The sequence below is a fragment of the Rhinoraja longicauda genome, chromosome 20, assembly GCF_053455715.1.
Source record: "Rhinoraja longicauda isolate Sanriku21f chromosome 20, sRhiLon1.1, whole genome shotgun sequence".
Lineage (NCBI taxonomy): Eukaryota > Metazoa > Chordata > Chondrichthyes > Rajiformes > Arhynchobatidae > Rhinoraja > Rhinoraja longicauda.
In genome coordinates, this window is record NC_135972.1 from 22,889,740 (window position 1) to 22,961,828 (window position 72,089).

The 72,089-nt window shown below is 46.8% G+C and overlaps 1 long non-coding RNA gene across 1 annotated transcript; it reads left to right on the plus strand.

The window, feature by feature from the left end:
* The first annotated feature begins 2,715 nt into the window (after positions 1-2,715).
* Positions 2,716-59,475, plus strand: LOC144603415 (uncharacterized). Its single transcript, XR_013548618.1, has 3 exons — positions 2,716-2,836; positions 3,712-3,776; positions 59,137-59,475. It is a non-coding gene; the product is annotated as an uncharacterized LOC144603415 (long non-coding RNA).
* The last annotated feature ends 12,614 nt before the right edge of the window (positions 59,476-72,089 follow it).

Here is a 72,089-nt window from a genome sequence, read left to right on the forward strand (position 1 = left end):
TCCATAAATCCTTGAGCACTGTCATATGGAGATTCTCTGCCGTGCTCAAGACAAAGTCAAAAATGTTAATACAATCAGTACCACAGTCATTCCCCACTTGAGTAGATTAGATTAGTTTATGGATGCAAAACTCAGTGGGTCAGGCAGCATCTCTGGAGAAAATGAATAGGTGACATTTCGGGTCGGAACCCTTCTTTAGTTTATTGTCACGTGTACCGACCGAGGTGCAGTGAAAGGCTGTTTTGTTGCGAGCTAACCAGTCAGCAAAGAATATACATGATTACAATCAAGTCCACGGTTTACAGATGCATGATAAAGGGAATAACGTTTAATGCAAGATAAGATCCAGTAAAGTCTGATTAAAGATTGTCCGAGGATCTTCAATGAGGGGAACAGTAGCTGGGATTCAGTCGGAAGAAGTGTCACCTATCCATTTCTCCGGAGATGCTGACTGACCCGCTGAGTTACTCCAGCACTTTGTGTTTATCCACCTATCACATGCCAGGCGGAGTCCCACTCCAGCTCTCATCTCCAGCTTTCTACAACCCCCCTCCCAATTGCAATCAGTCTAAAGAAGGGACCGGACCCTAAACATTGCCTACCCATCCACTCCATAAATGCTGCACGACCCACTCCGTTGCTCCATCACTTTGTGTTGTGCTCAAGATTCCAGCATTTGCAGTTCCTTGTGTTCCGCACTTTAACTTTCAGGGTACATTGCAGCAACTGTAGGGCGGCACGGTGGTGCAGCTGGTAGAGCCATTGCCTCACAGCGCCCAAGACCTGGGTTCAATCCTGACTACGGCTTCTGTCTGTGTGGAGTTTGCACGTTCTACCCGTGACCATGTGAGTTTCCTCCTGGTGGTCTGATTCCCTGCAACATTCCAAAGGTGTGCAGTATGAAGGTCAATAGGCCTCTGTGAATTACCCCCTGGTGTGTAGGGAATGGATGAGAAAGTGAGATAACACAGAACTGATGAGAGCGGGTCGGCGTGGATTCGGCGGGCCGAAGGGCCTGGTTCCATGTGTCGGAAGGAACTGCAGATGCTGGTTTACACCAAAAGTAGACACAAAATGCTGGACTAACTCAACGGGACAGGCAACATCTCTGGATTGAAGGAATGAGGGCGTGCAGCGTAGGTTTACTAGGTTAATTCCCGGAATGGCGGGACTGTCATATGTTGAAAGACTGGAGCGACTAGGCATGTATACACTGGAATTTAGAAGGATGATCTTATCGAAACATATAAGATTATTAAGGGGTTGGACACGTTAGAGGCAGGAAACATGTTCCCAATGTTGGGGGAGTCCAGAACCAGGGGCCACAGTTTAAGAATAAAGGGTAGGCCATTTAGAACGGAGATGAGGAAAAACTTTTTCAGTCAGAGAGTTGTAAATCTGTGGAATTCTCTGCCTCAGAAGGCAGTGGAGGCCAGTTCTCTGAATGCATTCAAGAGAGAGCTAGATAGAGCTCAAGGATAGCGGAGTCAGGGGGTATGGGGAGAAGGCAGGAATGGGGTACTGATTGAGAACATTGAATGGTGGTGCTGGCTCGAGGAGCCGAATGGCCTACTCCTGCACCTATTGTCTATTGTCTATTGAATGGGTGATGTTTTGGGTCGAGACCCTTCTTCAGGCTCCTGGCCTGTTTCCATGTTGTATCTCTAAAAAAAAGGCCCCTTTCTGAAGGTCATTATTGACTCTGCTACCCCTTACTCCACAGGTAGAATGTTCCATTTATGATTCAGGTGTGATTTAAATGCTTAAAATCTAATCATTAAATAACATCATGAAGATATTTTCACTGACAAGTGATCGCAATGAAAAGATTTGTCATGTAGTTTATTCTCAATACAGACATGGTGTACTTTTCCATGCAGGGTGAATTAAAGAATTTATCATTTTCGCATCAAACTCAAGCAAATCTAGAGATAGTCAGGCACAAGATGCATTTTCACCATGGAGGTGGTGATGGAATGTGGGTTTGGGAACAGTGTGGATAGATTGTTATCTCACCTTTGGTATTTCTGGGGTAATTTTCCATTTTGTTTTGAGACGGGCTCGGTCAGACAAGGTCCTGGCCTTTTCTCGCCCCCAGCTCTTCACCCCCCCTCCCCACCCCCTACTTTCAGTCTGAAGAAGAGTCCCGACCCAAAACGCCAATCATCCTTTTTCTCCAGAGACTCTGCCTGACCCATTGAGTTACTCCAGCGCTTTGCGTCTATCTAGGTCGGACAGAAATTCACTCCTGCATTGACTTTAGACTTTAAAGATATAGCACGGAAACAGTCCCTTTGCGATCACCCCGTACACCAGCACCATCCTGCACACTCGGGCCAATTTACAATTTTATCAAAGCCAATTAACCTACAAACCTGTACGTCGTTGGAACGTGGGAGGAAACCCACGTGGTCACAGAGAGGATGTACAAACTCCGTACAGACAGCACCCGCAGTCATGATCGAACCTGGGTCTCTGGCGCTGTAAGGCAGTAACTCTACCTCTATGCCACACTTGCATCTACAGTTGCTAGGATCTACACTTAAAAATTATCTTGCAAGCTCTTAATCACAAAGGCATAGAATGCTACGTAGAAAGTGAAAGTAAATGGGATTAGTATTTATGGATACATAACTCAAACAGGTTCCATTTTTACAGATGCTGATTAGTCAATTTCGTCCATAGGTCAGAAAATATACAAAATGACTGGCCATGTTAAGCATACCTCCACAGCAATGTAATGAATGGAATCTAAAGCACGTAAGACTGATAAGAAAATAACAACTTTAAGTGAAGGGAGACAAAGGAAACTAGTTCTGCTCTTCATCGGACAAAGGTATGTATGTATGTTGGTCAGACTTTTTAATGCAATCATTTTATAGGAGCTTGTTCATATGTGTGAGTGTCCATAACGTGGGCGTTCGTAGCCCAGAGGCAGCCTGTACTTGATGGTCAGCATAGATGGGCCAAAGGGCCTGTTGCTGAGCTTTTTGATTCTCTATCACAGATTTTACTGCCTTATCAAGTTGGTCACTAGGTGAAAAGCAAAATATAACGTGACATTGAATATCATCTTGAAATTTTGTCAGAGCTACTGTCAACAGCACAGTGGCGCACCAGTCGAGTCACTGCCTCACAGCGTCAGAGGCCCGTGTTCGATCCTGACTATGGGTGATGTCTGTACGGAGTTCGTACGTTCTCCCTGTGACCGCGTGGGTTTTCTTTAGGTGCTCCCACACTCCAAAGACATACAGGTTTATATGCTAATTGGCATCGGTAAGCTGTAAAATTGTCCCCAGTGTGTGTAGGTTAGTGTTAGTGTACAGGGTGATCGCTGATTGGTGTGCATCCAGTGGGCTGAAGGGCCTGTTTACATGCCATATCTCTAAAGTCTGAAGTCTGAAGTCGAAAGTCTATTCATTATTTAGAATCGGTACTGAGATCCTCTTTATAGAAAATCCACCTCTTTTTTCCCCACAGTGGTCATGTGTGAAGATAATTAAGTTTCAGAATTAACAGTGGGTGTTTCTGATATACTTTCTGAACAAAAGCTGTGGGAAGAAGCTTTCAATTTGCCTCCATTTCCCAATAGCACGCGAGGCTGCTGGCTGGTTTCCACATAGTGGAAGATAATATCTGATCAGTGAACAAAATATTTATACCTGATGTGCCAACAGGTTAAACAATAGTATTTTCCATTTTACCTCACAGTGCCTGAGATACAATGGCCAGGAGATAATGAAGGTAGACAGCTTCACAATGGGGGCAGATGACAGGTATGTCCTTCATGACCTCACATGTTTAAAATATTACAGATTGCACCATTAAGTTTAGTTTTTTATTATTGTCACCTGTACCGAGGTGGGGCGAATATCTTTTTGTTGCGTGCTATCCAGTTAAAAAAAAAGACCAAACATGATAACAATTAGTTTGTGTAGGAAGGAACTGCAGATGCTGGTTTACACCAAAGATAGACACAAAATGCTGGAATAATTCAGCGGGTCAGGCAGCATCTCTGGAGAGGAGGAATAGGTGACGTTTTCGGGTCGAGATCTTTCTTCAGACAGCGTCAGGGAAACGAGAGGTACGGAAAGGTACAGAACAAATCAGAGCCATCACCGATGACCCAGGAAGGGTGGAGCCCACAATGGTCCATTGTGGGCTGTGGAAGAGGTGATAATGAAGGTAAACATTTGAAGACATTTGGACAGGTAGTTGAGGCAGGTACTATAACAACATTTGGACAAGTGCATGGATAGGAAATCCATGAGAGGGATATGGGCCAAACATGGGCAGGTGGGATTAGCGTACATGGGACATCTTGGTCGGCATAGGATTGTTGGGCCGAAGGGCCTGTTTCCGTGCTGTGTGACTTTCTGACTCTCTGACTCTATATCTTTGCTTCCACAAATGCTGCCTGATCCACTGCATTCCTCCAGTCTGTTTCCTGTCAGAAGATTATAATGAGTTGGCCGATTCAATCTGAGTCATTTTACACCCTTGTGTTTAAAAAAAATGAGGTGAGAATTTATTTTATAGTTCAAGCAGGAATACATTCTGACTGCATTGCTTTCCTGTCTGAACATGTACCATGCAAGGACACTGTCCTTCCGTTCCATTCACATGCCTGCCTTGATATTTACAAAACACATGTAGGGATTTAGCATCAGCTTATTTTCTACTTCAGTTTGGCTCAGAGTAGAGAGGCAGTGCGGAAACAGGCCCTTTGGCACACTGAGTCTGTGCTGACCAATGATCATCCCGTACACAGCCCACATGCGAGGAGGGCAATTTACAGAAGCCAATTAACCTACAAATCTGCAGGTCTCTGGGATGCGGGCGGAAGCCAGAGCACACGGTGGAAACGCGATGGGCCGAATGGCCTACTTCTGCTCCTATGACTTATGGATTTATGAAACCCACGCGGCCACAGGGAGAATGTACAAATTCCATACAGACAGCACCCGTAGTCAGGATCGAATCCTGGCCTCTCAGTCATGTGAGGCAGCAACTCTACCGCTGCGCCACCGTGCCGGCCCCACCCATTGTTCCGTTGCCAGTACATATGACCCTTCTTCAGACTAAGAGACAGAAGAGAGGGAAATAGAGGTATGAAAATGGTACAGAACAAATTAGAGCCGTCACTGATCTTAGAGATGCCGCCTGACCCGCTGAGTTACTCCAACACTTTGCGTCCTTTAGAGTAGACCAGCGTCTGGGGCTCCTTGTTTCTACTCTTGACTCAATTGTATCTGAAGTTGGGACAAAGCTTTTTCCATTGCTAAATTTGTAACTGCACCTGTCTGAAAAGATGTGAAATGAACTCCAAATTTTAACACCTCATTCTTTTCCCTTTCCTTTAAGGGAAACACTGCATAATTCCCTCCTGAACCGAAAGCTGCTTCCTAATTAGGTGTGGGTCTAAGGTAGGGGAATCGAAAGCCGGAGGTTTATGGTGAGGGTGGAAGGGTGGGGGGGGGGGGGGGGGGGGGTGGGGTAGATTTAATAGGAACCGGAGTGGTAACTTTTTCACACAAAGGGTGATGGGTGTATGGAATGAGCTGCCGGAGGAGGTAGTTGAGGCAGGTACTATCGCAATGTTTAAGAAATATTTAGACAGGTACATGGATAGGACAGGTTTAGTGGGATATGGGCCAAATGCAGACAGGTGGGACTAGTGCAGATGGGACATGTTGGCCGGAGTGGGCAAGGTGGGCCAAAGGGCCTGTTTCCACGCCGTAGGACTCTTTACTTACAAAGGCCAGCAACTCGGCTAGTGTTAATCACACATCGTAATGTTCATGCAGTCTTAACCTTTTGATAAAGGTTCTCTGTACATAACAAAAGAAATGTTAACTTGCTTATTAATTATAACTTTGCAACTGAAATACTCAAATAGGCCATAAGACGTAGGGACAGAATTGGGCCATTCGGCCCATCAAGTCTATTCCGCCATCCGATCATGGCTGATCTATTTTTCCGTCTCCACCCCATTCTCCTGCCTTCTCCCCGTAACCTTTGACATCTTTCCTAATCAAGAACCTATCAATCTCCACTTTAAATAACCAATATCTTGGCCTCCACTGCTGTCTGTAGCAATGAATTCCACAGTTTCACCACCCTCTGACTAAAGAAATCCTTCCTCACACGTTGCAGTCATTTCCAGGAAGCCATTTGGCACTAGCAATTGGAAATATTAACCTAAAACAATAGACTGGACTTACTCTCCTTAATGTGTAAAGACTTTAGATGTGAATATAATGTTCATGCCATTGTTGCTTTGGTCATGCATTTAATTCAAGGAAGCAGCTGAAATAATATTTTGCAGCACCAAGTTAGACGGGCAACTGTTTAACTTGAATAAATTATACACAGTGAACTGGAGTGAACTCAGGGCACAGAAAATGTCTCGGATAAAGTATTAAACCTCAGCCCACCTGCTGGCTCAGGTGGATTTACAACTCCCTCGGCAAGATTTCAACAGTGGACCGAGGGATTCCCTGTATCCAACCTCTGGGCAGATTTGCCCAGAAACTGGATTTCACCCTTCTGTGTCTAGTTTACCTCTAAATATAGCATGAGTGCTGGCAGCCAATTGGATTCACTGCAAAAATTCTTTAAACTGGGCAAATCTCCATTAAAAGTGGAATCCAGCGTTGAAATAAGCCAGGGTGGTTCTGTCAGGAGTAGCAGGAAGACCTCACGGTTGCTGTGACCGGGTGCTCGATCCAACAAGGCCTGCTGGACCTCCCCGCCCGGCTCTCCATTTGAGCTCCTCTATCCATTCCAGTTCAGCTTGGTTTATTGTCACGATACGATACGATACGATACGATATGATACGATACGATACGATACGATACGATACGGTACGGTACGGTACGGTACGGTACGGTACGGTACGGTACGGTACGGTACGATACGATACGATACGATACGATACGATACGATAGAACAGAACTTTATTCATCCCAGGAGGGAAATTGATCTCCCAACAGTCATAAAAACACAAAATGCATGAAATGTGAAATTAAAGTGATGAGTGGAAAGGATTGGGGATGTGCAAATATTGGGGTGCGTGAGGGGGAGGGGGGGGGGAGGGGTCAGTCTACCCCATGACAGAAGGGGGAGGAGTTGTACAGTTTGATAGCCACATGGAAGAAGGATCTCCTGTGGCGTTGCGTCCTGCGTTTTGGTGGAACCAGTCTGTTGCTGAAGGTGCTCCTCAGGTTGATCAGTGTGTCACGGAGGGGCTGAGCTGTATCGTTCAGGATGCTCCGCAGTTTGAGGAGCATCCTCAGCCGGTCACATGTACAGTGAAAAGCTTTTTGTTGCGTGCTAAACAGCCAGCGGGAAGACAATACATGATTACCCGAGCCTTCCACAGTGTACAGATACATGATAAGGGAATAACGTTTAGTGTGCTGTTGGAGTAGAGATTTAAAAGTGTGGGGCATTTGTAATATGTGATTGTAGACCTGCTTCTATGGCGAGCCTGCAAATAGTCGCCTGGCTTGGGCGCCATCTTGGAAGCCATCCCCCTGCTGCCATTGATGTCCTGGGCTTCCTCCCCTGCCAGAGCGAGGCCTCGCACAAACTGGGAGATGTCACCGAGCCAGCCCTTGGTTGTCCTCCGCGGCCGGACGCACTAAATCCCGGTGAGAGTCATCCTCAACTGGGCTCCATCCTATTAGCGACCCCACACCATAGCAGAGTGAAGGAAGCTTCACATTACTGGCCTCCCAGCCTCAGGAAGGATGTTATTAAGTTGGACAAGGGGCAGAAGAGATTTACCAGGACGTTATCTGGATTTACGGGCTTGAGTTTAGTTTAGTTTAGTTTAGTTTAGTTTAGTTTGGTTTGGTTTGGTTTGGTTTGGTTTGGTTTGGTTTGGTTTGGTTTGGATTGGTTTGGTTTGGTTTGGTTTGGTTTGGTTTGGTTTAGTTTGGTTTGGCTTGGTTCAGTTTAGTTTAGTTTAGTTTCGTTTGGTTTGGTTTGGTTTGGTTTGGCTTGGCTTGGTTTGGTTTAGTTTAGTTTGGTTTGGTTTGGTTTGGTTTAGTTTAGTTTAGTTTAGTTTAGTTTAGTTTAGTTTAGTTTAGTTTAGTTTAGTTTAGTTTAGTTTAGTTTAGTTTAGTTTAGTTTAGTTTAGTTTAGTTTAGTTTAGTTTAGTGAAGAAGTGCAGAAACAGCCTTTTGGCCCACTGAGTCTGTTGCAACCAGTGATTCCTGTACACTAACACTATTCAACACACTAGGGACCATTGACAGTCTTTACCGAAGCCAATTAACCCACCAAACCTGCACGTCTTTGTAGTGTGGGTGAAAACCAGAGCACCCGGAGAAAACCCACTCGGTCACGGGGAGAATGGACAGGCTCCATGCAGACAGCACCCAGAGTCAGGATTGAACTGCTGTAATTCTGTTGCGTGCTATCCAAACAGCGGAAAGACTATATATAATTACAATCAAGCCGTCCACGGTGTAAAGATACAGGATAAAGGGAATACGTTTAGTGCAAGATAAAGTCCAGTAAAGTCCAATTAAAAAGAGTCCGAGGGTCTCCAATGAGGTAGATTGTAGGTCAGGACCGCCCTCTAGTTGGTGATAGAATGGTTCACTTCCCTGATAACAGCTGGGAAGAAACTCTCCTTAAAGGGAATGGTAAAAGGAGTAAAAAAAAAGGGAAAGAATAACCCAAAGTTGCAAACATATAGGAAAACTGTTGTTAAGCTGGAAAGGGTGCAGAGAAGATTTATGAGGATGTTGCCAGGACTCTAAGGCTTGAGCTACATGGAAAGATTGAGCAGGCTATGACTTTATGCCTCTTGAGCAGGACGAGCTAGGGAGCATTTCAAAGCTAAAAGAACTGCAGATGTTGGAAAACTGAGATGCAAGAGTATATTCTCTTAAAATGTAGATACAAGGAACTGCAGATGCTGGTTTACACAAAAAAAAGCGGTGTAATTCGGTGAGTCAAGCGACATCTCGGAAAAACATGAATGGGTGACATTCTGGGTCGGGACCCTTCTTCAGACTGATTTATCTCACAGTTCCAGACCATCTGAGACCTCGAGGGACCTCCCTGTGATTGCGTGCGTTCCCCCCAGCAGCTCCAGCTCCCTTCTACACGACAAAAGTAGTGCAGGTTGATAGATTCATTGGCTTCTGTAAATTGCCCCTAGTGTACCTGCACATCAGAAGAACTTTGGGGAGGAAAGTTGATGGGGACGCGAGAGAATAAAGAGATTTGTACAGACGGGTGCGTGATGGCTAGCACGAACGGGAAGCGCTGAAGGGCCACTTTCTGTGTTCTATGGGATTTTTGCTACAAAGTTCTCCTCCTGATTCCACGCTCTAGTTTCGGGTCATTCAAAACCTAGTTTAGTTTAGTTTAGTTTAGTTTAGTTTAGTTTAGTTTAGTTTAGTTTAGTTTAGTTTAGTTTAGTTTAGTTTAGTTTAGTTTAGTTTAGTTTAGTTTAGTTTAGAAATAAACTCCCACTCACCAAGCCCGCTCCAACTAACCCCGTACACTAGATTTAGACTTACTTAGATTTAGACATAGCGCATATATAGGCCCTTCGGCCCACCGAGACCACACCGACCAATAATCACCCGTACAATAGTTCTATCCTGTACTCTAGGGATAATTTACAGAAGCCAATCAACCAACAAACCTGTACGTCTTTGGAGTGTGGGAGGAAATCAGAGCACCCTGAGAAAACCCACGTGGTCAAAGGGGGAACGTGCAAACTCCATACAGGTGGCACCTGTAGCCAGGATCGAACCCGGGTCTCTGGCGCTGTAAGGCAGTAACTGTGCCAGCTCGTTCTCTCGGTCACCAGTTTTTGCAGCCGAATTCTTAGCGAGTTCTTCGTGTTTGTAGAGCAAACCTGCCCTTTCAAAGAATTTGGATTTGCAGTGTGAAGGTGTTCTCCAGATCTCCTGCTGTCGTTCAGTAGGTGTTAAGCCGGCTGCCGAGAGAAATGGCTGCTTATTCCTTTTTCCTCTGGATTCATGCCAAAGTTACGCTGGAAAAGTGATGAATACCCCGTGGAGATTTCAGCTTGTGATTTTAACGCATCCTCTCTCCCAGGGCATTTAACCCTTTCTGCTTTCATCCAATGAGTGTATGCCACAGGAGCAGAAGTAGACCATTCAGCCCATCATCATCATTGGTCCAAAAACGTAGACCATTCAGCCCATCATCATCATCATCATCATCATCATCATCATCAAAGAAGTAGACCATTCAGCCCATCATCATCATTGGTCCAAAAACGCTCACCAAATCCACCCAAAACTTCATCCTCAACATTGATGGTCTCCCAGTATCCACCTCACCTCACATCCGGAATCTTGGAATCATCCTTGATCAAACCCTCTCCTTCGACAAACACATCAAACACATCACAAAGACAGCCTTCTTCCACCTCAAAAACATTGCCCGTCTCCGTCCATCCCTCTCCTCCACAGCTGCAGAAACCCTCATCCACGCCTTCATCACCTCCCGTCTGGACTACTGCAACAGCCTCCTCTATGGCGCACCCTCAAAAATCATCAATAAACTTCAATACATTCAAAACTCCGCTGCCCGTCTACTCACACACACCTCGATCCGTGACCATATCACCCCCGTACTTTATAAACTCCACTGGCTCCCCATCCCCCAGAGAATCCAGTACAAAATCCTCCTCATAACCTACAAAGCCCTCCATAACCTGGCCCCATCCTACCTGACCGACCTCCTCCACAGGCACACTCCCACCTGCACCCTCCGCTCTGCCGCTGCCAATCTCCTATCCCCCCACATCCGGACCAAACTCAGATCCTGGGGGGACAGGGCTTTCTCCATCGCTGCTCCCACCCTATGGAACTCACTACCCCAAACCGTTAGAGACTCCTCCACACTCACCACATTCAAAACATCGCTGAAGTCTCACCTGTTCAGTACTGCCTTCAACCACTGAAGGTCACCTCACCTTCTGTCTCCTTTCTCTGTTCATTTATTTATTTACTTATTTATCTATTTATTCATTTCCCTATGTTCTCAAAATCTCTGTAAAGCGTCTTTGAGTATATGAAAAGCGCTATATAAATAAAATGCATTATTATTATTATTATCGCGTCTGTGCCATTCGATCATGCATTATGAGAGCTCCAAGTCCTTCCTGATAGGCAATGGAATGTAAAGGGACTATTCATAAGTCATAGGAACAGAATTAGGCCATTTGGCCCATTGAGTCTACTCTGCCATTAAATCATGGCTGATCTATCTTTCCCTCTCAACCCCATTCTCCTGCCTCCTCCCCATAACCCTTGACACCCGTACTAATCAAGTACCTGTCAGTCTTTAAAAATACCCAAGGACTTGGCCTCCACATCCGTCTGTGGCAATGAATTCCACAGATTCACCAACCTTTGGTTAAAGAAATTGCTCCTCATCTCCATGCTAGGTCAGACCTGGAGGAAATGTAGAGGAGGCGGCACAGTGGAGCAGCGGTAGAGCTGCTGCCTCAGATCGCCAGAGACCTAGGTTCGATGCTGACTACGGGTGCTGCCTGTACAGAGTTTATACACTCTCCCTGTGACCATGTGGGTTTTCTCCGAATGCTTTGGTTTCCTCCCACACTCTAAAGACGTAGAGGTTTGAAGGTTAATTGGCATTGGAGAGATTGTAAACTGTCCAGCACTTTGTGTCTTTTTATTTATATTTCAACTCTGCTGTCCATAACCAAACTTGCGTCAACTCTGTAGTTATTGAGCCCATGTTGGCCCTTGCCCCAACCCTACAATTACACAGTTTGCTCCAACTTTCCCCATAGTGTTTAGGGAGATTGACAGTGGGGCCTTGAATATATCTCCATACTGTAATTTCTTCATTGAACACTGAAAATACTTTTTGCCACCGTGTTTGTTGAATGGAAATGCAAAAACCATAAAGGGATGCTTTGTACCAAGCCCAGTGGACAGTTCAACGTATCAAACCACTCAAATCCATATTCACTTCATATTAAACTTGCTTTTCATCATTCTAATATAGAAGCTGACACACGTCAGAGGTTATTAATTAAAAACGGACAGGATTTATAATTGTTTATCTTCAAGTCATCTGAGGAAACATCAAAGTCAAGTAGATTTTTCAAAGCAGAGGCCTTGTTCACACTGTTCATTTCACATGCACAAATCTGTTTGCTGGTCTCAGATCAGTGACAAATGTTTTCATTCACAGAGCCAATTGATTTTTTGAGTCACTGGGTTACAAAGATGTGTGATCATGTTGTCAGAGGTCGTATTAGGGCAGCACGGTGGCGCAGCGGTAGAGCTGCTGCCTTACAGCGCTTGCAGCTCCAAGGACCCGGGTTCGATCCCGACTGTCGGTACGGAGTTTGTACGTTCTCCCCATGACCTGTGTGGGTTTTCTCCGAGATCTTTGGTTTCCTCCCACACTCCAAAGACTTACAGGTATGTAGGTTAATTGGCTTGGTCGAAGTGTAAATTATCCCTAGCATGTGTAGGATAGTGCTAATATGCGGGAATCGCTGGTCGGCGTGGACCCGGTGGGCCAAACGGCCTGTTTCCGTGCTGTATCTCTAAACTAAACTAAACTAAACTAAATAACTTTTTCTGTGCCACATGCATGGAATGGCTCACGTGGTAATGAAAAGCGAACATTGCCAGATTCCACAGCCAGTTCAGAGACAGAAGAAGGGTCTCGACCCAAAACGTCATCCATTCCTTCTCTCTCTCTCGAGATGCAGCCTGACCTGCTGAGTTACTCCAGCATTTTGTGAACACGCTGGATGACAACTGCACTGCCAGACAATTAGACCAAATTCAGTTCCAGTTCATCTTCTTGCAGCACATCAATTGGGCGGGGAATTGATAGTGTAATAATCTTAATTATAATGTACAGTTAGAGATAGATTCAAGCTGTAAAAACAATGGACTGCGGATGCTGGTTTACAGAAAAGGACACAGCGGGTCAGGCAGCATCTCCGGAGAACATGGATAGGCAACGTTTCGGGTCGGGAGTCTTCTTTAGTTTAGTTTCGTTCAGTTTACTTCAGTTCAGTTCAGTTTAGTTTAGTTTAATTTAGTTTAGTTTAGTTTAGCTTATTGCCACGTGTGCAGGGAAAATCTTTTTATCAGATTCATGTTGTTCATCTGGATACAGCATAGAGCCACACGATGGATACAGAGAGGAATGGCTTGACCTCCAACAGCCTGCTATTGGAATTGATATTGGTTTATTATTGTCACGTGTACCGAGGCAGATCCTACCTACTATCTACCTCATTGGAGACCTCTGGACTACCTTTTATTGGACTTTACTGGACTTTAGCTTGCACTAAACATTGTATCCTTTATCCTGTAACTGTACTCTGTGGATGGCTTGATTGTAATCATGCACAGGAACTTTACTGACTGGATAGCTTTTCACTGTACCTCGCAACATGTGACAATAAACGAGCTAATATGAACTAATACCAGAGTGCAGAAGATTGTGTAACAGCACTGTAGCGCTGCAGGTCCAGGGAAAGTGTTCAATATCATCTTTGCAGTAGGCCGTAAGATTGGAATCACACCCCATCAAGTTCTGCCCGCCTTGGTCACTGGAGGAATCCCCAGGCCTCCATGCAAGAAGTGCCAAGGGGAATTCCTACAGGTTGGCTAGTAACAGCTTCCTGACCTTGGAAGGTATTATGACTCACATCACACAACCTAAATCTGCATTAGTCAATCGCCGTTAACAAAGCAGGGATGTAAGGGCCCATCTTTCAGGATGATGGGACAACCCATCAGGGTTAAATCTAAGACTTTTGAAGGCATGCACGGTGGCGCAGCGGTAGAGTTGCTGCCTTATAGCGTCAGAGACCCGGGTTCGATTCTGACTATGGGCGCTGTCTGTACGGAGTTTGTCGGTTCTCACTGTGACCGCATGTGCTTCCTCTGGGTGCTCCGGTTTCCTCCCACATTCCAAAGATGCACAGTTTTGTTGGTTAACTGGCTTCCATGTATTTACCCTGGTGTGTAAGGGGAGAACTAGTGTGTGGGCGGTCGTTGGTCGACGCAGACTCGGTGGGCCCATGGGCCTATTTCCGCACAATATCTCAAAACTAATCTAAACTAAACTGAGCCAGGCAGGATCCCATTGTGTTCAATTGTTTCAAACATCATTTGATGATGTGGGTAGATGCATAACATACGGCACTTGAAACACTGCCCTTTGGAAGACAGTCAAGAAGGTATGGTGGCATTTTTGTGGTTCTGGGACCAATTATATTTAATTTGGTGGCTCTTAACTCAGAAAGTGCCATATTTTGCATCCCATACTTTGAGTGCCATATTCTCAAAGAGGCAGCGATTGATTTTGCTGGTTTTGGGCCAAAGTATGTTCAAGAGAGTTTTTAAGTTCATAACGTTTAGGAGCCATTCGTCCTGCCCTAAGTATACTCCGCCATTCAATCATGGCTGATCTATCTTCCCCTCTCAACCCCGTTCTCCTGCCTCCTCCCAGTAACCCTGACACCCGTACTAATCAAGATTTATGCAGAATCTGAATGTTCAACTCAGCAAAAGGTTTATGACATTTCTTGACCCTGAAGAGCATGGTTGGTGTTTCAATGTTTCTTTCCTATAAGCGTGATTTGGTTCACCATCTTGGTGTCGGGATTTTAGAAGTGAAAGTCAATTCGTGTTCAGTCATTGAAGTTAACATATTGAAGATGACTGCACCGACTCCATATGGGGCTGCATCACAAGTACGTCTCTGAATCATGTTGCGCTAGCCACCGTTATTCAGACGATGCTGCCTGAATTGCTAAAATGCCTCTTCACACTCATGGAGACCAATTCCATCTGGTCTCAGCTTGCAGCTACTCAGTTAAAGGCTGTACCAAGGCTGACAGGTTGGCAAGGGAACATCCATAATAATTCAAACAACACAAGACTGACTCGAGCCGTGCGATGCCGGTTGCTGCTGTGGCTGCGTTAGACTCGCATCTACACTTCACGCTGCCTCGGCAAGGCCACCAGCATAATCAAGGACCCGGTTTACTCCCTCATATCCCATCAGGCAAGAGGTACAGACTAAAAGAGGTACAGAAGTGTGAAAATGCATACCTCCAGGTTCAGGGACAGTTTCTTCCTAGGAATTGCAGATGTTGGTTTATACCAACGGGTCAGGCAGTATCTTCGGAGGAAAAGAAATAGGTGACGTTTCGGGTTAGAGCGTCACCTATTTCTTCATGAGTCTAAAGTAGGATTCCGACCCAAAACGTCACCTATTCCTTTTCTCCAGAGATGTTGCCAGACCCGTTGAATTACTCATGCATTTTATGTCTAGCCTCTGCAGTTCCTTGTTTCTACATCACTTGCTGAGTTACCCCAGCACGTCCTGGGTTTTTTTTATCTTCGTGTGACTTAGTGTCAAATTTTATTTCGGAGCATTTACACAAACCACCTTGGGACATTTCTCACTTTAAAGGCATTATATAAATTGTTATGTTTTCTCAATATGCTCTTCCTTGTCCCATCATTTCCTGTTTATTGCTAGTCCCATCTAAACCCAAACTGTGAGGCACCTCAAGCCATACGATTGTAGAATCAACATGAACTTTACTTGCTCACTGATTGAAAATGAATAAAAGATTCTAACCCACCAGTGCGATTAATATTCTCCCTACAAGCAAACAAATTCACGGAGATGCAAGAAACTGTAGGTGCAAAAAAACAAAGTGTTGGAGAAACTCAGCGGGTCAAGAGGGGACCGCAACTTTGAGTTTGCTTTTGTATTTGCAAAGAGCATAAACTCTAAAATAATTAGCATTTACAAAGCCGAGGGAGATCATGCCCCTGTCATCTTTTCATTGAAAGGAAATTTATATGCAATATTATTTTTAGCACGACATTTAGATCATTGTATGCACCTAGATATTAGATTTTCACATAAGAGGCCAGATAATATCTGCGTAAACTCTACTGGAAAATTGTACAAATGTCAAATCCTTACAGTCACATCTGAGTGACGAACATGGAACCTAGAACAGTACAGCACAGGATCCGGCCCTTTGGCCCACAATGTCTGTGCCGAATATAATGCCAGGTTAAACTAATCCTTTCTCCCTATTCATGATCCATATCCCTCCATTCCCTGCATATCCATGTGCCTGTCTAAAAGCCTCTGAATGTATCGACTTTGTGTCTAGCCTCTATCAACCCTGACCACAGGTGCTGTCTGTACGGAGTTTGTACGTTCTCTCTGGGACCGCATGGGTTTTCTCAGGGTGCTCCAGTTTCCTCCCACACTCCAAAGATATGCACGTTTGTAGGTTAAATGGCTTTTGTAAAATTGTAAATCGTCCCTAGTGTGCAGGATAGTGCGAGTCTACGGGTTGATCGCTGGTCAGCATGGTCTTGGTGGGCCGAAGGGCCTGTTTCCCTGCTGGATCTCTAAAGGTCTTCCCTCAACCTCCGTGTTCCAGAGAAAGCATAGAAACATAGAAACATAGAAAATAGGTGCAGGAGTAGGCCATTCGGCCCTTCGAGCCTGCACCGCCATTCAATATGATCATGGCTGATCATCCAGCTCAGTAACCTGTACACCTGCCTTCTCTCCTGAAAACAATCCAAGTTTGTCCAATCTCTCCTTGTAGCTAATACCCCCTAATCGAGGCAGCTTTCTGACAAGCCTTTTCTATCCTTCTGCTATCGAAACCCCTCACAATTTGAAAAAACTGTGTGAGGGTCTGCCCGATGGCTAAATTTAAGATGGGCACCATCAGCGGCACGGGACAATTCCTTGGAACTTTTCTTAAGACTTTAGAGATATTGTGTGGAAACAGGCCCTTTGGCCCATCGAGTCCGCGCCAACCAGTGATCATCCCGTACACCAGCACTATCCTACACACGAGGGACAATTTACAATTTTACCAAAACCATTTAACCTACAGACCTACAGCAGAACTCCTTCCCTGCCCTGCGTTGCACACTGGCTGCGATGTGCCGGCACCAGTGGGCCCTCACTCTGAATCTCCTGCAGCCCCGGGCCTCACTCACCCACACCTGCAACGGACCCCAACTGCACTTCATTCTACACCAGATCCATGCCCTGGACAAAAGCTTCCTCACCTACCTAGACTCCGAGTCTGAAGAAGGGTCTCGACCCAAAACATCGCTGTTCCTTTTCTGCAGAGATGCTGTCTGACCCGCTGAGTTACCCCAGCTTTTTGTGCCAATCTTCAGTGTAAACCAACATCCATAGTTCCTTCCTACACGTTTAAATTACAAAACCTGCACGTCTTTGGAGTGTGGAAGGAAAGCAGAGCACCTGGAGAAAACCCACGTGGTCACAGGGAGAACGTACAAACTCTGTACAGACCCGTAGTCAGGATCGAACCAGGACACAATAAGGCAGCAACTCTATTGCTGCGCCACTCTGTCGCTCCCTAACAGAATTATGCTTTCTAATTGTGCACACTGATATTCAACAGCAAGCACTGGCGAATGATCAATCATTATTAAAGTTGCATCTGAACACATTATGTAAAACAGTCCGAGCTGCAGTGACGTGTCATTCATTGGAGTGTAAGGACATGGAGACAGGGGAAGGTCAGTCAGTCAGTCCTGGAGACCTGTCAATGGCCTCAGATGAAATGCATGCTTCTCCACTATCTCATTCAGTATTCTTGGTTCAAAAGAAATGACACAGTGGTACAACGGTGTGATTGTTGCCTTACAGTGCCAGGGACCTGGGTTCCATCCAGACTACAGGTGCTTTAGTTTAGTTTAGTTTAGTTTAGTTTAATTTAGTTTAGAGATACAACGTGGAAACAGGCCCTTCGGACCAACGGGGACGCACCGCCCATTGATCCCCGCACATTCACACTGCCCTACACACACTAGGATCTTTTTTTTTTTCATTTATACCCAGCCAATTAACCTACAAACCGGTACGTCTTTGGAAAGTGGGAGGAAACCGAAGATCTCGGAGAAGACCCACGCTGTCACGGGGAGAACATACAAACTCCGTACAGAAAAGCACCCATAGTCAGGATCGAACCCGGGTCCAAGGCAGTAGCTTTATCGCTATGCACACGTACCGTACAGGTGCTGCCTGTAGAAAGTTTGTCCTTTCTCACTGTGACCGTGTGGCTTTTCTCCGGGTGCTCCGGTTTCGTCCCACATCCCAAAGACGTGCAGGTTTGTAGGTTAATTGGCTTCAGTAAGTTGTAAAATTGTCCCTAGTGTGCGTGGGTTAGCGTATAAGGTTGATCACTGGTCAGCGCACGCTCGGTGGGCCGAAGGGCCTGTTTCCGCGTTGTGGGGAGAGGATAGGTTCGACAGCAGAGGATCAATCAGCTGAGGCTTTTTGTACACAGGGGAAGCAGTTGGCTGTGATAAAGCAACAGGCCTATTATTAGTGATCTTCCTGTCATATTGCATTACACTTTGCTCACTGTGAATGTATGTGACGCAGTAACGCTTCGGAAAAGCATCCCCATCTGGTTCAACCTCTAAACGTCCCCCCAGGGAACAGCGAACACGTCGCCCCTCGGACAAAATGGACATCTTGATTGCTCCTGTTGGAAGCCTGAAGCTTGTTAGGATGAGATCCAACAAGTCGCTTGTCTAGTGAGACAAAACATGTTCTTGTCTTAATGCGTGTTTAAGTAGCGCCGATGGAAATGAAAAGATGTGCCAAAGAAATCACAACCCTGCCCTTCTTATATCAAGCATTTTATTTTAGAACTCGATAGCTCTACCAAGTGAATCATTAAAATGAATTTTCCACAACACATGACATTAGAGATTTGGCCCATCTAAAACAAGATGTCTTCTGGGCGCTTTGACAGGGGAAAATTGACAGGGGAGAGTCAGTGGATGTGGTGTACCTCGACTTTCAGAAAGCCTTCGACAAGGTCCCACATAGGAGATTAGTGGGCAAAATTAGGGCACATGGTATTGGGGGTAGGGTACTGACATGGATAGAAAATTGGTTGACAGACAGAAAGCAAAGAGTGGGGATAAATGGGTCCCTTTCGGAATGGCAGGCAGTGACCAGTGGGGTACCGCAAGGTTCGGTGCTGGGACCCCAGCTATTTACGATATACATTAATGACTTAGACGAAGGGATTAAAAGTACCATTAGCAAATTTGCAGATGATACTAAGCTGGGGGGTAGTGTGAATTGTGAAGAAGATGCAATAAGGCTGTAGGGTGACTTGGACAGGTTGTGTGAGTGGGCGGATACATGGCAGATGCAGTTTAATGTAGATAAGTGTGAGGTTATTCACTTTGGAAGTAAGAATAGAAAGGCAGATTATTATCTGAATGGTGTCAAGTTAGGAGGAGGGGGAGTTCAACGGGATCTGGGTGTCCTAGTGCATCAGTCAATGAAAGGAAGCATGCAGGTACAGCAGGCAGTGAAGAAAGCCAATGGAATGTTGGCATTCATAACAAGAGGAGTTGAGTATAGGAGCAAAGAGGTCCTTCTACAGTTGTACCGGGCCCTGGTGAGACCGCACCTGGAGTACTGTGTGCAGTTTTGGTCTCCAAATTTGAGGAAGGATATTCTTGCTATGGAGGGCGTGCAGCGTAGGTTCACTAGGTTAATTCCCGGAATGGCGGGACTGTCGTATGTTGAAAGGCTGGAGCGATTGGGCTTGTATACACTGGAATTTAGAAGGATGAGGGGGGATCTTATTGAAACATATAAGATAATTAGGGGATTGGACACGTTAGAGGCAGGAAACATGTTCCCAATGTTGGGGGAGTCCAGAACAAGGGGCCACAGTTTAAGAATAAGGGGTAGGCCATTTAGAACGGAGATGAGGAAGAACTTTTTCAGTCAGAGAGTGGTGAAGGTGTGGAATTCTCTGCCTCAGAAGGCAGTGGAGGCCAGTTCGTTGGATGCTTTCAAGAGAGAGCTGGATAGAGCTCTTAAGGATAGCGGAGTGAGGGGGTATGGGGAGAAGGCAGGAACAGGGTACTGATTGAGAGTGATCAGCCATGATCGCATTGAATGGCGGTGCTGGCTCGAAGGGCTGAATGGCCTACTCCTGCACCTATTGTCTATTGTCTATTGTCTATTGTCTATTGTTCACGGTAAAGTTGATAATTGTAGCACCATGAGGAATATTGCCTGCACAATGTTGTGTCCTTACAAGAATAGTGGCTTCAGAGATACAGCGTGGAAACAGGTCCTTTGGCCCACTGAGTCCATGCCAACCAGCGATCACCCCATAAACTAGCACTGTCCGACACACTAGGGACAATGTACAGAAGCTAATTGACTTACAAACCTGTACGTCTTTGGAGTGTGGGAGGAAACATGGAGAAAACCCACCCACAGAGAAAATGCACAAACTCCGTACAGACAGGATCCATAGTCAGGACCGAACCCGGGTCTCTGGTGCTATAAGGCAGCAACTCTACCACTGGGCCATCTTGCCGGCTGCAAGGTATATATATTTTTTAATACAAACAGAAAATACAGGAAACACTCATTAGGGTAAGAAGCAGACTCAGGAACAGCATCTTTTCCTCTGTTATCAGGCTTCTGAATGGTCCTTCCATGAGCTAGCGTACTGTCCAATTCACCTCTACCCTATTGCGGACAGTGGACTTTGTCTATGGAACTGTTGTACTACAATGCAGAGAACTGTAGTTTGCACTCTCCATCTTCCCCTTTGCCTACCTCGTGTACTTGATTTGCACTTGTTTCTACTTCTGTACAGTATATCTGAACTGTTTGGATGGACCTTATATGAGGGATGACTATTAGCCAAAGATAAACTCTTTGATTCTATATTGGTTGCTTTCCTGCACTTCACAGGACCCACGTTTTATCATGCTTTGGTTGGTGTGTTTGAGGTTAGGTTTGTACACACAGCATGGGTACAGACCGTTTGGCCTACGAGTCCACAATGACCATCGATCACCAGTTTAATTTAGTTCAGTTTAATTTATTGTCACGTGTACCGAGCTACAGTAAAATAATTTTTTCTTGTGTGCTATCCAGTCAACGGAAAGACTATACATGATTACAAGCAAGCCGTCCACAGTGTACAGATACAGGGTAAAGGGAATAACATTTAGTGCAAGGGAAAGTCCAATTGAAGATAGTATGGCGAGTCCGAAAACTTGTTGGTTGTAGAAGAAGTTTATTGCAGCCGCAATATTCGAATACAAGGTTAAACAACAAGGTAAAGGACAACCATCAAAAACTTACTGTCTTCTTCGAAGACTTCGCCGAACTAAACATTTCGGGCGCCAAAAGCGCACATGACAACGCTGGCCAATCAGCGATGTCGCTCTCTGGACCAATCCCCACGGTCGCGCTCACACGTGACCTCGCTGGCCAATCTGAGGGTTCGACGACCCGGACCATTCTCTATGGTCGCTACATGACCCCCCCCAGAACCCGAGGTACGGAACCTAGCAGGGAGCCGGATTTCGCGACCATAACGAGTACGGAGAGGGGCAGCCTGAACCACAGGAGCCGGGGGTTCCGGACTTGGAGGAACTGCCGGAACGGGGGGTCCTGGAGGAACTGCCGGAACGGGGGGTCCTGGAGGAACTGCCGGAACGGGGGGTCCTGGACTGAGCGGAACCAACGGAGGTCGGCCTCTCCTAGGGGTTTGGCCGACCAGGACTGGTTGATCCGGATCCAAGTGTGCAGGTTTGAGCCGGGACACCGAGACGAGCTCACTCCTGCCGCACATGTCTAAGGTGAAGGTAGCCGTTCCCTTACGCAAAACCCGGAACGGCCCTTGATAGACTCTCTGCAATGGGGCACGATGGGAATCCTTTCGCAGAAACACGAACTCACAGTCCTTCAGGGAAGGCGGTTCATGTACCATGGGACACCCATGACGTGAAGTCGGAACTGGAGCCAGGGAATCCACCCGTGCCCGGAGAGATGCTAATACTGATGGGACTGTAGGCAGCTGGGCTGAAGGGTCCGGAAACAAATCTCCGGGTACTCGAAGTGTCGAGCCATATACTAACTCCACGGACGACGCACCGAGATCTAGCTTAGGAGCAGTCCGGATGCCCAGAAGAACCCAGGGGAGTTGGTCTACCCAGTCCGGGCCTTCAAGCCTTGCACTGAGGGACGCCTTAAGTTGACGGTGGAACCTTTCTACAAGTCCATTTGCCTGGGGGTGATATGCAGTAGTGGGTTGTAACTTGGAACCGTACAGTTCTGCGAGCGCGGCCCAGAGGGACGAAGTGAACTGCGGCCCCCTGTCAGTGGTAATAACTGCCGGGACCCCGAAACGAGCTACCCAATGGAGGGCCAAAGTCCTGGCACAAGACGCTGACGAAATATCAGACAAAGGGAAAGCCTCTGGCCACCGGGTGAACCGATCCACCACCGTGAGGAGGTGGGTGTAGCCCCGGGAGGAAGGCAAAGGCCCGTCTAAATCCACGTGGATGTGGAAAAAACGAACTGCTGGGACCTGGAACTCCTGTACGGGGGGCTGGACATGGCGCTGGACTTTAGCGGTCTGACAGGGAACGCAGGAACGCGCCCAACCCGCTACCTGTTTCCGTAGGCCATGCCAGACAAACCGAGCTGCTACCAAAGCAGAGGTGGAGCGGATGGACGGGTGCGCCAGCCCATGAATGGCATCAAAAACCCGGCGCTGAAGGGAGGGCGGTACTACCGGCCTGGGACGGGGAAGGGAAACATCACACCAGACTTTCGTGCCTTCCGACCCGCAGGCTACCTGAGCCAACTTCAATCCCGAAGTGGTGGACTGGTATGCCGAGGCGGTATCCGCCAGAAGCTGTGCCTCCGCAAGCTCCTGGGGATCCACCTCGCAGTCCACCGCCGAAATAGGGGAAAAAGCAGGTCTAGACAGGGCGTCAGCAACGGCATTAAGCTTACCTGCGACATGACGGACATCGGTGGTAAATTCGGAGATAGCAGTCAGGTGCCGCTGCTGGCGGGCCGACCATGGGTCAGACAATTTGAAAAATGCAAATGTTAATGGTTTGTGGTCCGTAAAGGCCACAAATGGGCGGCCCTCAAGGAAATACCTGAAATGACGAACAGCTAAATAGAGGGCCAGAAGCTCTCGGTCAAATGCGCTATACTTCAGCTCAGCCGAATTTAGTTGCCGGCTGAAAAACGCCAAGGGCTGCCAACGGCCACCGACCTGCTGCTCCAAGACCCCGCCCACCGCCACATCAGAGGCGTCAACCGTCAGGGCCGTGGGGGCGGAGGGGCTCGGGTGGACCAACATGGTGGCGTCTGCTAATGCTGCCTTAGCTGCTGTAAAAGCCGACTCTGCAGCCGGGGACCATATCAACTCTACCGGTTTTCCCGCAAGGCACTGGAAAAGCGGGCGCATGACCCGCGCAGCTGCCGGAACGAACCTATGGTAGAAGTTAACCATGCCTACGAACTCCTGTAGTCCTTTTACTGTGGTGGGCCTGGGAAATGCCCGGATAGCCTCCACCTTCTCGGGCAAAGGGGAGGCGCCGGCAGGGGTAATTCTGTGCCCTAGAAAATCAAGAGAAGGTAGGCCGAATTGACACTTGGAGGGTTGGATAATGAGCCCGTGGTCTTGGAGCCGCTGGAACACAGTCCGCAAGTGGACCTGGTGTTCCTGCACTGAGGGGCTGGCGACCAGGATGTCGTCTAAATAAATAAACAAAAAGGGTAAACCCCGACCCACACGGTCCATCAGTCGCTGGAAAGCCTGTGCCGCGTTCTTTAAACCGAAAGGCATACGCAACCATTCAAACAACCCGAACGGAGTAATCGTTGCAGTTTTCTATATGTCCTCCGGACGCACCGGAATCTGGTGGTATCCTCGCACCAAATCGATTTTGGAGAACACCACCGCTCCTTCCAGCCCAGACGAAAAGTCCTGTAGGTGCGGTATGGGGTAGCGATCAGCCGTGGTGACAGCATTGAGATGCCGATAATCGCCACATGGTCTCCACCCCCCAGATGCCTTGGAGACCATATGCAACGGCAAGGCCCACGGGCTGTCGGACTGACGGACAATGCCCATTTCCTCCATCTTCCTAAATTCCGCCTGTGCCACCACCAATTTGTCTGGCGGTAGTCTCCTGGCCCGAGCGAAAACGGGAGGGTCCTCGGTGCGGATGTGATGGACCACGCCGTGCTTGGCCGAAGGCGTGTCAAAACGTTGGATGAGCAGCTCTGGAAACTCCGCCAGGATCTCAGCATACGAGTCAGGGGCCGCGACGACGGCCTGGACAGTAGGGCTGGGCGGGGAGGCGATTGCCGGAGCGACGGGCTCCTCGCTGGCGGAGGGTCGGAGGTCGTTACCGCGGACATCAGGGACCAGTGAAAAAGCCCAGAGAAAATCTGCGCCCAGGATCGCTTGTCTGACGTCTGCTATGATGAATGGCCATTCGTACGTGCGGAGGCCTAACACAAGGGACATCTTCCGTATACCGAAAGTGCGAATGGGGCTGCCATTAACCGCGATGAGGGTGGGACCTGTCTTACCCGTTCTGGTTTCGAGGTCGGTCGGCGGCACTATAGTGACGATGGCTCCCGTGTCTACCAAAAATTCTGTGTCCGTGAATCGATCGTGGACGTAGAGGCGTCGGTTCTGGCCAATCGTAACTGCCCCTATGTACGATCGGCCGAGGCATTTCCCGCGAAGGTACAAGGTGAGCGGCAGTTGCGGGATTCTCTACCCCATCGTAGGTGATAATAGCACCAGCCGCGCTTGTGTGGATCTTTTTGGCGGGCTTTCGGAGAACTGGCGGGAGATGCGGCGCCATCTTGATGTCGCTGTGGCGTGGTCACTGATGTCGAGACCTTGTTGATCGAACCGCTTGCCTTGCTTTTAGCCGCTATGAGCGCGTCCGCTTTCGCTGCATATGCTTCGGGGTCCTTAAAAGAACTATCCGTGAGCAGCAGTCGGACATCCTCAGGAAGCTTCTCTCGTCCGATATCTTCTTTATATGAAATTGAGCTTCGGTGTGGACAAACCAAGATTGCGGCGAATGTGTCCAAAACAACGGAAGGTGAACGCTTACCGCGCTTAACTCCGGTGTGCCCGGCGCGGCAATCAACAACGAGGCGTCGGGTTCCTGCTTAGTCGGTGATCGTCCAGATCACGTCGGGGTCACCAATATGGCGAGTCCGAAAACTTGTTGGTTGTAGAAGAAGTTTATTGCAGCCGCAATATTCGAATACAAGGTTAAACAACAAGGTACAGGACAACCATCAAAAACTTACTGTCTTCTTCGAAGACTTCGCCGAACTAAACATTTCGGGCGCCAAAAGCGCACATGACAACGCTGGCCAATCAGCGATGTCGCTCTCTGGACCAATCCCCACGGTCGCGCTCACACGTGACCTCGCTGGCCAATCTGAGGGTTCGACGACCCGGACCATTCTCTATGGTCGCTACAATAGTCTCGGGACAATTTGCAGAAATCAATTAAACTACAAACCTGCATATCTTTGGGATGTAGGAGGAAACCGAGGAGACAGAGGACACCCATGGAGCCACAGGGAGGACGGGCAAACTCCACACAGACAGTACCTGAGGTCGGGTTCGAACCCGGGGTCTCTGATGCTGGGAGGTAGCAGCTCTACCATCTGTGCCACTGTGCTGCCCACTTGATGGCACTGTGACCTGTGTGGGTTTTCTCCAGGTGCTCCGGTTTCCTCCCACAGTCCAAAGACGTGTGGGTTTGTAAGGTTAATTGGCTTCTTTAAACTGTAAATTGTCCCGAGTGTGCAGGAGAGTGCTGGTGTTTGAGGTGATCGCCTGTCGGCCCGGACTCGGTGGGCCTGTTTCTGCACTGTATCTCTAAAGTCTAACCATTTCCAACATGCTTCTGAACGACGTTTCTTCAACAGATGTAAAAGTAACACGGATATTTATTTGAGGACGGCACAGTGGCACAGCGGTAGAGCTGCTGCCTTACAGCGCTATGGACCTGACTACAGGTGCTGTCTGTGTGGAGTTTGTACATTCTCCCTGTGACCGCGTGGGTTTTCTCCGGGTCCTCGTGTGTAGGATAGTGCTAGTGTGACTCGTGTGTAGGATAGTCCTAGTGTACTGGGGTGATCGCTGGTCAGCACGGACTCGGTGGGTCGAAGGGCCTGTTTCTGCGCTGTACCTCTACGAGACACTTAACACACTGTTCTTAATGTTCATCATATCCTTTCAATTTGTGCCAATCTAATAACAAGAGATGTAATCACATAGTGGATTGATAATCCTGTGCGATCAGAACAGAGGGTGGCAGCCTTTGAACGGGTACCTGCTCTGTGCTGACTAATTCAGGTATTTTTGGTCCTGTCTGAGGCTGACTCATTCTGCCAAACGTGCCCTTCCTGCTGCCTCACTGGAATTTAGAAGGATGAGAGGGGATCTTATCGAAACATATAAGATTATTAAGGGGTTGAACACGTTAGAGGCAGGAAACATGTTCCCAATGTTGGGGGAGTCCAGAACCAGGGGCCACAGTTTAAGAATAAGGGGTAGGCCATTTAGAACGGAGATGAGGAAAAACATTTTCTGGCAGAGAGTTGTAAATCTGTGGAATTCTCTGCCTCAGAGGGCAGTGGAGGCCAATTCTCCGAATGCATTCAAGAGAGAGCTAGATAGACCTCTTGAGGATAGCGGAATCAGGGGGTAAGGGGAGAAGGCAGGAACGGGGTACTGATTGTGAATGATCAGCCATGATCACATTGAATGATGGTGCTGGCTCGAAGGGCCGAATGGCCTACTCCTGCACCTATTGTCTATTGTCTATTGTCTATTGTCTACCAATGTACAGTGAAAAGCTTTGTGTTGCGTGCCATCCAGTCAGTGAATAATCTTTCCACTGACTGGATAGCTAGCAACAAAAAGCTTTCCTCTGTATCTTTTTTTTGTGAAGCTTTACTTCAAATGCAAGATTTGCTTTAAGAGTTTAGTTTAGTTTAGTTTAGTTTAGTTTACTTTAGTTTAGTGATACAACATGGATCCAGAATGGGAGATTCTAGGACCAGAGGACGCAGCTTAAGATAAAAGGACGTACCTTTAGAAAGGAGATGAGGAGGAATTTCTTTACTCAGAAGCTGGTGAATCTGTGGAATTCATTGCCACTGTGGAGGCCAAGTCAATGGATATTTTTGAGGCAGAGATTAATAGATTCTTGATTAGTATGGGTGTCAGGGGTTATAGGGAGCAGGCAGGAGAATGGGGTTGAGAGGGAAAGATAGATCAGCCATGAATGAATGGCGGAGTAGACTTGATGGGCTAAATGGCCTAATTCTGCTCCAATAGGTTATGAGCTTATGAGCAGGCCCTTCGGCCCACCGAGTCCCTGCTAACCATATATCACTTGGTGGTCAGCGTGGATGTGATGGGCTATAAAGTATAATAATGATAAAGTACCTTTATTTTCATCCAAAAACATGTTTTTGGACGAAATTCCGTTACCCACAGTCAACAATGAGAGGCAATAAAAAGAAAGCAATAAAACACACAATCACAAAAACCAACATAAAACAAAAAACATCCATCACAGTGAGTCTCCTCCAGTCACCCCCTCACTGTGATGGAAGGCCAGAATGTCTTCTCTCTTCCCTGCCGTCTTCTCCCGCGATCGAAATTGCCACGTCGGGGCGGTCGGGGCTCCTGACATTGAAGCCCCCGCCGGGCGGTGGAAAACCCCGCGTTATAGACGCAAAATACTGGAGTAACTCAGCGGGACAGGCAGCATCTCTGGAGGGAAGGAATGGGTGATGTTTCGGGTCGAGACCCTTCTTCAGACTGATATCAGGGTGGAAGGGAGATAGATATATAAGGAAGTGTGAAGGTGTGAAACAAGGACAAAGGGGATCGAGATCAAGGAAAATGTAGAATAGATCATTGTTAGCTGGGAGAAGGTAACAACAAAGCAAACAGAGATAAAATGTAGTCAGAGACAGTAAGACTGGTCGGAGAACTGGGAAGGGGGAGGGATGGAGAGAGAGGGAAAGCAAGGGTTACTTGAAGTTAGAGAAGTCAATGTTCATACTGATGGGGCATAAGCTGCCCAAATGAAATATGAGGTGCTGTTCCTCTAATTTGCGCTGGGCCTCACTCTGACAATGGAGGAGGCCCAGGACAGAAAGGTCAGTGTGGAAATGGGAGGGGAAGTTAAAATGTCCAGCAACTGGGAGATCTGTAAGGCCTGTTTCTGTGCTGTATGACTGTGATTTAGAATGTGTCCAGCCTCGTTATTTAGAGTTCCACATTGGTGCCGTTCCTGTTTATCAGGATTACAAACTCCGAGCTGTACAAGAAGTGAACAGTTTGCTCTCTGCCGATATCTATCCACCAATTGTGTCTTTGCTTTCATTTGATGTCAAACTATGATTCTTTTGCCAATCCCCAGTACCTCCTGCAAGGTAAATATATCCCAACAATCTGTCTGTTTTTGGCCGTGAGTGTATTCCAAGATGTCTGCACAGTTCTCTGAGGTTGAGAATTCCAAAGGATCACAACCATATAAGGAAAGAAATTCCTCCTATCTCTGTTTTAAATAGGCAACTATCTAGATGCAAACACGCACTCACACACACACTCATACACACACAAACATACAAACACACACACACAAGCACACTCACATACACACACAAAACACAAACACACACACACGCTCACACTAACACACATAAATACATACACACACGCGCTCACACACACACACACACAATGCCACTTCTCAGATGCACACACAAAATACCACATCAGAGACACATGCAAACGGTGCCACAACAGACACACACACACGGATACCAAATGCAACTATTTAGATGCACACACACGCACACAAAATGCCACAATATAAACGTGCACAAACAGTGCCATGATTAAAAAAACAGGCACATATGCACACACAAAATACGACAAAATACACACGCACAAAATAGACAAAAGGCCATGGATTAGATATATACACACACGTGAAATGCCACAACAGAGATTCCCACACACACACACACATATGCATCTGTGTGTATGTATGCAAGCAGATGCGCACGCACGCACACAAACATTAAACTTACATGGTCGCGTTGGCACAGCACACACACACAGATAAACATACACACACACATATACACACAACACACTCACATACACACATAGACACACACACAGACACACACCCAGACACACACCCAGACACACACCCAGACACACACACAAGCACACGCACAAATACGCATTCACACACACAGACACCCAGGCAGACACACACACACACACGCAGACACACATACAAACATACACATATGAGTGGGATTTTCCAGTACTTTCCATGCCAATCAAGGACCAGGTGTATGGCAAGACCGAGTCCACGCTGACCAGGGACAGTTTGTATGGAAAATAATGTTAGCACATGTGACAATGAAAGCTCCATTGAACCATTCTAGTGGCACAGGTGAGCTGTTTCATTTAACATGGAACGTAGAAGAGTGCAGCTTCACCCCGCCATATCTGTGCCGCTCTGATGCCAAGCTAACAAAGCCCAATGCCCTGCATGTGGTCCATATCCCTCTGTTCTCTGCCAGTACGTTGCCCCATCTCAAAGTCCCTTAAACACCATTCTGGTATCTGCTCTACCAGCTTCTCTGGCAGTGCGTTCCTGACAAATATCACACTCTGTGTAGGACAGAAAGGTCAGTGTGGGAATGGGAAGGAGAGTCCAAATGGTTAGCAACGGGGAGATCCCATCGGCCTTGGTGGACTGAGGCCAAGTGTTCGGTGAAACGATCGCAGAGTTTACATTTGGTCGCGCCGATGTACAGGAGCCTACATCGTAATAACGAATAGAGTAGATGAGGTTAGAGGAGGCACATGTGAACCCCTGTCTCACCTGGAAGGACTACTGGGGTGCCTGGATGGCAATGAGTTTCCTTATGTTCCTGGTTCTAATGCTTTAGTGCATGTACTGCACCATAGCTTCATCTCAACCCAAGCCAACACAGAGCAATATCAGGCATCAAATGGACTGTCCACCATATCCCATGGACCCCTGCCTGGGAACTTCAGCTGGGACGGAATTGCCTTGCTTCCACTGGCAACGATATGAACTGCCATAATTGATCATGATCATATCTGAATAAGTATGTGCGGGATGAGGCTTGTAAAAGATTAATGATTACCTAAAGCCTGATCATTTTGACAGCCGACATGAGTCTCGTGTCCATGGGGACATCGATCAGATGAACAGTCTGTGGGCAGGCGGGGGGGGGAGGGGGGGGGTCCAGCCTGCTCGGGGACCCAGCTGAGGATTGCTGGCAATGCTCTTCAACAGCATCAACTTGCACGCATTCACTTGCTGTGCTCCATCCTGTCCTCCAACGTGTGTGGCGCTTCATGAGGATCGAATTAACACGTGAGACTGCGCTATGGAAATAGAAGCACTGCAAAGATGCACTCGGAAGATACACTCCGAAGATGCATTGCAAAGATGCACTCCAAATATGCATTGCAAAGATGCACTCCTAAGATGCACTCTGAAGATTCATTGGGTATGTTTAAGGCGCAGATTGGCAGGTTTTTCAATAGCAAGTGTGTCAGGGATTATGGGGAGAAAGCAGGAGATTGAAGTTGAGAGGGAAAGATAGATCAGCCATGATTGAATGGCAGTGTAGACTTGATGGGCCGAATGACTTAATTCTGCTCCTCTAACTTATGAACTTTGATACATCACAATCCCAATGTGGAAAGACATTCATATATTAATGGGTGGGTAAAAACCTGGAGGCGGTCTTTTTTTACACAAGGAGTGGTTCAGAGAGATATTGGCCAAACACAGGCAGGTGGGACTAGTGTGGATGGGGCATGTTGGTCGGCGTGGGTGAGTTGGGCCGAAGGGCCTAATTCCACGCTGAATGACTCTATGACTCTATGTCCTGAGTGCTAGTGAACATATTGGTCACAGCTTCCTTCCCCTTTGTTATCTCAGGAACAGCTTCTTCCCCTCTGTTATCGGGATTTTAGACGGTCCTGCCATAAGGAGAAACAAGGAACTGCAGATGCTGTTTTACAAAAATCAATACACAAAGTGCTGGAGTAACACAACGGGTCAGGCAATGTCTCTGAAGAACATGGATAGGTGACGTTTAGGGTGGGGACCCTTCTTCACCCATAGGCTAGGGTATTGTCCAGTTCACCACTACCCCATCGAGGACATTGGACTTTGTCTATGAAACTGACTCCCGACAATGCCGTGAACTGTGTCTGCCCTTTGCTCGATCCATTGTACTTTAATGTGATTGCGTTTATGTACAGTAATATTTGATCTGATTGGATGGTATGCAAAACAAAGCTTTTCACTGTACCTCAGTACACGTGACAATAATAAACCTAATCCTAAACCATACAGTAATTCAGAAGTTTTGTATCAGTACAGCATTGCAATGAGCATACACCATCCTACCTGACCGACCTCCTCCACAGGCACACTCCCACCTGCACCCTCCGCTCTGCTGCTGCCAATCTCCTATCCCCCCACATCCGGACCAAACTCAGATCCTGGGGGGACAGGGCTTTCTCCATCGCTGCTCCCACCCTATGGAACTCACTACCCCAAACCGTTAGAGACTCCTCCACACTCACCACATTCAAAACATCGCTGAAGTCTCACCTGTTCAGTACTGCCTTCAACCACTGAAGGTCACCTCACCTTCTGTCTCCTTTCTCTGTTCGTTTATTTATTTACTTATTTATATATTTATTGATTTCCCTATGTTCTCTAAATCTCTGTAAAGCGTCTTTGAGTATATGAAAAGCGCTATATAAATAAAATACATTATTATTATTATTATAATATTTCCTCGAAATGCATTAAAATAACGGGTGCTCTGGTTTTCTCCTACAAACATGTGCGGGTTTGTCGGTTAATTGGCTTCAGTAAATTGTAAATTGGCCCTAGTGTGTAGGATAGAACTAGTGTAGGGTGATCGCTGGTCGGCACAGATTCAGTGGGCTATTTCCACGCTGTATCTCTAAATTAAATTAAGACTTGATCCAGTTCCCGTTGAAGATTTAGCAACTGTATCCATTCCCACTGCCTATTTAAGCCATTGAACCTACAAACCCACACGTCTTTGGAATGCGCGAGGAAACTAAAGCAGCCAGAGAAAACACACATGGTCACAGAGAGAACGTCCAAATGGGGTACAGACAGGAACAATACTCAGGTTTGAAACCACGTCTCTCATGCGGTAAGGCAGCAAATCTATGGCTGTGACCCTATGCCGCCTCAGCATGGAAACTGATCCTTTCAGCCCATCGAATCCGCAACGACCAGCGATCACCTATACACTTGTTCTTTCCTACACACTAGGAACTTTTTACAGAAGCCAATTAACCTACAAACCTGTAAGTGTTTGGAGTGTGGGAGGAAACACACGTGGAGCACCCGGAGAAAACCCATGTCGTCACATGGATTACGTGCAAACTCCATACAGACAGCACCCTTAGTCAGGATGGAACCCGGGTTTCTGGCTCTGTAAGGCAGCAACTCTACCGCTGGGCCACTGCACCATTGAAATGTAATCTTAAACAGTACTGCCCATTCCTTCGAACCTGCCCACATTTGGCCCATATCCCTCTAAACCTTCCCTGACCATGTAGCTGCACCCAGTAACCTTTAAATATTGTTATTGTACCCGCCTCAATTACCTCCTCTGGCAGTTCATTCCATATACCCACCACCCTCTGTGTGAAGAAGTTGCCCCACAGATTTCTATTAAATCTTTCCACTCTCCCCTTAAACCCATGTCACCTGGTTCTCAATTCTCCTACTCTGGGTAAAAGAGTTCACCCTATCAATTACCCTCACAATTTTGTACATTTCTATAAGATCACCATATCTATTTACCTGTGCATTTACCCTATCTGAATGATTTTAGGCACTTCAATATGATCACCACCCCATACTCCTGTTGCTGCCTTACAGCGAATGCAGCGCCGGAGACTCAGGTTCGATCCTGACTACGGGCACCGTCTGTACGGAGTTTGTACGTTCTGCCCGTGACCTGCGTGGGTTTTCTCCGAGATCTTCGGTTTCCTCCCACACTCCAAAGACGTACAGGTCTGTAGGTTAATTGGCTGGGCAAATGTAAAAATTGTCCCTAGTGTGTAGGATAGTGTTAACGAGCGGGAATCGCTGGGCGGCGCGGACTCGGTGGGCCGAAGGGCCTGTTTCCGCGCTGTATTTCTAAATTTTTTTGTAAAATCTAAAGTCCTAGCCTGCCCAACCTCTCCTTATAACTCAGTTCTCAGGTCCTGGCAACATCCCGGTAAAATAGTGAGAGGTTAACGATGTCTGTCAATTCCTCGGCCAGCTGATCCGCACAGGTCCTGAGGATGAGGCCAGGAACTGCATCCGGACCGGTCGCTCTCCGCGGATTCACTCTCGGGAAAGCCGATCTTCCGTCTGCCTCGGCCACCCATTGGTACAGGCGGTCCCGAGACTGGTGGGATGGCAGTTCCTCCAGGAGATTACTAATTCAATGGTGGGGAGGTCAGTACCCGTGATGGACCAGGCAGTGTGTCTACCACTGCCTGTAATCGCCTTCATTCGTGGACGTTCGAGTTGCAGAAACAGATCGTGATGCCGAACCAGGTCGGTGCAACTAGTCTCACCACCAAAAGTCATGGTTATCCAACTGGAGGGCCAACGTTCAATCACTAGGGGTGTCATCAACATGTACTTGAGATGGGGTGGAGTGGAGTGGGTGCCAAAGGTCGGAGATCATGCAACTATGGCAAAGAAAGTACCCCAACATCTCTACTTCCTTAGAAGGCTCAGGAAGTTCAGCATGTCCCCAACAAGCCTCACCAACGTGTACAGACACGCCGCAGAAAGCATCACATTGGGATACATCACAGCATGGTTTGGGAACAGCTCCATTCAAGACCACAGGAAATTGCAGAGAGTTGTGGACCCAGTCCATCTCGCAAACCAACCTCCCTTCCATTGACTCCAGCATTTTGTGAAGTAAATACGCTACACTTCACGCTGCCTCGGCAAGGCCACCAGAATAATCCAGTCTCACCCCGGTCACTCCTGCTTCCCCCCCTCTCCCATCAGGCAAGAGGAATCTCCAGATTCAGGAACAGATTCTTCCCAGCTGTTACCAAGCAACTGAATGGTTCTTTCATCAGCTAGAGTGGTCCTGACCTCCCATCTACCTCAGTGGAGACCTTTGAACTATCTTTAATCAGACTTTATCTGACTTGATAATGTTATGTCTTTGCACTAAATGTTGTACCCTTTATCCTTAATCTGTACACTGTGGACGGCCTGATTGCATTCACGTATAGTTTTCTTTTTGACTTGAGTCTTTCTTAGGTCCCCTCGGTCATGGCTGACCATGGGTGATGCATCCTGCTTGGCTGCTTGCTCCACACCTTGGCCAGAGCAGCGTCACTTGTGGCTGAAGAGACCAATGCGGGAGTGACAGTCTCTGTCGCAAAGGTCACATTTGTGTGTGGACTCTGGTCTGTTGAAGTTGCTGCGCTCCTTTCTGCGTGCCCGCTTGTCTGCCGCTGCGTTCATCAGTTTCTCTTCCCCCGTTTTGAGATGTTGGTTCAGGGTACCTCTCCATCTTGTACGGTCAGCTGCAAGGCTCTCCCAGGACTCCACATCGATGTCGAGCACCTTCAAATCTCTCTTGCAGACATCCTTGTAACGTAGCTGGGGGCGGCCGATGGTTCTCCTCCCAGATGTCAGCTCTCTATAGAGGATGTCTTGTGGAATACGGCCATCCTCCATGCGGTGGACATGGCCCATCCACCGCAGCCTGCACTGCCTGAGTAGAGTGTACATACTCAGAAGGCCAGTGCGAGACAGAATCTCGACGTTGGACACTCTGGCTTGCCAGGATATACCCAGGATACGGCGGAAGCTTCTAAGGTGGAAGGTGTTGAGTCTTCTCTCCAGTCTGGCACAGGTAGTCCATGTCTCATTGCCGTACAGCAGCGTGCTGTTGACACAGGCGTTGTAGACTGCTATCTTTGCCTTCACTGTCAGCTTTGAATTGGTCCACACTCGAGTTGTGAGGCGAACGAGAGTTGTAGCTGCCTTCCCGATCCTCTTGCCAATCTCTGTGTCCAAGGAGAGGTTGCCGGTGATGGTGGAACCGAGGTACGTGAACTGACGGACGGCATCGAGTTCGTAGTCGTCGATGGTGATGACAGGCGGTGCCTCTGTATCCTGTCCCAGGACTTGAGTAGCATGCAAACAAAAGCTTTTCACTTTACCTCGCTCGGTACACGTGACAATAATAATCTCAACTAAACTAATAAACTAAAAACCTTCAGGAATACGTCAAAACAAAGCGGGCATTTCAGTTGCCGGATAGCAGGAAGAACTGGGGTCAGTGTGTAGGCAGCTGAGGAGAAATGTTCAATATTCCCTTTGTTTGGTTTTATTTCACAACACAGGAAAAAAAAATCCAATAAAATTGGTGTATTAGAAAATGGCAAAGCAGACACATAGTGTGTCACCATGGCAACTGGTCTGAGCATGCAGCACTGAAGCTTTTTATGAATCTAAAATGGCTTTATAAGCTGCTTTATGCTCTCTGGTGGAAATAATTTATTTTAGTCGTGTCAAGAACATCTTCATCATCATCATCATATATATACAGCCGGAAACAGGCCTTTTCGGCCCTCCAAGTCCGTGCCGCCCAGTGATACCCTGTACATTAACACTATCCTACACCCACTAGGGACAATTTTTACATTTACCCAGCCAATTAACCTACATACCTGTACGTCTTTGGAGTGTGGGAGGAAACCGAAGATCTCGGAGAAAACCCACGCAGGTCACGGGGAGAACGTACAAACTCCTTACAGTGCAGCACCGGTAGTCAGGATCGAACCTGAGTCTCCGGCGCTGCATTCGCTGTAAAGCAGCAACTCTACCGCTGCGCTACCGTGCCGCCTGCTCAGAGAAAGCTGGGACTGGGTATCCAGATTCCCCCGTATCACGTTATTCCCATTATCCTGTATCTGTACACTGCGGACGGTTCGATCATAATCATGTGCTGTCTTTCCCGCTGACTGGTTAGCTAGCACGCAACAAAAGCTTTTCACTGTTCCTCGGTACACGTGAGAATAAACTAAACTCAACTCATTGGAAATATGTTTATTCACAAAATGCTGGAGTAACTCAGCAGGTTGAAGAAGGGTCTCGACCCGAAACGTCACCCATTCCATCTCTCCCGAGATGCTGCCTGACCTGCTGAGTTACTCCAGCATTTTGCGAATAAATCGATTTGTACCAGCATCTGCAGTTATTTTCTCATACTCATTGGAAATATGTTTTGATCGGCTAAATGTTAAAGGCTGGAGGGCGTACATTGAAAGTGGATATGCACGGCGGGTGTCTGCAACACACTGCTTGGGGTTGTGTTGGAAGCCGATATGATAATGGTATTCAAGAGGCTTTTAGATAGGCACATATATCAGAAGGCAATGGAGGGATATTGATCGTGTATTTTGTCCAGAAGAACAATCCCATTTCAGGTCTGAAGAAGGGTCCCGACCTGAAATGTCGCCTCTCCACGTTCTCCAAAGATGCTGCCTGACCCACTGTAATCTTGTCTAGTCAAATGCCCTCTACACCCCCACTCGCCTGTATCCACCTATCACTGCATAGAGACAAAGAGCAGCAAATGCAGGTTGATAACATTTAGGAAACATTTGGATAGGTACATGGAAAGGACAGGTTTAGAGGGATATGGGCCATAGGTGGGACTAGTGTAGATGGGGCATGTTGGTTGGTCAGCATGGGCAATTTGGGCCGAAAGGCCTGTTTTTGCGATGTATGATTCTATGACACAAAAGGACACAACGTTGGAGTAACTCAGCTGGTCAGGCAGCAGGTCTGGAGAACATGACATTTCGGGTCAAGAACAACACTGATCATCAGTCTGAAGAAAGATCTCAACCCAAAACGTCACCGATCCATGTTCTCCAGAGATGCTGCCTGACCTGCTGAGTTACTCCAGCATTTTGTGTCCTTTTAGCATATCACTTCCCAGGCTTTGTCCTGCTCCCACCGCTCTTCCAGCTTTCTCCCCCCCTACTGCAATTATTGGACTTTATCTTGCACTAAATGTTTTACCCTTTATTCTGTATCTGTACATTGTGGATGGCTTGATTGTAATAATGTGTAGTCTTTTCGCTAACTATATGGCATGCGACAAAAAGCATCGCACTGTACCTTGGTACACGTGACAATAATAAACTAAACTAAACTAAACTACATTCAGTCTGAAGAAGAGTCCCAACCCAAAATGTCATCTATCCATGTTCTCCAGGGATGCTGCCTGACCCACTAAGTTACTTCAGCACTTTATCACGACATCCGGAGGCTGCACGGGATCGTTCGATCAGCTGAGAAGGTTGTTGGCTGCAACCTTCCCCCCATTGACGAACTGTACACAGCAAGGGTCAGGAAGCGAGCGGGCAAAATCATCTCTGACCCCTCTCACTCTGGCCACAAAATCTTTGAAGCACTTCCCACTAGAAGGCGACTCCGGACTGTCAAAGCAGCCACAGCCAGACATAAAAACAGCTTTTTTCCACGGCTCGTAGTTCTACTCAATAACCAAAGTCTGCAGTCTCCTTTTTGCTCTGGTTTATTTTTTTTCACCCACATGTTTAGACCGTAATGTTGTATCCTTATTGTTTTGATGTGGTTATGCTTTATTCTTATTTGTTAACTGTATGTTTGTGTTGTCATTTGTGAGCGGAGCACCAAGGCACATTCCTTGTATATGCACATACTTGGCCTATAAACTTATTCATTCATTCATGTCTGTTAGTTTTGTAAACCAGCATCTGCAGTTCCTTGAGTCTGTATTTTGTCCTTTCTGTTTGTGTTAATATATGTTCCGATGAAATGCACTCAATAAACATTCAGACAGGCAATTCATGCAGAAGATACATAAATCACTAAAAGGGAGGTCATGATAGAGCATTGATTTGGTGGATTAACTTATGATATTTTATCGGGCAACATTTTTAATTTATTATGCTCTCTAAGTATATGCTGCTTTGAGACAATTGTATCATGTGATCATCCCTCAAGAATTACCACACTTCCTGGCTTCTCTGTGACTGATGTCAGGAGAGCCTTTATATATTAATAGCATTTCCTTCCATTACCGTCTTTGCCTTAAGCAAATCAAGACTGCGGAACCAATGGGTTTAGTTTAGTTTGGTTTCATTTATTGCCACGTGAAAAGCTTTTGTTGCGTGATAACCAGACACTGGAAAGACTGTACATGATTACAATCGAGCCAACCACACTGTACAGATGCAGGATAAAGGGAATAACGTTTAGTGCAAGATAAAGTCCTGTAAAGTCTGGTTAAAGATAGACCAAGGGTCTCTCATGAGGTAGATGGTAGCTCAGGACTGCTCTCTAGTTGGTGGTAGGATGGTTCAGTTGCCTGATAACAGCTGGGAAGAAAAAACTGTTCCTGAATCTGAAGGTTTTCACACTTCTTGCCTTTTTCTTCTTGCGTTTGAGGCAGCAGAAATTATGAAGCTGCTTCTGCTTCTGCTGTCTCTGTTTGTTGACGTTCGCCTGACTGAGGTCAGTTGACAGGGCTCACCATGGGGAGGTTGACAACGTGAGCCCAATTTGCCTGATGGGAGACAATGGAAGAGGGTGTGATGAGGGTGAGACTGGTCCTTGATTATGCTGGTGGCCTTGCCGAGGTAACGTGAGGTGCAAATGGAGTCAAAACTACACTAACACGTCAGAGAGCTGCCAGATCATTATAAAATTCACTATGCATCTTAAATGATTGTTCGAGACAACGTGAAGTGTAGATGGAGTCAATGGAAGGGGTGTGCAAATGTTCCATGATAAAGCTACAGCCAACTTCACAAGGAACAGAATTGCTTCAACATCCGGGCCGTGCCCCCTTCTCACTCCTACCATAGAGCAGGAGGTACAGCAGTCTGAGGTCCCACACCACCAGGTTCAGGAACAGCTAATTTCCTACAATTGTCAGTCTGAAGAAGGGTCACGACCCGAAATGTCACTTATCCATGTTCTCCAGAGATGCTGCCTGACCCACTGAGTTACTCCAGCACTGTGTCCTTTTATGTAAACCAGCATCTGTAGTTCCTTGTTTCCAATTTCCTATAACTATCAGGTTCTTGAACCAAAGATGGACACAAAATGCTGGAGTAACTTAGGTCAGGCAACATCTCTGAAGCTGAACCAGTCTGAAGAAGGGTTCCGATCCGAAACGTCGCCTATTCCTTTTCTCCAAAGATTTGCCTGATCCACTGAGTTTCTCCAGCATTTTGTGGCTGTCTTCGGTATAAACCACCATCTGCAGTTCCTACCTGCACAGGTTCTTGAACCAACCTGCACAACTCTAATCCTACCTCAGCAACACACTGTACATACACAATTCTTGAACTACCATGGACCTGTTTTACCATTGTGCATTTTTGTGCCAATGTCATAGATTCATAGAGTTATAGTCATAAGGGTCAGTGGAAACTGGCCCTTCAACTAAGGACATTAATCTTAGTTTCACTTAAGGATGCTGATGGGAGGCCAAAACTGTTCAAACATGAGGAGTCACTGAACCTGTCACTGCTAAGTCCAACCCCTGATTCATAGCAGACAAAAGGAACTCTTTTAGTTTGGTTTAGTGTTAAAACGTGGAAACAGGCCCATTGGCCTGTATACACCGACCAGCGATCACCCCATACACTAGTTCTATCCTACACACGAGGGTCAATTTACAAAAGCCATCTAACCTACAGACCTGCACGTCCTTAGGAAACCAGAGCACCCAGATAAATCTCAAACGGTCACAGGGAGAATGTACAAACTCATCACCCGTAGCCAGGATTGAACCCGAGTCTCTGGTGCTGTAAGGCAGCAACTACCGCTGCATCATTGTGCCTCTTGAAAGGGATGTAACAGGAGCTATAGAAATGCAAGGGTTTTATTATTAGCCTGAGCTTCTGTATCACTATTAACACCATGAGTCTACTGTGTACCTTTATACCAAGTATCCCAATTCCTTATTATTCCTTTGCTTCAATATATTTAGAAGGGCTTTTGCTCTAATCTTATATGTTGACTACCAATTGTTTTTCATTTTCTCTGTGTGTTTCTGATTTACTTTATCTCCCTGTACTCCCACGGTCTCTCCTGAATTTCTGTGCTGCTGCCGTTAATTTTATTCCATGCATGTTTGCATTTGCCATTTTTAATCATTTCTGACTTTATGTATTTGTCTTCAGTCCTATCCTCTATAATGAAAGTCTTTATTTTAACTTAAAATATCACCGTGAGATATTTAGTTGTAGTTTTAGATTTTAGGTTTAGAGATACAGCGTGGAAACAGGCCCTTCGGCCCATCGAGTTCGCACCGATCGACGATCACCCACTCACACTAGTTCCAAAATACTGGAGTAACTCAGCAGAACAGGCAGCATCTCTGGATAGAAGGAATGGTGACGTTTCAGATCAAGAACCTTCTTCAGACTGAAGAAGTGTCTCGACCTGAAACGTCGCCCATTCCTTCTCTCCAGAGATGCTGCCTGTCCCGCTGAGTTACTCCAGCATTTTGTGTCTATTTTCAGTGTAAACCAGCATCTGCAGTTCCTTTCTACACACCATGTTCCATGTTATCCCACTTTCTCATCCACTTCCTACAACCATGAGTGTATCGCTTCCAAACTATGTTTGAAAGTAATATTGTTTGACAAGGAGAAGGCTAACCTAATAAATTTTAACACTGCGGTACTATGGCATGTTATAATTCATTGAGTTTAGTTTAGTTTAGTTTAGCTTAGTTTAGTTGAGGGATACAGCACGGAAACAGGCCCTTCGGCTCACTGAGTAGATGAGAGGAGATCTTATCGAAACGTATAAGATTATTAAGGGGTTGGACACGTTAGAGGCAGGAAACATGTTCCCAATGTTGGGGGAGTCCAGAACAAGGGGCCACAGTTTAAGAATAAGGGGTAGGCCATTTAGAACTGAGATGAGGAAAAACTTTTTCAGTCAGAGAGTTGTGAATCTGTGGAATTCTCTGCCTCAGAAGGCAGTGGAGGCCAATTCTCTGAATGCATTCAAGAGAGAGCTGGATAGAGCTCTTAAGGATAGCGGAGTCAGGGGGTATGGGGAGAAGGCAGGAATGGGGTACTGATTGAGAATGATCAGCCATGATCACATTGAATGGGTCGAATGGCCTCCTCCTGCACCTATTGTCTATTGTCTATTGAGTCAGTGCCGACCTGCAATCTCTCTCCACACTAGCACTATCCTACACACTAGGAACAATTTACAATTTTACCAAAGCCAATTAACCTAAAAACTTGTACGTCAAGGAGTGTAGGAGGAAACCAGAGCACACGGAGAAAACCCACACGGTCACAGTGAGAACATATAAACTTTGCACAGACAGCACCCGTAGTCAGAATCGAACCCGGGTCTCTGGTGTTGTGAGGCAGCAGCTGTGCCATAGTGCCGCAGTGATAAAATCTATTAGGCTAGCCTTCTCCATGTCAAATGCTGTATTTCTAATGAATCACAAGTCACAGATAATGGATTGAACCCAACATAAATTGGACGTATTGATCCGAGTGTCGCCTTGTCACCATGTAGGAGTTTGGCGGACCGTTTAGTAATGGTAGATGGACACTGAAATACTGCTTTGGAAAGACTCACTAATTTACAGCGACACCATTCTGATGGGTATTGATAATTGAGCTGTACAATTCATCTAACAGATGCTCGACAGAATAACTAATGAAAGAAGAGTGCATTGGCTGAATATTATTTGTGTGTCCTTTGCTTCATTTCCCAAAGAGCACAGTTCATTGGGGACTACAAAGGCTAGCGGTATAATTGCCTTCAACACCTGTGATTGAAATGTTTAATAGGACACACTTGTATCCCTGGCCCGATACAGGAACATGTTCAATTGCCTTCAATAGCAGTGCGTCATCTTTAACAGCAAGGAGACACAAGAGATTGTAGAATCAGGATCAAAAAACAGTCTGCCGGAAGAACTCAGGACTGATGCAGGGTCTCGATCCGAAGCATCGACCCTCCCTTCGCCTCCACAGATGCAGTGTTTTATTGCCGTATGTCCCAAACAGAACAATGAAATCCTTACTTGCAGCAGCACAACAGAATATGTAAACATAGTACTCTGTAAAAATGTAATAAATGAAAACAAAAGTACTGTACACACACACACACACATACACATATACATACATTCAGTCTGAAGAAGGGTCTCGACCCGAAACGCCACCCATTCCTTCTCTCCTGACATGCTGCCTGACCTGCTGAGTTACTCCAGCATTTTGTGAATATATACATACATACATATACATGCATACACATAAAACAAACTAACAATAATAGTGCCAATAGACAAAACCAATGCCCCCAAGTCTTTGTAGTTTGGAGGTTGTGGTGTTTAATAGCCTGATGGTTGTGGGGAAGTAGCTGCTCCTGAACCGGGACCTTTCCTGCACCTTCTTCCCGATGGCAGGAGTGAAATGAAAGCATGGCCAGGGTCTGATGATGCTCAATACCTTTTTGAGGCAGCAACTCCTGTAAATCCTTTCGATAGTGGGGAGATCAGTACCCGTGATGGGCAGTGTAAAATTGTCCCAAGTGCGTGGGATAGTGCTAGTGTACAGGGTGATTACTTGTCGGTGCGGACTCATTGGGCCAAAGGGCCTGCTTCAATGCTGTATCTCTAAAGTAAAGTCTAAAGATGGCCTCCACAGCTATCTGTGGCAATGAATTCCACAGATTCACCACCCTCTGACTAAAGAAATTCCTCCTCATCTCCTTTCTAAAGGTACGTCCTTTAATTCTGAGACTGACCCTTCTGGTCCTCGACTCTTCTACCAGTGGAAACATCCTCTCCACATCCACTCTGCCTAGGCCTTTCACTATTTGGTAAGTTTCAATGAGGTCTCCCCCTCATCCTTCTAAACTCCAGCGAGTACAGGCCCAGTGCCATCAAACACTAATCATACAGTAAGCTACACTTTCAGTAGTTTCAGTAGTTGTGAAACTGAGATCTAAAATTTGTTGGGGCTGATTTGTCTTTTATCTACAGTTTAGTGACAAATGGAGAACCAGTTTGATAACAGAATCTTGCCCTCGTCAGTCTGTCGAAATGAAAGCTAGCAGGCAGACAGAACTCGTGAAGACTCCAGCAATTGTCGTGTCACTGATGACTCATGCTCTCGGCAGCAGTCTTTTCAGCTCCAAGGCTGTGGCGGTGAATCAGATCTCCATGACAAAGCCAAGCTATTGTCAGATGCATTAACACCTCCACGAATCAATCAGCATCTCCATTCACAGCACAAGCCCCTCGCACAATGTGAAAGGCAGGGCAGACTCGTTACTTTACTGGGCTCCGTTAAGGCAGATAATGGGACAAGATAACAATTGCCAACATGGAGAGAGATTCAGGCCCCAAAGGGCTGAGATGATAACAAGAAAACTTCGCTCACACGGAGACCGTTAAATGCATTCATTGAAACAGGGACCTTGACAACATTAAAGAGTAGGAGTGGTAAGACAGATATTGGGAACCAAGGGGAGGACTTGAGATCAGGCCAATTGCTCATGTACGAGACAGTCTTACAGCACAGAAACAGGATCTACAGCTGACCATTAACCATCTTATGGCCAAGAAAGCACACCAACGTCTCTATTCACAAAATGCTGGAGTAACTCAGCAGGTCAGGCAGCATCTCAGGAGAGAAGGAATGGGTGATGTTTTGGGTCGAGACCCTTCTTCAGACCCTTCTCGACCTGAAACGTCACCCATTCCTTCTCTCCTGAGATGCTGCCTGACCTGCTGAGTTACTCCAGCATTTTGTGAATATTTGTACCAGCATCTGCAGTTATTTTCTTATACTTTTCTTACACCAACGTCTCTACTCTCGGAAGACTAAGGACATTTGGTATGCCTCCAATGACCCTTACCATTGTCACGGGGAGAACGTACATACTCCTTACAGACAGCACCTGTAGTCTAATTGAACCCGGGTCTCTGGTGCTGTAAGGCAGCAACTCCACCATTGACAGAATAAAGTGCAAGTAGATCTGTGCCGGATCACTGTGCGATGTGACCATCCGGCTCAGCAGGACCGGTTCATAGCAGCTATGGCCCTGGGGATGAAGCTGTTCCTGAGTCTGGAGGTGCGGGCTTAGAAGGCCTTGTAGCATCTGCCCGATGGTAGAAGTTCGAACAGACTATTGCAGGGGTGTGAGGAGTCTTTGTGGATGCTGGTGGCTTTTCTGAGGCATCGTCTGTTGCAGATGTCCTCCAAGGCTGGTAGCTGTGTTCCGATGGTCCTCTGAGTTCTATGGACTACCCGCTGAAGAGCTTTCCTCTCTGCCTCCGTGCAGCTGAGGTACCACACAGGGATGCCATGTGTTAGAATGCTCTCTATGGTGTAGCAGTAGAAGGTCGTCAGCAGCTGTTGGGGTAGACCAGACTTCCTCAGTGTTCTTAGGTAGAACAGTCATTGCTGTGCCTTCTTGACCAGCGCAGCAGTGTTATTGGACCATGTTAGGTCCTCCGAAATGTGAATGCCCAGAAACTTAAAGCTGGACACTCTCTCCACACTGTCCCCGTTGATAAAGATTGGGGCGTATTCCCTGTTGTGTGACCTACGGAAGTTGATGATCAGCTCCTTGGTCTTGGTGGTATTTAGGGACAGGTTGTTATCAGAGCACCAGTTCGCCAGGTTCTGCATCAGCTTGGTTTGACAACAGCTCTGCCCAAGACTGCAAGAAATGGCAAAAAGCTATGGATGTAGACCAATCCATCTCACAGACCAGACTTCCCACCATTGATTCCGTCTACACTTCACACGACCTCGGGAAAGCTGGCAACGTGATCAAAGACCACTCACACCCCAGTCATCCCCTTTCCCTAGTGTAGATGGGACATGGGTAAGTTGGGTCGAAGGGCCTGTTTCCAAGCTGTATGACTCTATGACTCTCTAAATGTTGTTATGGTACCTGCCTCAACTACTTCCTCTGGCATCTCAAACCAACCTCCCTTCCCATTGACTCTATCTACACTTCATGCTGCCTTGGCAAGGCCACCAGTATAATCAAGGACCAGTCTCACCCCGGTCACTCCCTCTTCTCCACTCTCGTGTAAAAACGCACACCGCCAGATTCAGAGACAGTTTCTTCCCAGCTGTTATCAGGCAAATGAACCATTCTATCAACAACTAGAGAGTAGTCCTGACCTACCATCTACCTCATTGGAGACCCTCGGACTACCTTTAATCGGACTTTACTGCACTTTAAGTTGCACTAAACGTTATTCCCTTCGTCCTGTATTTGTGCACTGTGAACGACTCGATTGTAATCGTGTGTTGTCTTTCCACTGACTGGTTGGCACGCAACGAAAGCTTTGCACTGTACCTCGGTACATGTGACAACAAACTAAATTGACTGCTGCTTCGTCTCCATCCCGCTGTGTGTGCATTGCGACAGATGAACCAAGTCTGTTCCCTTTCTCGGCGAGGCCTTGCTCACTGCTCCTTGATAATCGTTGGCACTGCACTCGAATTTCAATGAGCTCTTCCAGTGTCAGATGCATATCTGAGTGAGCGGAGACGGAGAAAGTGCGTAAAAAATAAAGATCGCAGTCTTCGTGGAGCAGGCAGATGTTGAGTGGGTGCATGTGTGGGAGAGTGAGAAAGCACATTGATGAGGAGGTGACAAGTGTGTAGGCAAAGTGGTGACAGTATGTGGAAGAGAAGGGTAGTGTGTGGGTGGCAATGTGCTGGTGCTCCGGTGAATATTTAAGCAATTGAATGATAAAGAATCAGTTTCGGATGATAAAGAAGATAGGCGCAAAGTGTAGGAGTAACTCGGCGGGTCAGGCAGCATCTCTGAAGAAAAAGGATGGGTGACATTTTGGGTTGGGACCCTTCTTCAGACCGATAAGATAAAAATAAAGAATCAGTCCGAAGAAGGGTTCCGACAAAAAAATTCACCTATTACATTTCTCCAGAGATGCTGCCTGACCCGCTGAGTTACTCCAGCTTTTTGCTGTCTTCTTTTTGGTATAAACCAGCATCTGCAGTTCCTTCCTACATAAAGAATCAGCTGGGTTCCTTTTGGCATTTGGGTGAATGTAAAGAGAGAAATGGAAACCATTTGCATTTCTACAGTAGAAACAAGGAACTGCAGATGCTGGTTTATACCAAAAGAAGACAGCAAAAAGCTGGAGTAACTCAGCGGGTCAGGCAGCATCTCTGGAGAAATGTAATAGGTGAATTTCTTAGCCATTGCCTTACAGCGCCAGAGACCCAGGTTCGATCCTGATCACGGGTGCAGTCTGTACTGAGTTTGTACATTCTCGCTGTGACGGCGTGGGTTTGCACCATGTGCTCCGGTTTCCTCGCACACTCCAAAAACCTACAGGTTTGTAGATTTATTGGCTTCAGTAAAATTGCAAATTGTCCCTAGTGTGTAGGATAGTGCTAGTGTAAGCTGTGTTCAAAGGTCTACGTGGACTCAGTCTGCCGAGGGACCTTTTTCCGCACTGTGTCTCTAAAGTTTAAAGTCTAAAGTAAAGTCAGCTATCCATTTTCTCCAGAAAATCTGCCTGACCGGCTGAATTACTCCAGCACTTTGTTGTCTATCTTTGGTATGAACCAGCATCTGCAGTTCCTTGTTTTCACATTACAACGTTGGATAAGCCTGGCAACATTAGACAGACTAGACTATGTTTAACAGACAAGACAGTGAAACACAGAGAATACAACATTAGTCAGGCTTCACAAGATTGTACAGTCTATACAATATGAGTAACATGTCACACAGACAAAGCAGATTAGTTTCATCATGACTGCCCCATTATTTCACCCTATCAATGAGATTCCTGTGTTTAACCCATCACACACACCCATCTTCCGTCTATGCTCTTTCGTTTTCACGGTTCTGACAAAAGTTTCAGGGCTTGAAATGTTAACTGTTTACTTTCCACAGAAGTAGGCTGACTTTCTGAGTGTTTCTACCATTTTCTGCTTCAATAGCTACTGTTGTATCACGTTCATAAAGTATAGGAAGATAGAGACAAAAAGCTGGAGTAACTCAGTGGGTCAGACAGCATCTCTGGAGAAAAGGAATAGGTGACATTTCGGGTAGAGTTTAGAGATACAGCACGGAAACATGCCCGTTGGCCTACCGAATCCACGCTAACCATCGATCACCCGTTCACACTAGTTCTATGATATCCCACTTTCCCATCCAATCCCTACACATTAAGGACAATTTACAGAGGCCAATTAACCTACAAACCCACACGTCTTTGGGATGTGGAAGGAAACCGGAGCACCCGGAGGAAACTCACAAGGTCAATGGAGAGAATGTACAAACTTCACACTGACAGCACCCAAGGTCAGGATCAAACCCAGGTCTCTGGCATGGAAACTATTACTTTTCCTATCCATATGACAGGATAGCATGCAACAAACAGCTTTTCACTGTACCTCAGTACGTGTGACAATAATAAATTGCACATGCTGGTTTAAACCAAAGAGAGACACAAAAAGATGGAGTAACTCAGCGGGTCAGAACATGGATAGGTGACATTTCAGGTCGGAACAATTCTTCAAACCATCTCGCCTCATTGCCAAATGTATGAAGAATGGTCCCAACCCAAAATGTCAGTATGAGGAAGGGTTCCGACCCAAAACATCACCTATCCATTCTCTCCAAAGATGCTGCAAGATCTGCTGAGTTACTCTTGCACTTTGCATCTATCTTCGCCTATCCATAAACTCCCGAGATGCCGCCCGCCATGCTGAGTTACTCCAGCACTTTGTGTCTTTTGCCCAACATCTTTCGTGTTGTGTTCAAGATCCTAAAACTCAAATAGGTTTGAAGTGTAGTGACCATTGTAATTCAGCAGAATTTACAGCCAATCTGCCCACAGCAAGCTCCTATAAACATCAATGTACGATAATTGAGGATGGACACAAAAAGCTGGAGCAACTCAGTGGGACAGGCAGCATCTCTGGGGAGAAGGAATGGGTGTAGTTTCAGGTCGAGACCCTTCTTCAGACTGAAAGTCATGGGAAAGGGAAACAAGAGATATTGACGATAATGTCCAGATAATCTATTGACTGAAGAATAAATATCAGTTGGCATGCCGTCCATGATATTGGATCTACTGTCATTCTAACCTGTCCCACATCCTTAATTTCCTTTCCTTTGCAACTGTCGGTCATGCATTTACCAGCCATGGGCCTGAGGGCATGGAATTTCCTATCTAAGCACGGCCTCTCCACATTTAAAGCTAACCTCTGACTGAACATTCAGGACAAACAACTCTTTATTATATGAATCATAGAATGTGGTCACCAGCCTCTCTGTCACTGGAAATAATTCCTCCTTCTTTATTCTTCTCAAACCCCACATCATTTTTGAAGGAATATGTGTAGGAAGGAAGTGCAGATATAGATGCTGGTTTATACGAAGCTAGACACAAAGTGCTGGAGTAACTCAGCGGGTCAGGCAGCATCTCCGGAGAACAGCACTAGGTGACGTTTCAGGTCGCGATCCTTCTTCAGACTGGAAGATAGAGAAGGCCAGAACAAAACAAGACCAGCAACAGATGACCCCCAGCAAGGGTGCAGTCCATAACGCCCCATTATAGACACAATATGCTGGAGTAACTCAGCGGGTCAGGCATTTTGAACCTTCAGTGTAAACCAGTATTTGCAGTTCCTTCCTACATCATAATGGCCCATTGTTGACTGGGGAAGATGTACTAATGACTGGGATACAATGATGTGAATAGTGGAACTAGTAGGACGTCTGAGAGGGGGGTGGAGGAGGAGGGGGGGGAGTAGGGGGGGTGGAAGGAATGCAGGAGTAACTTGAAAATGTTTAAGGCTCCTGATTAAATCTCCTCACAGTCTTCAGTGTCTAAAGCTGTGTGCATTCTGCAAGGCTTGCCTGGGCAGGCTCCACAGCGATGTGTCTTTCATGAGTTGGGAAGCCTTTGGTGTCTACATTAAAACCCCCTTGAGCAACACTTCCATCAAAACCCATGAATGGAGCCGACACTCATCTATAAAAATATACCAGGTGACACCTTCCAGCAATATTGAGTGCTGTGAATCAAACCATTGTGTCAGAAGTTTATATAAGAAAATAACTGCAGATGCTGGTACAAATCAGCATGGTACGAAGTTTGGTTTAGTTTGGTTTAGTTTAGTTTAGTTTAGTTTAGTTTAGTTTAGTTTAGTTTAGTTTAAAAATAAGCTTTTTGTTGTACCACGGACTTTACTGGATTTTATCTTGCACTGAACGTTATTCACATTATACTCTTTACACCTGACAATAAACTAAAAACTCAGTTCACTATACCTCAGTACACGTGACAATAAACTAAATTATTGTAAAATTTTAGGTTTGTTTAGTTTCGTTTATTGTTATCTCGTGTACTGAGGTACAGTGAAAAGCTTTTTTGTTGCGTGCTATCCAGTCAGTGGAAAGACTGTACATGATTGCAATCAAGCCATCCACTGTGCAGATACAGGACAAAGGGTATAATATTTGGCGTAAGATAAAGTTGGAAGACCGGTTACTTAATGTGTAGGAAGAAACTGCAGATGCTGGTTTATACACAAAATGTTGGTGTTACTCAGCGGGTCAGGCAGCATCTATTGAGAAAAAGAATAGGTGATATTTTGGGTCAGAATCCTTCTTCAGACTCTGGACTGTCTGAAGAAGGGTTCCGACCCAAAACATGGCCTATTCTTTTTTTGCCAGAGATTCTGCATGACCCAGTGAATTATACCGGCATTTTGTGTCCATCTCAATGAGTTTACTTGGTTTAGTTTAGAGATACAGCAAGGAAACTGGCCCTTCAGTCCACCAAGTCCACGCCGACCATTGATCACCTTTTCACACTAGTTCTATGTTATCCCACTTTCCCATCCACTCACTACATACTAAGGGCAACATACAGAGGCCATTTAACCTACAAACTCGCACATCTTTGGGATTTGGGATGACCTGGAAGAAATGCATGCGTTCACGTGGGAGGACATGTAAACTCCACGCAGACAGCACCCGAGGTCAGGATTGAACCTAGGTCTGAGGATCCTGACCCAAGACGTTGCCTATCCATGCTCTCCAGCGATGCTGCTTCGTCCACTGAATTGTTCCAGCACTTTGTGGCTGAGAATTTGCTTGCCAGTTGAAAGCAACTCACCAACAATTCAGTACAATAAAATTTCCCTTTCATAAATTATGTTGCTTTAATGATCGTCTAAATTAATCATCCTTTCAGAAGACAACCGCCATATTCCATTCACCTCAGCAACTCTGAGTTATGTTGCTGTGCTCTCTCATCAGAATGCATGTAATCAGAATTCTTTGCAAGAGAAGGCAAGAATGGTGCCAGATCACAGAGCACATCTTAGACACAACCTCCCCATTGATGAAAGCACTACTGTACTGGGGCGGGCGGCACTGTGGTTCGGCGGCAGCGTTGCTGCCTTCCAGCGGCAGAGACCCGGGTTCGATCCTGACTGCGGGTGCTGTCTGTACGAAGTTTGTACGTTCTCCCCGCGACCACGTGGGTTTTCTCTGGGTGCTCCGGTTTCCCCCCACATTCCTGAGGCGTGCAGGTTTGTAGGTTACCTGGCTTCCGTAATTGTAAAATTGTCCCCAGTATGTAGGATACAACTAGTGTAGGGTCGATTGCTGGGCGGCGCGGACTCGGTGGGCCGAAGGGCCTGTTTCCGCACTGTATCTCTAAAAACGAAACTAAATAAAACTAAAAAAATCACACTAAAACTAGATGTAGAGGCAGCCAGCTGGGAGCGGTATTGCAGCAAACATTAGTGGACCATTTCAAATTAACCAACCAAATAATGAAATCAATAAGCTCTTTTGATGAAGCCAAGGGTGGCACAGTGACGCAGCGGTAGAGTTGCTGGCATACAGCTTAAGATACCCGGGTTTGATCCTGTCCAAAGGGCCTGTTTCCATGCTGAATCTCTAAACAAAACTATAGTACACTTTGATTGCATACAACGCTGGAACTTTCATTGCGTGACTTGCACCTCCCCTCCCCCTTCCCTCCGCACAATCCGACAGTCAATTGCTTGAAACATCCATCTTTGTTGAGCAGCGTTTAAGAGCCTATTATACAGCAAACGGTTTCTATATCATTGGATTGAATGATTCTTGACTGTCGGCCAAAGAGCGCTTATCTTAACTATCTTTAATACTTCCAGGCCTTGAGTATTTTCACGGTTTTCCCTTTAATAGTTCAATAAAAACTCAGCCAGAGACAATAAAAAACAAAACTGATTTGTTTTGTACACCATTAAAATGTTTGGACTTCATTCTGTAATGTCGACCATCTAATGAGGTACCTGGTTGGGGGGGGGCGTCGAGGACAAGAAGGGAGCCGGAACGTTCCAGGCACCCACCACTCTCTGTGAAGCATTAGTCACTGAAAGTAAGCATGCAGGTACAGCAGGCAGTGAAGAAAGCTAATGGCATGTTGGCCTTCATGACAAGAGGAGTTGAGTATAGGAGCAAAGAGATCCTTCTGCAGTTGTACAGGGCCCTAGTGAGACCGCACCTGGAGTACTGTGTGCAGTTTTGGTCTCCAAATTTGAGGAAGGACATTATTGCTATTGAGGGCGTGCAGCGTAGGTTCACCAGGTTAATTCCCGGAATGGCGGGACTGTCGTATGTTGAAAGACTGGAGCGACTGGGCTTGTATACACTGGAATTTAGGAGGATGAGAGGGGATCTTATTGAAACATATAAGATTATTAAGGTATTGTACACGCTAGAGGCAGGAAACATGTTCCCAATGTTGGGGGAGTCCAGAACGAGGGGCCACAGTTCAAGAATAAAGGGCAGGCCATTTAGAACGGAGATGAAGAAAAACGTTTTCACTCAGAGTTGTAAATCTGTGGAATTCTCTGCCTCAGAAGACAGTGGAGGCCAATTCTCTGGATGCTTTCAAGAGAGAGCTAGATAGAGCTCTTAATGATAGCGGAGTCAGGTGGTATGAGGAGAGGGCAGGAACGGGTTACTGATTGTGAATGATCAGCCATGAACACATTGAATGGCGGTGCCTGCTCGAAGGGCCGAATGGCCTACTCCTGCACCTATTGTCTATTGTCTATAAGATCATAACTGATAGTAGAATTAGGCCATTCGGCCCATCAAGTCTCCTCTGCCATTCAATCATGCCTGATCTATCACTCCTAACCCCATTCTCCCACTTCTCCCTATAACCTCTGACACCCGTATTAATGAAGAATCTATCTATCTCTGCCTTAAATACATCCACTGACTTTGCCTCCACAGCCTTTTGTGGCAAAGAATTCCACAGATTCACCACCCTCTGACTATGCCATCGAATCTTTGACATTCCGATCCTGAAACAAAGATTCTGACTGTCCTCCTTTTCCATGCCTGTCATAATTTTATATATTTCTATCAGGTCTCTCTCCTCAATCTCCAGCATTCTGGTGGAAACAGTCCAAGTGTGACCAAACTCTTTCTTGTAGTCAATGCTCCCTAATCTAGGATACATTAGGCCATTCGGCCCATCAAGTCTCCTCTGCCATCAATCATGCCTGACCTAAACCTCTTCTGCACCATCTCAAACACCTCCTCATCCTTCCTGTAATGGAGCGACCAGAACCGAATGCAATACTTCAAATACGACCCAACCAAAGTCCTATTTTAGATTTTAGATTTAGATTTAGAGATACAGCGCGGAAACAGGTCCTTCGGCCCACCGAGTCCGCGCCGCCCAGCGATCCCCGCACATTAACACTATCCTACACCCACTAGGGACAATTTTTACATTTACCCAGTCAATTAACCTACATACCTGTACGTCTTTGGATTGTGGGAGGAAACCGAAGATCTCGGAGAAAACCCACGCAGGTCACGGGGAGAACGTACAAACTCCGTACAGACGGCGCCCGTAGTCAGGGTCGAACCTGAGTCTCCGACGCTGTATTCGCTGTAAGGCAGCAACTCTACCGCTGCGCCCATTTTCTCCTTTTTCTATTCAAAGTGGAAAACACAGCCAATTTTGAGGACTATAATCTGAAGATTGAAAGTAAAGATGTAATCTGGGCAAACTCATATACCCTCTATTGCACCCTGAACCAAAACAATAAATATAACCGTTGTTAACAAGCCCACTATCACTTTCGTAAGTTAGGAGTTTCAAAAACAACATTTAAAATATAGGGGCGGCCTAGTGGCTCAGCTGGTAGAGTTGCTGCCTCACAGCACCAGAGACCCGTGTTCAATCCTGACCTCGGTGGAGTTAACATGTTTTCTTTGACACTTTGCTCTGATTCTGTCAGTGCGGAGAAAGGAGAGAGACATGAAGTGCCAGTCAGTAGTTTAGTTTACTGTCACGTGTAGGGGCGGATCAGTGGCGCGGCGCTAGAATTGCCGCCTTAGAGCGCCGGAGACCTAGGTTTGATCCTGAATATGCATGCTTTCTGTATGGAGTTTGTATATTCTCCGTGTGACCGCGTGGGCTTTCTCCGGGTGCTCCAGTTCCTCCCACATCCCAAAGATGCACAGTTTGTAGGTTAATTGGCTTCGGTAAAATTGGAAATTGTCCTTAATTTGTCGGGTAGTGCTAATGTATCCACGCTGTAGCTCTAAAGTCTAAAGTCTAAACTGTACCGAGGCACAGTGAAAAGCTTTTTGTTGTGTGCTACCCAGTCAGCAGAAAGACAATATATGAGACCTGGCTTGGCTGGCGGTGAGGGGAGCCCTCCCAGTCAGATCCTTCCTGCACCGCCGGAACCTCACTACCAGCGCACGCTGCCCTCGGGACGGCTGCTACGGAGAGGAGACGGTGGCCCACCTCTTCAAAGAGTGTGGATTTGCCAGGAGAGTCTGGAGAGGTCTGCAGGGGTCCCTGTCACGATTCATTCCGAGCAGCTCCGTCACAGAGGACTCTGTGCTCTACGGACTGTTCCCAGGGACGCATTCCGAGACTGACATCGAGTGCTGCTGGAAGGTCATCAACTCGGTGAAAGACGCTCTTTGGTCTGCCCGATCCTTGTTGACCTCCCAGCGGAGCGAGCTGTCCGTCAAGGAATGTTGCCGACTGGCCCACTGCAGACTGCAGGAGTACGTGCTGAGGGACGCTCTGAAGCTCGGTGCAGCCAACGCCAAGGCCCTGTGGGGGAGGACCACAGTCTAGGGTCCTTCCGCTGCTGGACATGGGGGGCAGTGTGTGGTGGAGAGAGACGCCCCTCCAAATAAGGGATATGTATGTAAATGTATGTAAATGTCTAAGTAAATGCCTGTATTGAATATGTAACCTCCGGAAATGTCGGATGGGTTTGTTTAAAAAAGATGTTTTGTAAATGATATTTATTACTTGAATAAAGTATTTTTTGATTAAAAAAAAAAAGATTACAATTGAGCCACCCACACACAGTGTACAGATACAGGATAAAGGGAATAATGTTTAGTGCAAGATAAAGCCCAGTAAAGTCCGATTAAAGATAGTCCAAGGCTCTCCAATAATGTAGATAGGGGAGGTCAAGACCGCTGTCTAGTTGGTGATTGGATGGTTCAGTTGCCTGGAGAGAGGGAGAGAGATGAATAGAGGGAGAGAGAAAACGGGTAATTATAGACCAGTTAGTTTGACATCAGTGGTGGGGAAGATGCTGGAGTCAATTATAAAAGACGAAATTGCGGAGCATTTGGATAGCAGTAACAGGATTGTTCCGAGTCAGCATTGATTTACGAAGGGGAAATCATGCTTGACTAATCTTCTGGAATTCTTTGAGGATGTAACTAGGAAAATTGACAGGGGGAGAGCCAGTGGATGTGGTGTACCTCGACTTTCAGAAAGCCTTTGACAAGGTTCCACATAGGAGATTAGTGGGCAAAATTAGAGCACATGGTATTGGAGGTAGGGTACTGACATGGATAGAAAATTGGTTGACAGACAGAAAGCAAAGAGTGGGGATAAATGGGTCCCTTTCAGAATGGCAGGCAGTAATTAGTGGGGTGCCGCAAGGCTCGGTGCTGGGACCGCAGCTATTTACAATGTACATTAATGACTTGGATGAAGGGATTAAAAGTACCATTAGCAAATTTGCAGATGATACAAAGCTGGGTGGTAGTGTCAACTGTGAGGAAGATGCTATGAGGTTGCAGGGTGACTTGGACAGGTTGTGTGAGTGGGCGGATGCATGGCAGATGCAGTTTAATGTGGATAAGTGTGAGGTTATCCACTTTGGTGGTAAGAATAGGAAGACAGAGCAAGGGGCCAGAACAAGGGGCCACAGTTTAAGAATAAGGGGTATGCCATTTAGAACTGAGATGAGAAAAAACTTTTTCAGTCAGAGAGTTGTGAATCTGTGGAATTCTCTACCTCAGAAGGCAGTGGAGGCCAATTCTCTGAATGCATTCAGGAGAGAGCTAGATAGAGCTCTTAAGGATAGTGGAGTCAGGGGGTATGGGGAGAAGGCAGGAACGGGGTACGGATGGAGAATGATCAGCCATGATCACATTGAATGGCGGTGCTGACTCGAAGGGCCGAATGGCCTCCTCCTGCACCTATTGTCTATTGTCTATTGATAACAGCTGGGACGAAACTGTCCCTAAATCTGGAGGTGTGCGTTTTCACACTTCTATACCACTTTCCTGATGGGAGAGGGGAGAAACAGGAGTGACCAGGGTGAGACTAGTCCTTGATTATGTCAGTGGTCTTGCTGAGGCAGCGTGACCACTCAACCTTGTGGTTGCCTTTCATAGGAGATTTTCCCAAAGCCCAGTAATCATTTCCTGCTTATTAAATGACAGCAACAGTGACTTCTTGACTCTTGTTTCCATAGAAACAAGTTCCGTCCTTTATCACCAAGATTTACAAAGCGTTACAGGCGGTCAATCTGATTGCAAAAGGTGGGCAGAGGAGTACCACAGGAAATGTTGCTGGCACCACTACACATGACCCTCATGGAGACCTTTGACTCAATTTACACTTCACGCTGCCTCTCCCTTTAATCCGGACAAAACCCCTCCCGGAAGTCCCCTCGAGAATGTGGCGTCTGGACTGGGTGAGGTGGCCGATCTCGACTTCATCGGGACTTCCACAGCCGATGTGCCGGATCGAAATTGCCACTCCGGCCCGGCTGGAGCTGGCCGATCCCTTCCTATAGCCAACCTTCGCGGCCGACTTTGTGGGCTGATGTCTCGGCTACAAAAGGACGTGACCTCATGTTGGTCCAAACGGATAATCCAGAAAGGCTTTGGAACCAAGGGTGCCGGAAAATCGGTGGTGGACCTGTTTCACCAAATTCAGGAACAGCTTCTCTCCTGCTGCCAGCTGACTCTTGAATAGACCTCCCTTAGCCAAGGATGTATGCCCGGTCTTCCAATCTACCGCACTGTGGCCCTTGAGACTTTGTTTTAAATCTGAACTTTCAAATCTCCTACATGCGCGGCTAAGTGATCTTAAATATCAAAGGCCTGTGGTTGGAAATCGATGTTAACATCAGAAGCACAATCTTGGGAATCAACACTGCCCTAGCTACCTACCAACACCTTAGCAACCCAGGGCCATCCTGACTACAAGCATTGTCCTTGCAACACTGGTATTGAGCAATAACTTTGCTACCACCTCTCTCCAGGCAATACTTTCCTGACTGTATTGGTAAGGGAACACTACCCAGGCAACCCAATAATGTCCTGGCATTAATATGTTCATAAGGTCATAAGTGATAGGAGCAGAATTAGGACATTCGGCCCATCAAGTCTACTCCACCATTCAATCATGGCTGATCTATCTTTCCCTCTTAACCTCATTCGCCTGTCTTCTCCCCATAACCTCTGACACCCGTACTAATCAAGAATCTATCCATCTCTGCTGTTAAAATATCCATTGACTTCCCATGGCAACCCAGTATTCCCATGGCAACCCAGTGCCACATCCTGGCAACAGCATTACCCAGCAACCCAATGATGCCCTGGCAACCTGGCATCACCCTGGTTACCCAGCATCGTCCCAGCAACCCTTGGAACCCAATGTCACCCTGGCAACGCGCGGTTGCTTTGGCAATCGAGCCCTGTCCCTGAGAACATGGCACCCACCCCGACAGCACAGAGCTCTCCCCGACAACGCAATGTTGCCTTGGCAACCCGACATCCACCCTGGCAATCCAGCTAATCGTAGCCCTGGTAACGGAGCGCTGGAAACCAAGGTTACGCACAATCCAGCACTCAGAGAGTGTCATCCAGCTAGTTTCAATGCTTCTATCCATTCGTTATCACCTCTACCACAGCCAACAATGGACCATTGTGGGCTCCTCCTTTCCTTGGTCATCGATGATGGCTCTGATTTGTTCTGAACGTTTTCATACCACTCGTTTCCCTCTCCCCTGACTCTCAGTCTGAAGAACTGAAGGTCTCCACCCGAAACGTCACCTTGTGGCGGGCCGAGCTTTTCTCCAGAGATGCTGCCTGAACTTCTGAGTTACAGTACTGCAGCATTTTGTATGTCTATCTTTGGTGTAAACCAGCATCTGCAGTTCCTTTCTGCACACGCAGAGAGTGGTGCTCAGAAGAACAACAACAACTTGTACGGTGCCTCTAACATCTCAAGGCATTTGTTGTCTCCAATCTGGACAGTTCCATTTGCTTGTGACAGAGATGAAAAGACAGAAGGTGTGAGGCAAAAGGATTGAATTGTGAAGCAAATGAAAATGGAAGGAATGTGGGTGGAAGAGGAAGGGGAGGGAGAGGAGAAAAACAGGTGTGAGTCCAGGTGGGTGTAGGAGAAGGGGGGTTGAAAGAACGGGGGGAATTATATTTGGGAAGAATGGAGAGGGGGAGGGTTATCTAGCTACCTAAAATTGGAGAATTCAATGTTTATGCCATGGAAAGAAGGAAGTACAGATGCTAGTTTACACAAAAAAGGGCATAAGGTGCTGGAGTAACTCAGCAGGTCAGGCAGCATCTAGGGAGAACGTGGACAGGAAGACGTTTTGGGTCGGGGCCCTTCTTCAGACTGATCCCTGACAGGACCTTTGAAGGAGGGTCCAACCCGAAACATCACCTGTCCATGTTCCCCAGAGAGCATACATACGTCCTCCCGTCCCGTCCCGTCCCCCCCCATGAACAATCAAACTGAAGAAATGTCCCGACCTGAAATGTCACCTGGCCACGTCCTCCTGAAAATCTGCCCGACCCGCTGAGCGACTCCAGCGCTCTACATGTTAGGTTTGTGAAACTGATGAGTCAGTAGATGTCTGATCAATAGTCCAGAGGAGTGTCTGTGCTTTACACTCGGATCCATTTCCAGATATGTGCTTTGCCAATGTACACACCCTTTAGTTTACTGTAGAGATGCAGCACCGAAACAGGCCCTTCGGCCCACCGGGTCTACGCCGACCAGCGATCACTAGCGCTATCCTACACACTGGGGACAATTTACAATTTACAGAAGCCAATTAACCTTCAAGCCTGGAGCGTGGGAGGAAACCGGAGCACCCGGTGAAAATCCACATGGTCACAGGGAGAATGTACAAACTCCATATAGGCAGCACCCGTAGTCAGGATGGAAACCGGGTCTCTGGCTCTGTGAGGCAGCAACTCTACCGCTGAGCCACCCCATCGGAGTAACACTTTTCAAATAAGAGATGGCTATGCTGGTGACTGAACGATGTGAGTAGCAAGAATCTGTCAGCACCTAAACCTGATTGCATGCCGAACTCCTCTGACAGAGATGTAACTGAGTCACAGCTGAAATAAAGGATAACTCAATGCATAATTACTTCAATTTTCCATCAATTGCCATTATAGAGATAAACAAAAGAAATGATGTCCTTGGAGGTTAATGATAGGTGGTGATGTAACACTGTTCAAATAATCGTAAAGTGCAATCATATTGATTCATCTCATTGCATCCCAGCAGAAGGTGTTGTGTTCATGCTTAACACAAGAGGTCATTCACAACTCAATGCTGGTACTAGCTTTTTGAAAGGATATTTAATTACTTCCATTCCTCTCCCCCCCCCCCCTTTCCTTTTCATTTCCCAGATATCTGCAATAACGGGTCAACTGCGCCCTCAAGATCGGCTGTGGGAGGTGGGAGGTTCGCTGGTCGATCCACCCGTCCAAGGAAGGTGATGCCTGGAGGCCCTGCAGCAGCCTGGGGCTCGCCTGGATCGGGGGGGGGGGCGCCGCTCACAAGGTCTAGAGCGTGGACTTGTCTTTGGGAATGGTGCCAATACCTGGCTCCTTTCACATGCGACCTCATTTAACTATTTCCGTACAGTTTGCTAATCGGGATTGTGCTTAGATACGTCAATACTTTACTAAACTGTACGTAAGATAGGAATTTCACTGTGCGTTTTGCACATGTGCCAATAAAGCACCACTGAACCATTGAACCATTGTATCCTAATTAGAAGCAATGGTGGGGAGGTAAAATGAATAAGGGAGAGCCAGTGGATGTAGTGCATCTGGACATTCAGATAGTCTTTGTTAAGGTGCCACACAGGAAATTAGCGGGCAAAATTAGAGCACATGGTATTCGGCGTAAGGTATTGACATGGATAGAAAATTGGTTGGCAGACAGGAAACAAAGAGTAGGAATTAATGGGTCCTTTTCAGAATTACAGGCAGTGACTAGTGGGGTGCCGCAAGGCTCGGTGCTGGGGCCGCAGCTATTTACAATATATATTAATGATTTAGATGAAGGAATTAAAAGTAACATTAGCAAATTTGCAGATGACACAAAGCTGGGTGGCAGTGTGAACTGTGAAGAGATTACTATGAGGATGCAGGGTGATTTTTTTTATAGGTTGAGTGAGTGGAGAGATGCATGGCAGATGCAGTATAATGTGGATAAATGTGAGGTTATCCACTTTGGTGGCAAGAACAGGAAGGCAGATTATTATCTGAATGTCAGATTAGGAAAAGGGGAAATGCAACGAGACCTGGGTGTCCTTGTACATCGGTTACTGAAAGTAAGCATGCAGGTACAACAGGCAGTGAAGAAAGGCATGTTGGCCTTCATAACGAGAGGATTTGAGTATAGGAGCAAAGAGGTCCTTCTGCAGTTGTACAGGGCCCTGGTGAGACCACACCTGGAGTATTGTGTGCAGTTTTGGTCTCCTAATTTGAGGAAGGACATTCTTGCTATTGAGGGATTGAAATGTAGGTTCACGAGGTTAAATCCCGGGATGGTGGGACTGTCATATGATGAATGAATGGAACGATCGGGCTTGTATTCACTGGAATTTAGAAGGATGAGAGGGGATCTTATAGAAACATATAAAATTCTTAAGAGATTGGACAAGCTTGATGCAGGAAACATTTCCTGATGTTGGGGGAGTCCAGAATCAGGGACCACAGTTTAAGAATAAGGGGTAGGCCATTTGGAACTAAGATGAGGAAAAACATTTTCACCCAGAGAGTTGTGAATTTGTGGAATTCTCTGCCTCAGAAGGCAGTGGAGTCTGATTCACTGGGTGCATTAGGTAGAGCTCTTAGGGCTAGTGGAATCAAGGGATATAGGGAGAAGGTAGGAACGGGGTACTGATTGTGGATGATCAGCCATGATCACATTGAATGGCGGTGCTGGCTTAAAGGGCCGAATGGCCTACTCCTGCACCTATTTTCGATTGTTCTGTTTCTATGTCAGTACCCATGATGGACCGGACATTGTCCACCACTCCTTCGTTCATGGGCGTTCGATTTGCCGAACTGGGCCGTCAATACAAACTCCGTACAGACCGCACCCATAGTCAGGATCGAACCCGGGTCTCTGCCGTTGTAAGGCAGCAACTCCACCTCTGCACCACCCTGCCACCCTTGGCTCCACCAAAGAAGCACTGAGCGTATGGATTCCATTATTTTGTTGGTTAATTTGAAATTGTCCACTAATGTTTGCTGCAATACCATCCCCAGCTGGCTGCCTCTACATCTAGTTTTAGATTTTTGTTTTATCGAGTTATTGGTACTGTTGATTGAGATACAATGTTACCCAGAAAACCAGATCTGTCACTTTCTGCAACTGCAAACTCTTTTGGCCACCTGATGGTCATAAGGTCATAAGGAATAGGAGTAGAATTAGCCATTCGGCCCATCAAGTCTACTCTGCCATTCAATCATGGCTGATCTATCTCTTCTTCCAAACCCCATTCTCCTGCCTTCTCCCCATAACCTCTGACACCCGTACTAACCAAGAATCTACCTATCTCTGCTTTAAAAATGTCCACTGACATGGCCTCCACAGCCTTCTGAGGCAAAGAATTCTACAGATTCACCACCCTCCGACTAAAGAAATTTCTCCTCATCTCAATCCTAAAAGAATGCCCTTAAATTCTGAGGCTATGACCTCTAGTCCTAGACTCTCCCACTAGTGGAAACATCCTCTACACATTCACTCTATTCAAGCCTTTCACTATTCTGTATGTCTCAATGAGGTCCCCCCCTCATTCTCTTAAACTCCAGCGAGCACAGGCCCAGTGCTGACAAACACTCATCATAGGTTAACCTACTCATTCCTGGGATCATTCGTGTAAACCTCCCCTGGACCCTCTCCAGAGCCAGCACATCCTTCCTCAGATATGGTGCCCAAAATTGCTCACAATATTCCAAATACAGCCTGACCAGCACCTTATACAGCCTCAACATTACATCCCGGTATTTATTCACAAAATGCCGGAGTAACTCAGCAGGTCAGGCAGCATCTCAGGAGAGAAGGAATGGGTGACGTTTCGGGTCGAGACCCTTCTTCAGACTGATGTTATATATCATAAGAAAGGGCAGAGGAGCAACCAATCTTCCCAATGGTGTGCGTTGTTAGAAGTGAGTGTGTAATAAATGAGCTGAACTGGAAAGCTGATGATTGATGTAGTTTTAACATAATACGTAATCACAACAATGTCTACATTATTAATGAGTTGGGATGCTTATCAGAGTAACCAACTGGATATGTGATTTATTGAGCAGATTGTGACAATAGTCTTGTTGAGATTCATCATAAAATAGATAAGAATTGCGTGTGAATTTGCGTCAATCTCAGTATGAACAGCACACTCCATAGAATAAATATTTGTTCCAAGGACCTTTGTAGGAATGTGCAGTACTGTTTAAGATTACATTCCAATAGCTCGGTGGCGCAACATTAGAGTTGCCGCCTCACAGTGCTAGAGACCCAGGTTCAATCTTGACTACAGGTGCTGTCTGTACGGAGTTTGTACCTTCTCCCTGTGACCGCGTGAGTTTTCTCCGGGTGCTCCGGTTTCCTCCCACACTTCAAAGATGTGCAGGTTTGTAGGTTGATTGGTTTCGGTATGTGGTAAAATTGCCCCTAGTGCGTGCAGGTTAGTGCATGGGGTGATCGCCGGTCGGCGTGGACTCGGTGGGTCGAAGGGCCTGTTTCCGCACTCTTTCTCTAAAGCCCAACGGCTAAAAGCACAGAAATTCTGCTGTTGGCAAGGCAAATCTTTACTTTGTAAAGTATGTTGGCATGAAATGATCATGGCAATAGAACGTAGATCAGTGCAGCTCAAGACATGTCCTTCAGCCCACAGTGTCTGTGCTAAGCATGATTCCAAGTTAAACTAATCTCTGCCTGCACATAATCCATATTCTTCCATTCCCTGCATATCCATGTGCTCATCTACAAACCTCTTCAACATCACAATCGTATCTGCTTCCACCACCATCCCTGGCAGTGTGTTCCATTTACTGCCACACTCTGTGTAAAAAACAACTTGTCCTGCATGTCTCCTTTATGCTTTGCAACTATAAGCCTAAAGTTACAGTATGTCCTCAGTAGCCTTTGACATTTCCATCCCTGCAAAAGGTTCTGGCTATCTTTCCTATTTGTGCCTCTCATCATTTTACATACTACTGTCAGGTCACAGGGAGGATGTCCAAACTCCGCACAGACAGTACCCGAGGGCAAGATTGAACCCAGGCCTCCGGCGCTGTGAGGCAACAACTCTGCGCAGTCTTGATGAGAGATTACAAGGTGGAGAGAGGAAGAGAATTGCTCACAATAGGATGTTCTCCAAGATTCCATAGACTGAAGAAGGTTCTCAACCCAAAACGCCACCTATGCAAGTTCTCCAGAGATGCTGCCTGAACCGCAGAGTTACTCCAGCACTTTGTGTCTGTTCTTTTTGTAAAACAGCATCTGCAGTTCCTGGTTTCTTCACATTTCTCAATCTTCACAGTGTGAATGGCATGGTGGCGCAGCGCTATAGACCCGGGATCAATCCTGACCTCTGTGTGGAGTTTACACTTTCTACCTGTGACCACATAGGTTTCCTCCAGGTACTCTGGATACCGCCCACATCCCAAAGATATACGTGTTCGTTAGTTAATGTGCCTCTGCAAAATTGCTCCTAATATGTAGGGAGTGGATGAGAAAGTGGGATAACAGAGAAGTAGTGTGAGCAGGTGATCGATGGTCGGCGTGGACTCGATGGGCTGAAGGGCCTGTTTCCATGCTGTATCTCTAAATTAAACTAAACTATATGTTCAGCTTCCAGAATGCACACAGCACAGTTTGAGATATAAATGACATTATTATTGCCCCACAATCCAGTGTAATTTGAAGTTCAAGTGCCCAGTCACAAATTATTAACTAGCCCAATGGAAAATTAAATAGCCTTCTGGAAATATTTTTCTTGGCAGTGGGGAGAGATGTTAACGATTAAAGGTCAAAGTACAACAAGGGAAGTCACGATAAATGGAAATCACACAACAGGTTTGAGCAACTAAAGATTATTTTGATTACAGCAGAACATAAGAAACAGGAGCAAGACTAAGCACGGTGGCACAGTGGTAGAGTTGCTGCCTTACAGCGCCAGAGACCCGGGTTCGATCCTGACTTCGGGTGTTGTCTGTAAAGAGTTTGCTCGTTCTCCCCGTGACCTCGTGGGTTTCCTCCAGGTGCTTCGGTTTACTCCCACATCCCGAAGACGTGCAGGTTTCTCGGTCCTCTGTTAATCGACCCTCTGTAAAATTGCCCCCTAGTGTGCAGGGAGTGGATGAGGGGGAGGGGGAGAGGGAGAGGGAGAGGGAGAGGGAGAGGGAGAGGGAGAGGGAGAGGGAGAGGGAGAGGGAGAGGGAGAGGGAGAGGGAGAGGGAGAGGGAGAGGGAGAGGGAGAGGGAGAGGGAGAGGGAGAGGGAGAGGGAGAGGGAGAGGGAGAGGGAGAGGGAGAGGGAGAGGGAGAGGGAGAGGGAGAGGGAGAGGGAGAGGGAGAGGGAGAGGGAGAGGGAGAGGGAGAGGGAGAGTATTACAGCATGGAAACAGGTACTTTGACCCAACCTGCCCACACCAGCCAACATGGTCCATCTACACTAGTCCCACCTGCTTGCATTTGGCCCACATTCCTCTAAACCTGTCCTGTCTAAATGTTTCTTAAACATTGCGATAGTACCTGCCGCAACGGCTGCTCGTTCCATACACCCACCATATGTGTGTACACTCACATATATTGGTTGGCATGTGTGTGTATAATATATACTGAACACATGTATTTATATATACATAACAATACTATATACATAAACATATATGTGTGTGCGTGTGTGCGTGTGTGTGTGTGTGCGTGTGTGATAAAACACTCTTGACTCCATCTTCATTGCTTTAATAGTTTTTGTTAATAAGTACATTTACCTTAGGCGAAAGAGTCTCAACCTTTCTAAAGACAGAAGGGTAACTTGTGTGAAGCTGGCAGCTCAGGGGGAGCATCCTCTCCCCTGACAACATGCTCTGTACACTTTCCAGTTTAAAGACATCTTTCTGGAGGGTGACAAACACTGAACACAGTACTCTAGGTGTGGCCTCACCAATGCCTTGTATGACTGTAACTTTTACACTCAATACCCAAACACAATAAGTGCTGGACAACAGAAGGTCAGGCAGCGTCTGTGGAGGGAATGAATAGGCGATGTTTAGACCCGACTCAAAACGTCATCTAGTTATTCCCTCCACAGATACTGCCTGGCCAGCAAATAAATTAATGAGTTACCTGCCACGCTTTGTCCTGCTTCTCCTCTCCCTCCCTCCAGCTCTCTTCACTAACCTCACCACCTCTCCAGACAGCCTGATGAAGGGTCCCGACTCGAAACGTCACCTGTCCACGTTCTACAGAGATCCTGCCTGGCCCATCAGTTTGCTCCAGTGCTCTGTGTCCTTTAATGATACGACAATCTGGGTTTCCAATCTGCGATCTGGATGGCTGAAGATGTTCAAAACCAGTTGTAAAAAGGAAATGTACATGTACATTTGCAGGCCATAGGGTAAAGGTGATGGAGTGTGATGAACAATGTACTCCTCTTCTAACTTAAATAAGCCAAATCACTACATTCTGTACCACAACATTTAACATTGATGTGTAACGTTGATCATTACACAGGTGTCACTAGAAACTGGACTGATCACATAATTCATTAATCATGACTCGGTGGACATTATTTGTTATCATAAGAACGTAAGTGATAGGAGTAGCATTAGGCTATTCGGCCCATCAAGTCTACTCCTCCATTCAATCATGGCTGATCTATCTCTCGCTCCTAACCCCATTCTCCTGCCTTCTCCCCATAACCTCTGACACCTGTATTATGTTGCTTCACGGTTTGCAAGAATAAATAACTGTTATCACTCAATATTTCCGCCTTTTTGCTGCTAAATGTGCAGCGATCTTGAGAAGAAGAATGATACCAGTATGGAATAATGTTAAGCACAATTTAAGCCACAGTTTTGGAAACAGGTTGATTTGGTTCCATGCCATGCATGGCTGGATGTGCCTGGGAATGGTCCTCGTGAGATGGAAACCTCTTGAACATTGTGTCCTGTCTGACCTGTGAAAGTGAGAATGTACCTGGATGGTGAAGGATCACCTGCATACAGGTGTAGCAGCCACAGCTTAGCAGTCACCTTGTGCTATAAGAGGGTTGAGAACCTGGAGAGATCAGTTCCCTTAGAAGAGTCATAGAATTGAACCATAAGACTATAAAATATAGCAGCAGGATTAGACCATTTGGCCCATCGAGTCTGTTCCGCCATTCGATCATGGTTGATCTATTTTTGACACCTTTACTGATCATGAATCTATCAATTTCCACTTTAAAAATGCCCAAAGACTTGCTCTCCACAGCCGACTGTGGCAGAGACCACTACTATAACACGCAGGAGCAGAATTGGGCCTTTTGACCCATCGAGTCCACTCCGCCATTCAATCATGGCTGAACTATTTTTCCATCGCAACCCCATTCTCCTGCCTTCTCCCCATAACCTTTGACGCCCTTACTAATCAAGGACCGATCAATCTCCGCTTTAAAAAATACTCAATGTCTTGGCCTCCACAGCCTTATGTGCCAATGAATCCCACAGGTTTGCTGCCTCCTACTAATGAAATTCCTCCTCATCTCTTCTCTAAAAGTCTGTCCCATTCTGATTGATTACGGGATGAGAATTGCCCACTCTTCTGGGGAGCACAGAGAGAGCCCTGCACTGAGGTAGAGTCAGTCATAGATTATCCAGCACGGAAGGAAACCCTTCAGCCAACTTTCCCATGTCAACCAAGAGATGCATCTACACTAGTCCCATCTGCCCGCGTTTGGCCTATATCCCTCCAAACATTTAATATCCATGTACCTGTCCAAATGTCTCTTAAACATTGTTATAGTACCTGCCTCAACTGCCACCTCCGGCAGCTCGTTCCATATACCCACCACCCACTGTCTGAAAAAGTGACCCCTCCAGTTCCTATTAAATCTTCCCCATATCACCTTAAACCTACGGCCTCAGTTTCATGATTCCCCTACTCTCCCTTCCATTGACTCCCTCCACACTTCACGCTGTCCCAACAAAGCCAGCAGCATAATCAAAGACGAATCTCACCCCAGTCACTCCCCCTTCTCCCCTCTGCCGTTAGGCAAGAGGTACAGAAGTGTGAAAACGCACACCTCCAGATTCTGAGACAGATTTTTCCCAGCTGTTATTAGGCAACTGAACCATCCTACCAACAACTAGAGAGAGGTCCTGACCTACCATCTACCTCATTGAAGACCCCTGGACTATCTTTAATTGGACTTTACTGGACTTTATCCTGCACTAAAAGCTATTCCCTTTATCATGTATCTGTACACTGTAGATTGTTTCGATTCTAATCATGTATAGTCTTTCCGCTGACAGGGGAGCACACAACAAAAAGCTTTTCACTGTACATTGGTACAAGTGACAATAAACTAACCTAACTGGGTAAAAGATGTGATGCATTCACCTTTATTCCCCTCATGATCTTATACACCTCTATGAACTCACCCCTCAGCCTCCTGCACTTGGAAATAACACAAGGTTTTGAGAGGGCAGATGCAGCCTTGGTTTAACAGCTTACCCCCAGGTAGTGCAGTACACTGCCGGGGCAGCACAGCTGAGGTCTCTGTGCTCCAGTCTCCGGAGTGGGAAGGGCACCCCATGGCTTCAGGCTCAGTGGTGACAGTGTTGGCATCTGATCCGCACCTCACACTGTATTAGCTCCCCCCTGAGCTGCCAGCTTCACACAAGTTACCCTTCTGTCTTTAGAAAGGTTGAGACTCTTTCGCCTAAGGTAAATGCACTAATTAACAAAAACTATTAAAGCAATGAAGATGGAGTCAAGATTGTTTTATCACACACACACACACACATACACACACACATATATGTTTATGTATATAGTATTATTATGTATATATAAATACATGTGTTCAATATATATTATACACACACATGCCAACCAATATATGTGAGTGTACACACATATGGTGGGTGTATGGAACGAGCAGCCTTAGGAGGTCGTTGCGGCAGGTACTATCGCAATGTTTAAGAAACATTTAGACAGGACAGGTTTAGAGGAATGTGGGCCAAGTGCAGGCAGGTGGGACTAGTGTAGATGGACCATGTTGGCTGGTGTGTGGGCAGGTTGGGTCAAAGTGCCTGTTTCCATGCTGTAAGTCAGTCAGTCAGTCTGTCTCTCTCTCTCTCCCTCCCCCTCCCTCTCTCGCTCTCTCTCTCTCCCCCTCTCTCTCTATGTTACACACACACGTATCTCTAAAAGCTAAGTCGTCAGCCTCTGGTGTTCCAGGGAAAAACATCTGAATGAATCCCATGAAGGCCCTTGATCGTGATGGTTGGAAATGATGTCTTTGGAAGGTGTTGCTCGGGTAGCAGAAGCCCAGCTGAGGAAACGCAGTGAAGTTTGTGGTTTCTGAAATTCTCGTCCTAAGCCCCCGTCCATCAGCATGGAAACAAGCTCACCAAGTCCACGCCAACCATTGATCGATCACCTGTTCGTAATAGTCCCACATTCTCATCCACTCCCTGCATACTAGGGGGCAATTTTACAGAGGGTCGATTAATAGAAAACTAATATAAGAGCAAACTATACCTCGTATAGATCTCCTGAAACCATACCCGCTTCCAGAGGCGGTCGCTGCTTGCTTGCTGGTGTTACTGCTGTTGTTTCGGCGGCCGTATTACCCGAGTGCTACTTTGCAGACTGACGGCGGAGTTCCTTGTCGACGGGGTCCATCCGACTGAACGGAAACTGGTCTTGGTTTGAAGAACTTAGGGCCGGCATCGTCTTTGAGTATGAGCCGTGCCTTCATCTTTGTGCAATGCCTGAGTCCAGGTGCGAAAACGGCTGGAAACTGGTCAAGAACCTTCTGCAGGCTGTTCTCGCACTTGCTGGCCATGTTGCAGTCCGTGGTAGATGACAATGCCCCAGTTGATCCATCGTAGATGTAAGGGGTTCCTGCGCCGAGCTTTCGCCCGACCTAAGGTCCCCGTGCCTTGCTCTGATCCCTTGACCAGGCCGCGCACACTGGTTCCCCGTGAGTGGTTCGACCCACTCACCCCTTACGGTTCTAGACACTGGACTTAGATGCAGGAGCGTTTATAGTGCAGAAAAATTCAACCAGACCAGATTTGAAGACCAGGGTTTAAATGGAAAAGGCTTTTATTGAGCGCTTGGGACTATTGTCCATGAATACTTATACAGTTCTATAAGACATATCTATAAGACACATACCGAATTACATGAATACTTTTGACTATGAATCATAAAACGCACAGTTCTACAAGACATATACATGAATACCTTTTACTCTGAATTCTAAAACGCACAGTTCTACAAGACATATACACGACTGTAAGATGGGGAACGTACGACACATCGCAAAATTGACCAACACATATTCCTTTACACACCCACGTTTATTCAAACCACCCTCCCCTCTACACTAAACTATGTCCAGGATATGCAGGATCGGGGTACATGCTCACCATGGGGCTATTACTGGGGTTACTGGCTGTTCGTGCTGCTTCTCCGCTGCTTTCCGTGAGGGTCGTGCTTGTCCCCTGAGTTTCTCCTTCCGTTTCTTGCGTTCCTTGCAGGTTTTCTTGCAGTATTTCTTCTCGAGTTGCGTGCCGGTTCCTCTCTCTTGCACTTCGCTTCTTCTTGCCTGTCTTTTCTTCCTCCTGCATCCGTTTGACTTCTTGAGTTTAAAACCCAAAAGTCGTGGCCAGTTATACTATTCTGACCCGTCCTATCTCCCGCCAGATCTTGGGATCTCTTTGTTTAAAAGATATGTATGAGTTTTCTCTCTGATCTGCGCTTATGTCCGGGGGTACCGGGGATGGCCAGACGGTGTTAATTGGTATTTCGTTGCGAGGTGATGGGTTTAACTGGTTTCCCATCACCTACCAGGTAGTGTTCTATGGGCTATTGTGCCCCCTTAACGAGATTAACTGTGTAGGTCGGCTTGGGGCATTGTGAGTATGCTGATGTCAGCGCCCCAGTGTCTGGACTTCGACCTGGTTTCGCAGGTTTCTGCATGGCCAATACCCATCCATTGTTCTGGCCGTGGCTTTGCAGAAACCTAGAGACTGGGCTGTAAGGTTTTTGCTCTTGTGGCTGGTCACGAGGTCCTGCGGCCATTTTAGGACCCACAGATTGTGACATCCCTTGGTATAACTGACCGCAGCCTTTCTCCGCTATCAGCCCCAGTCTCCCGTTTAAAATGTCCAAACTGCAGCTCTTTGGTTTGGTGTTGCTTTCAGAATGAGGGAAAACTTCTCAAATCTTACAGTCCCTCCTGTTGATTTGCATAACCCTAGCTTATCGAATCAATTAAATAATGTGGTTGAGCAATGTTTTCCCGATTCTCCACATCCAGACCCCTGAGGTTTTAACTAAACTAGTGTTCCATTGCGAACGTACAGTCCCCATCTTTTAGGCTGACCTTTACTGCCCGTGTCCCGGGCAAAACTATATTACAAGTATGTACATTTTCATGTCAGACATATACACCTACACCTTGTCCCAGTCCGATGCCTCCGCCATCCTCCTACTGGTGTCAGCTTTAATGTAGGACATGAAAACAACACAACAGCAAAACGATACATTTTTTTACATTCCTTCAACACAATCATTCTTTATATAATTTTGAAAAAGGACAATGCAAAACACAGTTCACTCGGTGCGGAGGGGGCCCGTCCTCCTAGCAGCTTGCGGCTGGGTCCTGCTCGCCCACCCGCACGTCAGCGATACCTCGAACCCCACATACACATATAGATCCCCTCATCCGGTTCCCACCATTTGTCCCAACACACACTCAACTGTTCTTTAGTCCCAGAAATAGTTCTGTGAGTGTTGTTGTTAAGTCTCTCCCACTCAACAGTGGAGTTGGCCATTGTCCGGCTCGTTTTCCTCAGCCACCACCGCCTGCTCGTGGGGACCTTCCCCGTGCATACCAGGCAGATCCTTTTGCCAACAGTGGCGCTTACCCTTTGGGCGATGATCTTGACTCTCGGGCACAATAACGAAGTGTCCCGATAAGCAAAGCCTGAGGCGCTGGAATACTCTGAAGAGTTCGATCCCAGCCACCCCGGCCACCGGCCTTCATGGAAGTGAACTGCGGTCTCCTCCGCTTCTCTCCTTCCAGTCCCATCGGTCGCGATGGGAGCCGTGTCTCCGGAGCAGCCGTAGACGATGATGTCCTTGGTGCGGCCCCGATAGGTCCACCCACATCCGATCGCCGTGGCAAAGATCCACCATACGAGTGCCTCCTTCCACTCCAGAAAACAGATAAAATATGGTATAGCCAGCCTCTTGGGGAGCGCTTGGCTTTGTTAATGCCCCTGCGGGCGGGTCTCTTGACCCCCAGCCTGCACCCCACACCTGAATCCTGGACGCATCAACTTTATCTAAAACTATCCCCACAAACCTTATCTACATTACTTATCCTTATCTATCTTACTTTATCCTTATCCTTATCTAATCTAAAATATAATACAGCGCCGCCTTCCCAGGGCAGCTCAGCTAATCCCTGTCAGGGCTGCAGCGGGTCGTCTCCTGCGGCTGCACCACGCTGTCTCCCACCTTTGATCCTCCGCAGCCTGTCGCTGCCTGTCGGGGGCTAAACCTCCTCTGAAACGTTAGCTCCCTCCTCCTTACTTGGCTCCCGTACCTCGGGGCGTGATTGACCTCTGGCCAAAACTTTCTACGTTGGGGTTCCCTGCTGGACCTACGGAAAGTCACCTTAGACACTGCCCCCTGGACAGCCTGGCTGAGGACCGGTTCCTGCCGTGTCGCAGCTCGGGTACCCCCCGCAGCTGCCGACCCTGGCCCCTCCTCATCCAGCTCTGCCCCCTTGGTGCTGGGTATACCCACGGCATCCGGCCTCACCCTGCCTGTACCTACAGGTGGTGAGCCTTCGCCCGCTACCCCCGCCTTCCTGGTGCTTGAGTATTCCAGACGTTACTGTCGTCCCCCTCCGACTCCTCCTCCTCCGTAATGGGATCCAGCCCCTGGTCGAGCTGATCAGGCCCTTCCTCGTCTGAATCCCACCCAAAACGCGAGACTCTCCATTCCTGGAGAATGTCCTCCCCCCTCACGCAGGCAACCTTGCCTGTCTGCGTGACCTGCCTCATCCTTGGCTGTGAGTCCCCACTCACAGGGCTGGCCCCTGTGGTTGAC